Source organism: Abrus precatorius, unplaced genomic scaffold, assembly GCF_003935025.1.
Source record: "Abrus precatorius isolate BTA unplaced genomic scaffold, Abrus_2018 Scaffold2, whole genome shotgun sequence".
In the NCBI taxonomy this organism is placed as follows: Eukaryota; Viridiplantae; Streptophyta; class Magnoliopsida; order Fabales; family Fabaceae; genus Abrus; species Abrus precatorius.
The window spans coordinates 29,686,047-29,737,094 of NW_020874362.1; the positions used below are offsets into that span (position 1 = coordinate 29,686,047).

The window sequence follows — 51,048 nt, forward strand, 5'->3', positions numbered from 1 at the left end:
TGACAACTCGTATTGATTTTTATTTAAGCAAGCATAATTTTTTAATTGGATTGACAAAGTTAAAAAAAATGTTATTTTCTTGAAAAATGAAGTCTTTATCTATAATATAATATTTTTATCATTCCTAACTATGTTATGTAATCTTAAATGATTCATGCAGTAATTTGTAACTAAATTAATTATGTAAGTAGTTTATTTGAATATATGTTGATTTTAATAACTATCCCTTTATTATTTGAAAGAAAATTTGTTTTATAAAAATTAAAGGTGATTTGGAATTTAAAGACCTCCAAAACCTAAATTTAAGCTATCTAATATAGCTTGTCTAGAAGTTCTTTTTCCGTGCATATACTCCTTATGTTAAGGTTCTTAGATCTAAATATAAGTTTAGGAATAGATTTATTTTTATTAACAACAAATATCAAAAAAATTTCTAATATCTAGAAGGGTATTATTTTATGTTAGAATTAATAATTGGATTTTAGATTATGAAAATATCTTAATTTTTTAATTAAAAATTATATATATATATATATATATATATATATATATATATATATTGTTGCTCCTCTTCTTATTTAAAAAAAAAGGTAGAATTAGAATTTAATTTGACTTTATCTTCCTTTAAATATCAAGGATTATATTGATCCTCTAAAATCCAATTACAAGTTCTAATTGTGTATCTTGGAGTTGCAAATAATAATTTGAAGCTAGTTTAGAAATCGACAGTAGATTTAGAAGCGTCAAAAAGCAGATTTCAGAAGCCTTGGATTACGTGATTGGGCTTGAGGGCGGAAATGACGTCCGAAATAAAAAAAAGGAAAAAGTGGTGACGGAAACAGATGGCACAGTTGTGGAGAGGAAGAGTGGAAGAGATCAAGTTATTGAATTATTCAATCCCCACGCCACCAACTTCTTATTCTTGAGTTGTTCAATTATTCATTCATCGAAATTCAGTCCCCTCCACAGCCACCATGGCAACAGCAACAGCAACAGCTAGCCTAAACCTGTGGGGAATTATCTCGGAATCAAAACGCATAATAAACTCCCACTCGCGTCACTTCCTAGCCATCTCCGTAATCTTTCTTCTCCCTCTCTCCTTCTCGCTTATGGTCTCCCCCTTCCTCTTCCCCCTCCTCCTCTCACCCTCCCACTCCTCCAACATCCACATCCTCCTTCGCCAAACACATAACCCCCTCTCTCCTTCTCCTTCTCCCTCTCCCTCCCCCTTCTCCTCTTCTTCCTCTCCCTCTTCTTCCTCTCTCTCTGCGCACTCTCCTCCATCACCCACAGCGTCTTCCACGCCTTCTTTGGCCGCCCCGTCAAACTCCCCTCCACTCTCCTCTCCATCCCTCGCTCCTTCTTCCCCCTCTTATCCACCCAAATCATCATCCACTTCCTCTTCCTCTCTCTCTCTCTCCCTCTCCCTCTCCTCGCTCTCTTCCCCTCCCCTCTCTCCACCCCAATCACCCTCACCGCCGCCTCACTCCTCCTCTTCGCCACCCTCTACCTCCGCGTCACATGGTCCCTCTCTTCCGTCACCGTTCTCCTAGAATCCACCTGGGGCCTCCAACCGCTTCGCCGCAGCGCCTCCCTCCTCAACGGAATGAAATCCGTTGCCGTCTGTTCCTCCTTCTTCTTCGCCTCCTTGGAGGCTCTCCTCTTGTGGAGCTCCTCAGCTTTCGTCTTGGGCTCCAACGGTTGGGCCTGGAGAAATTGGGCCTTCGTGGTCCAGATTGTTCTCACTTCCACTCTCCTCATGCTTCTTATGCTTTACCACGCCGCTGCTGACACCGTGCTTTATATGTACTGCAAGGCCGTTCACGGTGAGCTTGCTCTGGAGATTGCTGAGGAGTTTGCATGGCAGTATGTCAGTTTGCCCTTCGATGATGCCAAAGTCCCTCACGTTGTTTCCGTTGTTAATGTGCGACTGTGACTTTACTTTGTGTCACAGCCCAACCAGGTTAGTTAGTTCACCCTTTTGTAACATACCACGACTGTAATGTAATCAATTACCAACCCCTCTTTGGAAAGCTTTTAGAAGGTCATGTCATGGGCGGATAAAACAATGGTTAATTAAATAATTGTTATTGTTAAATCGCAAAAAGAAAAAATGTGGAACTTGTGGATATCAGGTGTATATTGTGGTTGTTAAATAATTGTTATTGTTAATTAAATTATTGTTATTTATTTATTTATTTATTTGCGATGAAATTAGTGACGGTTGTCATCGGACTATGAAATCTGCTTTATAGTTTGGATGATTGCTTTGTTTTATGATGGATGGCTTTGTTTTGAAAAGTGAGGATTTAAAGCGTGAATCTTTAACCCCGAATACGAGGAAAATTAGCAAATGATTCTGCTGAGTTATCGAATCGTGCTTACCACATTAAGCTTTGGACACCTTGTATCAAAATCAGGGAAAGGTGTCATTGGAATCATCTTGAAAAACAAAAAGAACACGGGGTTGATCAGAATGCCTAATGTAACTGAAGCTTTAGAACTAGAAGCGTGGAATTGTTGTCGCCTGGGCCAAATTATGCGTAAAATCTTAGTATTTCAGTGGCTGCTGCTGAAAATTATAGTGATGGTATTTGTTGACAGACTAATATATATTCATTCTTTTCGAAAGAGGCTTCTCTAAATTAAGCTTGCTTAAAGAACGCAAGTATAGATATATTCTCTCTTCACTAGATTTAAAATAGGCACGACCCTAATTCGGAATATACTTTTACTTGTGCAATTTATAGATTGCTCAATTTAGAAGGTTTTTTTTACTTTCTTTTCCCACTTGTTTTCATGTTTTGAAGAAATGGGTGCTGGATTGGTTCTGTAAACTCTCTTATTAGTCTCTGTAGAACCGGGGACATGCTATTTAATTTTTGTTGCCCGGATAAATTAAATAAGATTTAATGTTAATTATTTCTCATGACCTTTTGTTGGGTGTTTAAGACATTGGCCAGGCATTATTATATCATTACCATATGAAGTTTAATCTCGTTCATGTGCTGTGTTCTATACTGATAGCTGGACGAATGGATAGCCTAATATGAACTTTTTGGTGGCACTTTTTTCATAAGCATAAATTGCAGCACAGAATAATTTGTGTTTTCGAATCGACATGTCTTGGTTTCAGAATGCATTTGTAGATCTTTAATTCAATAGTGAATCAAATTACAAAATAATCCCGTAGGGCCACTGCATGATCTGAGAAAGTGATCTTGGAAAACAGAGAACAAGGTACCAATCCTGGGATAGAATTGTTGCTTGCAGAAGTTAAGGTTATGAAATTGATTAATCTTGGCGACAAATTCATTTGATTTTGCGTTGGCACTTGGTAAGTACAAAATTTTTGTGGATAGACGTTAACCCATTACTCAAGAATAGGTTTAATCTCTCAAACTCAATTACTTGAAAACCAAGTATGCAGAGTCATGAATCCTTTATATAAATTATATTTAAGAGGCAAGTGCTAACAAGTATTACTTATGTATTAAGTTATCTATTCCTGTTAATTATATGCCTATGAAGCAAAGATATCACGGTCTTTAGGAATAACACGAGCCGGCCTTTTTTGTTTGGTTTACCCTCTACAGTTGCATTTATCTGTTAGACTTCAAAGCAACTGACTCTGATACATGGCGCAAAGCGGGATAGTTAGGGAAAATGTTTGTACAACTAAAATGGGATACTTTTGAGTTCCTTTTAATATTTGGGATGAATATTTTTAAATATGGAGTACCCAAGAAATAAAAATAATAACACAGTTTTAATAGATTGTGATGTGCCATATCATGTCAAGCATTAATATTTAATGTTTTATATAATGAAAATGAATAACTTACACTGTTTAAGTATAAAAAATTTCCTCTCTATAAGAAAACAATGATTAGCAATCCGGCTTCTGATGTCGTCGCCATCAATTTCATAACTTGTGTTGGCTTATCGGCAATGTTTCTGTAATTTTAGTATTCCTTTTGGGGGGTTTTGTAAGGTATATTTAACTGAACTATACAAATTAATAAAAATAATTAAAGTCAGTTGATTGGTAATTTTTAAAAATTATTATAATGTGGGAATTTTATTGTTCTTTAATATTATTGAATCTAATTTTACTATTAATACTTATTCTTGTGAGTTTTAATTTTGATTTTAACCGATTTTATTTGTGAAAGGAAATAGAAAACTTATTAAATATTTCATTAAAAAGTATAAAATGTCTTAATACTATTAAAACTTTATAGAAAGTCTTTTCTAGATAGAATATTACAAGTATAGCTATTTATATTGAGTTGTGTTAATTTCTTTTTGGTATTTGCTTTGTTACCTACATATTTGAGAATTGGGATTCTCTCTTTTTTCTTTTTTCTTTTTTTGAACGAACTATACTATGCAATTAGTGTATTTTTTGCATGTTTACTTAAGCAAACTTTTTTTGTATAAATACACTAATTGCAGAGTGAGCACAGTTACTGCAGAGGATCTCAGTCTCATATTTGAGAGGTATCAAATATCCCTCCTACATAAACGAATATAATTGGTTTAATTAACTTCAATTTTTTTTTTTATTGTAAGAAAGTCCTTTAATATTTTCCTTAATACACAAAGGTCCTGATGGCCATTGTTCTATTTCTTTCTTTTTGCTCAAACTTTTGAATTAGTTTTTTTTTCTTCAATTATTATTGATTTTTTAGTTAAATTCTCTAACGATGTTTATTTGATTTTTAAATATTGAAATATAACTTAAGTTCATACAGAGTTCAAATTGAATGCAAAAAAATTAAATTCTCACAAGAGAAATCAATTAACATTATAAGTTACACAAACTCTTATACATTCAATAACTTCATATAAAATGTGAATTGTATTCATCTAATTGCTTAATTATGATTATATATCATTTTAATTGTTGATGTCAAATTTTGTTAAAATAAACAACTATAAAATTATAACAAGTAACTATATTAAAAACAAAAAGGTAAAAAATAATAATCTAATTTAATCCAAACTACTTTTTATCCGGTTTAGATTGGATTGAGTTTGATATTATATTCAAATAAATCTAAACCAAATTGCATTGTATTTCACATTGTATAACACTTATACCTAAAAACTTATATATGTCAACCTTAACAAGAATAGGAAACTTCAAATTTTCACCTTATTCTTGCATTCAGAAATTTGGAATAGTCTGCCAAGCATATTTTCAAACTAAAAGGAAGTATTGCAACAGTAATCTTGATTATTATGGTTGGTGTAAGAATATAACCAACCACCAAAGACGCAAGAACAATATTCAAACATAGAAATATCTTTCCACCAATGTGAATCAGAAGAAGTATTATCCCTGCGTCTCGAAGTGAAAAATTTTACTTCCTAATGCATACCCTTTTCACATTTCCAGCAAACTTTTATTGCACCGCCGGAATTTTCAGATTATTTTAATTACAATCAGATACATCTCAGCCAGTTTTATCCAATAGGAAACAAACCAGACGTATACTTACCTCATGCAAAATTAGAATAATTTGGGAAATCTACAATAATTCAGATTGGAGCTACTTCCCTCATGGTTTGGGAGCATCAGGTCTTTTGAATGATATGTTTAGTGCACTGTTTGGTTGGATTTGAGATATGCAGGCCATCCATAACAATATGCATTTTGGAAAGAGCAAGGATTAAACAGATATTTTGATGTTTTTAAACAATAATTGCAAGTATAAAAACCTTCTAAACTGTCTATAGCTGGTATTTTTGGGTGATCAACTGCTGGGACCCCTTAGCAAGATCAGAAATGTAAAAAATAAAAATGCAAATGATTACCAGACTTCCAAGAGGCCTGGACTCTCGCAACAATTTAGATTTCCTCTCAACCTCTTTTATTATCTATAAAAATATAAAAAAAAATTTGAAATTTGTCATTTTGACTAAAAATTGTCAATAATATTTTATGATAATTTTTTATTTTTGAAATTTTATAACTTTTGTTGTTCCATTTCTTATCAAAAATTGCTATTGATGAATTTTTAACCTTATTTTTTGTAACTTTTTCAAAAATATCGTATTTTGATATATTATTTTAAATACTATATATAAAAAAATAATTCCTTAGTCTTTTGTTTAGTTTAAATTAGTTTTCTTTATTTCACTGTACACATTGATAAAAAAATTTATTTATAATAATAAATAATTTAAATTAACTAATCTTTTTTTAATAAAAAATTACTATCTTTAAATTAATTTTAAGAATTGAAATTAATAAAATTGTGAAATAGATGTGCATTAAACATAATTTTTTTAAAATTATATTTAAAATATCTAAATAATTATTTCTTATATTACATAAAAAATGTAAACAAAAAATATAAATAATAATATATATTGTATTTTTTTTATGATGATTACATCTTATATTTTAAATATGATTTACAAAGACACTTTAAAAATTACTTTTTTTTAATCAACGTATCCAAACATTACCATCATTAAACTATAATAAAAAGATTGTTCAAAATTAAATTTGTATTCGCCTGCTCACGCGCTAAATAGTAAAAGAATCGTATTAATGAGCTGTTAAATTAGCAAACTATTGTCGACTGAGCCAATTCAGACATCATTTTAATAGAAAACATAGGATGCAAAAATAACTAGATCCAACATGTACCAAAGTAACAACGCAATACTTAAGAAGCTAAACCTGATCAAATAATATTAACACAAGACTTTGTACATTGGTTCATACATCATGTCCATGCTGGGACCTCCATCCAAAACTTGTGAACATCATCTTAAAATCACAAGTTGATGATGGCTAGGGGATGTTTAAATACATCTGGCTCTCAAATCAAAGAATCAACAATTGCCATCAAAATAGTCAGAAAAGATAGTTGTCTAATTGACAACCAAATTGGTCATAACTTTCTACTATAACCCACACTGGATGAGGGTTGAGGCTTATTGAAAGCCCTCTCATCCTGATCAACACTGAAAAGGAGATTAGTCCAATTGGTAGATCTCTGAACCATCCTACTAGGAACCTGGTCACTATCTTCCCCACCAGAAGCCTCATATCCATCACTGGTTGACCTTGAGAGTGGAAGTTCCTTCAGAGTTACACCACCAGCAGCTGAAATACCTGCAAGCTGTCTAACTTCTTCGGCTCTTGATGAAGACACCCGAAAAGGGTGAATATCAGGAGAGTCTAAACTGCTTTCAGGAGATGAAGGAACAATCCCAGCCGAGCTTGACATTGCTCGACTTGTTTGAAATGCACTACGTGCTTCAAACTGAAGAGGGGCCAACCTAGACATTGTACTTGAACCTTGATCAGTATTATTGGCAGAAACTTTTGTCAGGGACTCCATAGATAAGTCAGCAGGAAGGTAGAGCCGCTTGCTCGCTCGCTTTTTATTGTTGTTATCAATCCTGGGGACCATTCTTCGACCACTGCTACCAAAACTGCTATCTGGTTCTAGCCTGATAGCTTCGTCATGTCTTATTACAGGCTGCAGAATTTTGGATTTTTTTCTTGCTTCTGCAGCAGCCTTAGAAACCTCTTCTGCGTTTAACCGTGCCAATGTCCAAGGACTAATTTTCACTGTTCCAGGATTCTTTTTCTTGGATGGCTCTTCTCTCATTATCTTCTTTCCTAATGAACTTACAGAACCTGTTTCTGGAGGCACCACATCAAACTAAACCCAAAAACACCCCCAGCCCCAAGAAAAAGGAAGGAAAAAATGAGACAGGTAGCCCTCAATAAGCAAACCAAAGGAAGAAGGAAGTAAATTATGGATCAATCTCCCTTGTATGCTCACTCCCTATGGCAAAAGCCAATTTGTTTCTGACCTAATCGCTTATGGTTACAATATAGTAGTTAAACAATCTACGAACAACTAAAATGACATAGCAGAATAGCATTCATTTAAAAAAGAAGAAGGTCAAATGATCAAACTTAATTATTCATAAATTTAATTTCCCAGGAATGAAAGACTACCCCTTGCGCTGTGCATGATAGGGCCCACCATAAAAAATCTTCCTGGAAAGCAATCATAAGTTCTGAATTTAACACACGATACTATTCTTGATGTGTTTATTCCATGAATAGTACATAACATTTCAATCTGAATCACAAACAACTCAATAGAACTTTTGTTTTTGCTATTTTTTTTAAGTCATTGCAATCTCTGTTTTCCTCCGCAACAATATTCAATAAACTGAAATATTCGCTTTCAAATACAACTATACAGGACATTCAAATCAAAACCATTTATATGCAGTGCTTTTGCATGCAGGAAAAGCATACCTAAAGGCATTTTGAGCAGGAAAAAATCCAAACACAAATAAAGAAACAAAGAGCATTAAAGCAAGTTAATTGAAAATGTTACCTGATCTTCAAGGAGGAGGCGTGGGGGTGTGCACCATGCACCACGGTGTAAAGTATTAAAGGAGCTTGTACTACTCAATCCAGTAAGTGAGCTAACAGTTGACATTTGGGGACTCTGCTGACCTCCAATTCCTAGCTGCTCCTGCTCCTGCTCCCTCATAGCTATGATGTAATCATATGTGCTGAGTCCCTATGTCGTACAATAACAACCATAATAATTAACACTTTCGATAAATATATGGGTCGTGCTAACCAGCACCCTGGGGCAATAGTTAAGAAATCAAAAAAAGATAATTTTTTATTGAAAATCATAATAAATTCATTAGAAATCACAGAAATAAGTGCATTGCTACATTTTACTTTTGATTCCGTTTAAGGCACTGGTTACTATTTTCCCCTCTCTCTCTCTCTCTCTCTCTCTCTGTCTCTGTGGGATAGTATCAAATTAGGTGTCAAACTTAATAAAATGACACCTTTAATAATTTTTATTAAAATTAATTTTATTAATTCAATCATTGAATTTATAGTTCTCATAAAATAGATCAAGTCTACAAAATTTTACACAATTCAAAAATTGATACTTCATCACTTCACTTTAATTAACTATAATTAAATTACATATTTACGAATGTCTAAATTGTGTAAAATTTTACACACATGATCATCATGATAATACTACAAGGATAAACAATTTGATTGATAAAATTCACTTTTCTAAAAAAAAAATTTGATGTGTCATTTGACCAAGAGTTAAGAGATAAATTTGCATTTTCCCCAAGGAGAACTATAATCCCTATTAAAATCTAAAAGGTGAGAGAGACTAGTAGATCTTGTCCATACAAGGCCTGTAGACTGATGGTCCAAATGGGTACAAGCTTGAAAGGTGTTGTGGCTCTAAAAGACACATCCCAAGACAAAAATTACAAAGCAAAAACTTGTAGAGCTTGGTGAAACTTCATTTCAACACCAACAAAGACACTAAACCATTAACTACTAACACATCACACGTCAAATGTGTGTGTATGAGGCAAAGATTCATATTATTGAATTTAATATAAAAAAATGATGTGTCAATTGTTAATTGATTTAGTTAAAACAAGTTCCGTAAACATGTACACAAGAACTTCTCCTAAAGGGTACACAAACATCACAATATCTCCAACTACCCATCTTGCATATTTCTTTTGCTTTCCTTTCTACTTTTGCTATATAAAGAGTGGAAAGAAAAAGAAATACTTGAAAAGGAGCTTCCCCATATAGTAATAATATTATTACAATGTGCTTTAAAACGAAAAGGAAGCATTAACCAGATAGTCAATCAATCTTACCTTTCTAATCAGGAGGATATGAAAGAAGAAAAGCTGAGCAACGGGTAAGGTAGCAATCATGGCCAGAATGGTGCAGACAGACTGAAAATTAAAAATATGCATGAAAAATAAGAATAGCTGTAGTTGGCAATGATTTTCATCAAATAAAAAGAGAAAGAACAAATTCATTTTTGTCCGATGAATAAATAAATAACCATTATTATAGCAGTATAGTAACCATATAACACACACAAGAATAAGAATAGGAAAAAGAGCAGAATGCTCACCACCACAAGAACAAAGGGAACCACAGAGAAACTGGTTCCCAACTTGGAGGAGATATCCATAGAAAATTGCTTCCTCTTGACAAAGCAGCAGATAAGCACAAGTATCCCAGTCAACGATTGAAGAATAAACTGCAATCTCAAGCCCAAGGTGCACAAATCATGTATAGACCTGTCAATAATTAGTCAAAATGAAAATAACTAGGAAATAAAATTCTTGCATGTGGTGCTCTAGAGATTATGTATGGCATGTTGCGACAATTACCGAGACAGGCTTGGGATGGTTCAAAGAAAAAATGTAGAGAGTTTGACACTTTACAGAAAGACCAAAGCAGCATCAGAAAAGATTAAAGATATTTTGGGGAATGATTTCCAAATGCTGGTGATTTGGAGAAGAATCACATTTGAATGGTTGGGTTCAATTCTTATATAACTGAAGAACTGGCTATAATTAGGGTAGCCTTAACTATGGGAATGATAGCAAGGCATAGGTGGACAATCTTGCTTACCAAGAGCATAGCAGCAACAATGAGGGTGAAAAATTGTCGATAGTTCCTTTTCCCAATACAGTTGTTAAGCCACTGCATAACCCAGGAAGCAACAATCCTTCAGAACATACATCAAGTGATAAGTAAAGAAATGAGAAATAAGAGATCATACCCGGCAATGATGATCAAAGTGATTTACACATTTGTCGCAAACTCTACAGTGCTTGCTGTACTTAAAAACCTACAACAAAATTATTCTTCAGAAATATAAACTTATTTTACCATTTAAGCATTGCAGAGTAAGCATGAATATGAAACAGATGGTAATTGTGAAGTTCTGCATTCACTGTTGTCAAGGCAAATTATGTTTCACCTCCACATCACATTAAGGAATGGACTCCAACAGAAATTATAGAGGAAGTGAGGAACAATATGTTTCTAGTGCAAAAGCTTCTACGCACCTCAACTTCACACAAACTGCAATAGAACATGCCATCTTCACTTATTTGTTTATCAGAAGTTTCTTCACTCGAACTAGAGCAGCTGCAGATATAAGCACAAGGAGAACAAACCAAGAGGAAACAGGATGAACAAGATGATGATGAGCTTTTCCCTTCTAAATCAGAAGCACTTTTCTTCATTCCTTCAGTTCCCAATGCCTCCTTATCCACAGAATTAGCTCCAACTGTTGAAGCATTTGCTTCATGCATTGACGAAGTTGAATCTTCACCTAATTTAGAATTCTTTAGTCCAACAAGCTTTTTACCATCTGAGATTTTAAGATACTTTTTGGACTTAAAAACCCCTGGATCTGCTGGATCTGCTGCAGCACACCAAATGTACAGTCCAAAGACACTAGTAATCTGGCAAGAGATGAGATATCACTAAATGAAGATAGCATCCTTCGTGGGACAATAACAGCTATAGCTCTAGGAGTATATTGAGGGTAGCCAAAATAGCTAAGGGGAAAAATATCAAAAGAAATAAAGTGCATATCAGCATAAGTCAGATATCTGTAAAACTTAATAATATAGTGATCCAAAGAATTGTGGGTACATAAAACTATTCCTACCCAAACATTTAATATCCCATTTCTCACAAAATTGCCCCAGCTAAGGATTGTAGCAGACCCAAGAACTTGTTTTCTTCTAACAAAATAAGGTACATTTTGGGTTCAAAGGGTCCAAAAGCCAGTACGACCAAATAAATGACTATCAAACACCAATCTAAGCATATTGCTCTTCCAAACATCCTGGATATCTACATTAATCTTGTCAAAAAATGGTGGATAGGTTTCCTATATATCATCTCACAAAAACTTTAAACTGGCTGAACAATATACCCATTACCCAAGAATTCCAACCAAATGCCCGATACAGATTACTTAATTTGATTGTGAATAATTTTTTTGTACCTTCTGGCTGTAGCATTATGCAGACAAAAATCATTATACTGAGAAGGTAACATGTTTTTCACTAAAAGTGTAAAGAAACACCACCTATGTATTGCTTTCTTCAGCCCATATGAACCACATAACTAAGTCACTACCTTGAAAACAAATCCCAAATGCACCTGAACAAAATCTACACACTTTTCAAGCAAATATTTTCAACGGTTAATGCTAAGTTTCAAAAGCAGTTGTAATAAAAATATTGATAATTTCAACTTCACCCCTTCTGCTTGGATTAAATAAGAGACACTCCCATCATCCCAGCTTTCAGTATCATATAGCTCATATGTTGCATTAAATAGTGACATTAAAATCTTTCTTTATTAAGAGATAATTTAAAGTATTGACCAGTGTACAGAGATTTCCCTAGTTCCACTAAGGTGTCTCAGTTTCACACAGGGTTTAGTTTACTCCACATAAATCAAGATTCATTCAAAGACAATTTGTGTGTGTGTGTGTGAGAGAGAGAGAGAGAGAGAGAAGGATGATTAAGAGCTACCTTAGATTTCAAATATTTAAACTAGCTTGAATTTGAGATTGAGATATTGTAGAAACACCAATATAGTTCTAATCTAAGAAAAAAGGAAATAAAAAACATAGTAATCAATAACTAATAAACAGAATAATTTGGGGAAAAAAATATCCATGAGATTCTAGTTCACACATGTCTCGAGATGTCTATTTGTGAACAAAAATGTAATCTTTAAAATAGATGTAAGAATTGGGCGAGGGAAATAGACATATGAGGACAAGCAACCAAATGGCCCTTATCAGTTACATACATACATAGCTTCATAGCACCTTTCATTGAACTACACAACAATCTAAAAGGAATGGTATATAACTAAAAGGAACCTGAGCTGAAGACAAAGTATAAATACGTGAATCAGAAAGCAAAAAAATCACAGATCTCACCCCTTCCACCGACCAACTAAGAAAGCAGAAAATGAGTATATTAAAAAATTAAAAAAAGCATAGAAATTCGAAGATGGGTTTACCAGTGGTGTATAAAGACCAATAACAATATACTGATACATCTTCTTTCCAACAAAAGGAGCGAAGAACACATAGAAGGCAAACCCCAGAGCCAAAAACACAGCAACAGCCACCACCTTGCAAAGATTTCTCAAAATGAATAAATAAACCCCACAAAACAAGAAGAAGAACTAGTCCAAAAAAAATCAAACTTTATCATACCCACCTGAAGAGGATGGTAAGGTAGCTGCCATCCATGCTTCCTCATAATTTTGAGTTCCAAGTTGAATTCAAAACGTTTTAAGGAGTTGTGTACACGCAGTACAAAAAAACACACTTGCAGATAACAGATAAAGCAAAAGCGAGGAACAAAACAGGGGACTGCTACTTTTGTTTTTTTCCCAACATTTTCACCTCATGTTATTTATTTTTTTTCAACAGAAGGAATGAAAAAATTCAGAGATTTTTAATCAAGAAAAGGAGGGACTTCGCCATGACATGTTGGCTGAAGATGATAGAAAGAGATGTAAGAGAGAAAGAGAGAATGAGATTAGGATAGTGGTGGTGGGGCTGAAGTGTGGAGCGAGGAAAGCTTTGTCTGGCTCAGAGAATGCCAATGTAAGAGAAGATGTAAAGGTTTGGTCTCTTTTTTTGGGTGGTTGCAAAGCTTTTTACTTGCTCAGACAGAGAGAGATCTGAGACAATGGTTTTCTCTTTCCATGCTCATAATTACCTTACAACACACACTTTTTACTTTTTGTATTATCTCTCTCTCTCTCTCTCTCTCTATGAATCTGCTGGTACCTGCCACTGGGGCTAGCAGCGTTACCTTTTTCTCCTGGCAAATTATGTGTCATAGGCCACTGTAACCGATCGTTGTTTGCTTCTGCTTTTGTAACAGCCTTGCATTGAAGCCACTCTCTCTCCTCTCTTTAATCTTTAATCTGCATTTAGTAAAGAATCTCCTTGCATTTGCAATTTGTATTTCGAAGGACGCCCAGATTCAGCGGGAAATTACCAATCCATTCAGGTTTAATTATCACATATTCAAAGTGATAACTTCAGTTTTTGGCAGACATATTAAAAATAATATTTTTTAATTAAAAATTATTTATTATATTGAATATATGTTTAATGATTCTTTTGAATTAAAAACAATTAATGCATTGACTTTTAAAAAATTAATTAAACGTTAATTATAATATTGTTAAATTACATTAATTTAGTTATTAACGTTCTAGTGAATTAAGTCTATAAAATTTAAAAGTTATTCATTATTTTATCAAATAATTTTATTTTTATGTAAAATATATTTTTAAATTATAAAAAATATCAATTTTAAGGTTAAATATTCACAAATATTTAATTCATCTAAAAACGTACATCATTATGAAGTGTCAATTTAATTTAAAAATTAAGTAAAATTAATTTTGAATCATTAAATATAATTTAATTAAGATATGAGTTTAATAAGTATAAAAATATCTATATTATTAATGTATTTATCTTAAATTCTTAATATATATATATATATCAAATTAATTTAACTTACATGCTTTTATTGAAATATGTATTTTTATTGAAAAATAAAATGTATTTTCCAATTATAAAATAATTAAATTAATGATAATATTACATAATTAAATAATTAAATTAATATTTATAAAAATATATTAAATTGAATAAGTTATTAAAGTCTTAAAAAAAACATGTCCTGTTGATGTATTATTTGTAAAGATACAGAAGTTTAATGAAATAAAGACACCACCAAGAAGCGTTACCTGTCAAATATTTGAGATGCATCCGAGGATCACAGATCCGAGTTAAGACCATATAGTTATTTATAAGTTAACAATGTATTTATACATCCAATTTACATGTATTTTATTTAAATATATATAATAAAATTATTTCAAATATTAATTTTAAAATTATTTTAATTCAATTTTATAAACATAAATAATATATTAAACTAATATTTTAATAAATTATAATAATTTTTAAAAATATAGAAATAATATATTAAATATTATAAATTTAATATAAAAATAATATTTATAAAAAATTAAAAATTTATATACAATAATAAAATAAATTTAATAAATATAAACACAAATATTCACAAAAAAATTAAAAATTAATAGAAAAAATTTAACTGACAATTTTTATCTTCAAAATTTAACATAAAATTAATAAAATATTAAACCCCACTCTAATTCCCCTGCACCCAAAATTTTATATTATATTTTATTTTAAAATTTTATTTATATATTTATTTGCATAAATCAATAAAATGTCATACCTATATTATATTTTTATCAGTTATTGAATAAAAATTTTAAGTGAGAAATTTAATTTAAATATTTAAAAAAATAAACGTAAATAATTAAAATTATAAAGATTAAAATTATATAGGTATTAAACTATAGAGCTTAAAAGTGTAATTAAGCTTTATTTGTTTAAAAATTATAAAAATTAATATTCTTTTACCAAACAAATGTTATTAAATTTTTTAAATTTATATAAAAATATATATCATTACTGAATACAAAGATAAAATTCAAATTAACTTTGCAAAAGCTCATACAAATAAAAAATAAAAAATAATTGATTAAATAATTTTATTTTATTATCTAATATGGATTTTTAAAATATAAATAAATATTAATGATAAAACTATATATTTATAAATATTCAATTTATTTTAAACTTAATATCTAATTCAATGTTCATAAAGGATTGCTAATATATTTTTATTAAAATAAAGCAGCACAATAAAGTATTTATTAATTTCACTGAAATTGACCAATTTAATAACAATCTTTAAACCATGGGTTATTACAATGCAATTGTAATTTAAAATCTTACATCTTACCATAAATATTACACATTATTATTAAAATGTAAGATATTATATATATATATATATATATATATTTTATTAAAATAAAATTATTTATATTATCATTTAATTATGTATTACTTAAATTTATACTGTTAAATTTTATGTATTATTACAAAGAAATTTTTTATTTAATATTAGATATTAATAAATTATTTGCAAATAAGATAAGAATTTTTTATCTGAATTAAGTACATTTTGAATCAAAGTTTAATTTACATGTTAACAAGAGTTTTGTTTATATTCCTTTTTAAAAACAGAAAACTGTTTTTAAAAACAAAAACAAACATGCTCTAAATAGTTTCTATTTTTTTTTCTATTTCTCTTTCAATTATTAAAATTATTACAGCAAATTTTATTTTAAAATTATTAATGTTTTTAAAATTGTAATGATTAAATTTTTGACCAATTCTCATAGCAAATGGATAAAATCCATTCTCGCCTACGAGATATAGCAATATACTAAATGTGTTTGATTTTGTTTGTAGTAAGATTTAGCGTTGATGGTAATTAAACTTGAAATTGACCAAAATGTAATGTAATGTAATTAAAAAATTCAAACAATTACATGTGTAACTGTATTTAGAGCATTTAAAAAATTCGAACAATTACATTTGTACTTTTCAAGGTTTAATTGAATTATTAGGAAAAAAAAAAGGTTTAATTGAATTTTATTTAATATATTTCTTTCGTTTTATATTATTTTGACCTATTAATTCATCTCATATAAAAAAAATTAGAAAAATAGTATTATTGAGAAGGTATACAATATAATATTATATGAATTTAAAATTTGTGTAAAGTTAAATAAAAGTTTATATAAGTTTTTAGTTACTAGAAATAATTATGTTTGAGTCGGTATAATCACTGGACACTAAATTTTTCCTCCAAAATTACAAATTAAATTACAACAACTTCCTACAAATAATTTTAAAAACATAATTTACATTTACATTAAAATATTTCATATTTATAGTAATATAATTCAATGAATAATTAAGAATAATGAAAATAACTTAATTCAGTGTTAACATTTGTTTAACATTTTTATTTTTATTTTTTTGACATCATTCATCGTATTTATCATTTCTCTCATATTATTTTTTTCCTCTTTGTGCGTATAGACACCCACAATTTTCGAAACCAAAAACATTCTCATCTTATTTTATTTCACGTTCTATTTCTCTATAACAAGGACTTTGATGTTCAACATTCATTTTAAAAGAAAAGAATCCTTATTAGGCGTGGGGTGGTTGAAGCTATTACCAAAAGAAAATAGTATAATAATTAGCTAACACTACGTTCAAGTTTCCACACCCAACCTCATATAGGTTGAATGTACATATGCTCACTGTTTTACTTCTTTCGACCTCTATTTCTCCCTAGTTTCCTCTCTATAATATATTTATTCACATGCTCACTTTGCATCGATCATTCAACTTGTAATAGAAATGTAGAACCAATCACAGCCGAAATCATTGATTCGTTGAGATGCCAACTTTTCTCTTTGAAAATGTCATCAAATTCGTTCAACTTCTCTAATGGTGTCATAAAATTATTGATATTTGTTTAGCACGAATATATAAATAAATTTCCCCAACCAATAGTTTGTGTTGATTCTTAACATATTTAATTAAGGGTTTGTTTGTTTACGTTAACGCGAACTCCAATACACCTATACAGAAGCAACAATTTATTACTATGAAATAAAATTTTGAGACAAACCCACCCCGCTTCTGAACTTCGAAAATCTCCTACAGAATGCATGTTTCAAACAAACACGTGGATTAACTACAAAAGAATGTAGGCAGTAGGCCAATAATATGTGTGATCCCCTCGCTGTGATCCTTGTGATAAACATGCTTAGAGTGTTGAGTGTATAGGCACTCATGGTTTAAAGGGTCTCGGCCATATGTCTAACCCATTTGGAATATTGGGATGTTAGTAACTAGGACGCGTATTTTAAGATTTTATTTGGAATTTAGTTTTTGAGAAAGAGAAAGACTTGTAATAATTATTTTTATTTGGGAATTTTTAGATAACGAAGAAACTCTTTAATCTCATGTTTTTAATTTCTTTAAATTTGAGAATTTTTTAGATTAATTTTTTTTTCATTTCTTTATTTCTATGCTTGCTTACCCTTTAAACTTTTTTCTTTTTTCTAATTTTCAAATAAAGTCTAATTATTTTGAGCCTTTTTAAATTACTCTCAATCAAGAACTATTAAAATTACAATAATATGAATAATATGAAGAAATAATTATGTTAAATTTTTCATTTGAGTTAAGAACATGACTACAATATTTCTTACTAAATAATGATTTTTTTTTAAGCTTGTTTTTAAGTGAGTTAGGCGTTGTTTTAATATGATATTAGAGATTATTTAATTCAAAGCTTAATTATATTTTTTATCCCTATAAATATTAGACATTTTGCGATAAATCTTTATAAAAAATTTTATTAGAATTTGATTTCTAAAATATTAAGAAGTTAACATTTAGTCTTTGTCGTCAACTCCTTTTTGTTAAGTACTGAGTTGGCAAACAAAAAGTCAACTCAACACTAACACGTGACACCACGTGACTTGCTATGTCATTTAAATTTTTATTTTTTTATTAATTAAAATTAATATTTACAAATAAGTCACTGAATACATTTTACATAAATTTTAAATAAATTCATCTTCTTTTCCTTTCCCTTTCCGTTGCCCCACACCTCCATTCCTACGCCCACCTTCTCCCCACATTTCCATTCTCATCACCCTTTCCCTTAAACAACAATCTCTCCTCCTCCTCACCCCTCTTCTAAACCACAACCTTTCCCCTAAACCACAACCCCTCTCCCCCTAAATCATTATCCTACCTTACTATCTCAGCCCCACGACATCACTCCACCCAACTCCAATTCCAATTCTGACAATCACACAATATTTATTATCAATATATTATACTTTTATATTCATTGAGATTGTGTTGGGTTCAGTGGAATATCTACATTATACAAGCTTAAGATTTTACGCATATATGATATTACCTACTCAAAAAGAAAATAGAAAAGTTAGAGTTTTAAAATTTTGCATATAAAAAAGATGTACACTTTTTTCTTCTAAAATTAGGATTAAGATTTGGGAAAGAGTTGGATAGCGGGAAAAGTGTGGGACTTGAAGTTGAGATTAGAATGTGGAAAGGAGTTGCGATTGGGTAACAAGATAGGTGTAGATAGCAAAAGAGGTATGGAGATTGAAGTTAAGGTGAATAGTGGAGAGGGAGATAAGAGGAGTGTAAAGGTTGGAGTTGTGTGAGTAATAGAGAGGGAGATAGAAAGAGTGTGAAAGTTAGGGTTATAATTAAGATGTGGGAAAGGGTTGGGATTAGGCAGTGAAAGGGTGTAGAAGTTAAAATTGGAGTTAAGATTATGATGTGAGGAGAGGTTAAATAGTACAAAAGAAGATGAAACGGATGTGGGATGAAGGTGAGAGTAGAGAATAGGTAAGGGAAGGAGTAAGAGTGTGGGAAAGGATGGGGGTAAGGGTGTGAAAAATGGGAAGGGAATGAGGGAGAAAGAGTGGGATTGGGGGAGAGGAAGGTAGAAGTTATGGGTGGGGTTAGTGGTTGGAAGTGGGGGATGGTGGGGCGGCTGCAGCTAAGAGGAGGAATTGGAAAGAAGAAGAATGTTTTTTTTTCCAAATATATAAAATATATTTAAGAATTTTTTATAAATATTTATTTTAAATAATAAAATATTATAAAATAAATAACATAGCAAATCATGTGATGCCATGTAACAATGCTGAGTTGATTTTTTTTATGTCAGTTCAACATTTAATTGAAGAAAGTTAATAAAAGGGACTAAATTATAATTTCTTATCATTTCAGAAATTAAATTCTAACAAAAATTTTTATAAAAATTTATCATAAAATACTCAATATTTATAAGGATAAAAATATAATTAAATTTTAATTCAAATATTGTCACAAATATTTAATTTTAGTGAGCAAATATCTTACGTTAATTAAAAATAATATAATTAAAAAATTATTTCAACAATTTTTTATTTTTAAGTTAGTTTTTATGTTCTAAATCACTTTAAAATATAATAAAAATGCTGTGTATAAAACTAAAAAATGAGTTTAACTTTATTTTCTAATGGAACATAACTTAAGTATAAATCCTTTAGGTGTAATATTTTTATATTATTTAAAAAATAAATATTAGATTTTTACTTTAATAACTCACAATAATATATACTAAAATTTTGTAAGAAAGTGAAAACTTTTACAAACACGTTTTAAATAATAAATATTTTTAATTAAAAAATTATTACTTTCGAACGTTTAATATCAACTCTAATTTTTATGTTAATAAGTTATTTTTTATTAACTATGTTATCATTTAAGTAAAGATAAAATAATTATTGATTTGAAAAATAGAGATTAAAATTTTAAAAAATTAAAATTAGAAAGATATAAGAATTAAAAATATATTTAAATTAAAAAAAATAAAAAAGTGATTTGACTTATTGTTGCATATTTAAATTGGGAACTTTGCTAGATGCTACCCGTGACCTGCATATTTGATACGTGGGCAACTTGCCACGTTCACGGGCTAAAGTCACCGTAGTTCAGTAAACTTTAGTCAAAAGAATATATATATTTTATTTTTATTTTTTTTAAAAGATAAAGTCACCCTCAAACCACTAATATTTGCAGATGTAAGGCTGTTATTTTATCATTGCAGTGATCACTCTCCATCACTCATCGTCATGCTATGAAAAAGTTAGACCTCTAAATTTCTAATGGTGTGTAACTTATTGTTTAATTTCATTATTTATAAACTTTACATGGCTTTTATTATAAATGTCATTTTATTTATATAATTTAATTAATTTTTAAAAATATAATTCTAAAATTTTCCCAAAAATATCAATAAATACTCTCTCACACACATACACATATATATTAATATTTAATTTTTAACTTAAAATTATTAATTCATGTCTATTTATCAACAAAAATATGATTAGATAAATAAAACAGTTACCTTTTCATTAACCTCAACAGGTTTTTACTCGATGATCATATAAATAAAAATACTATATTTTTTTATTCCCATAATTATTTAACAAATATACGAATTAAGAAAATTCCATTACACACTTTAATTTATTAACGTGGCATGCATTAGCTTGGTGCTACATCAATTAACTCTTATTAAAAATTATTTAATTATTATAACGGAAATTTTGTAATTTTTATTAGTCTCTCACTCACGTTACAAAAGTTGATAACTTTATATAAAATATATTTTTAATATTAATTATTAAATTATAATTATATATTACATTAATTATTTATGTTATTTTTATTAAAATTAAACTATTTATTTTTTATATTTTAAAAGTATATATTATATTAATTTTAATCTATACAAAAAAAGTATCAAATAATTTTATATTAATTTAATATTTTGTATTTATGATTTATACAATTATATTTTTAACTTAACAAATGATTTTAAAATTAAATTATCTAATACAAAACTATTAAAAAGTGTAATAATAAATATAACTTACATAAATGTGTTATCCACGTTCTCATTATTATTGTTGATATTATTTTATTTTATTTTAAAAAAGCATAAATTTATTTAATTATGTAATAAAAATTTATTAATATTTTTAGGAAGCATTTATATTTTTAAGAAATAATGTTTAAACTACACACGATATTAAAGTATTTTTAAGAATCATTGTATAATATTTTTAAGAATATTTAAGATGAATCAAATATATTTTAAATATATATAGGAAAGGAATAAACATGATTATTATAATTCTCAAAAACTGAAAAAAAATCATATACCAATCACCTCCTAAATTCACACTTAATTTTAGAAAATATTTGTGATCTAGTTAAGATCAATTATAACAGAGTTGAATTAAGCGGCCTAAAGATTGCCTCAACAGTTATCTTTATCGAAATATTTTTTTATTTTAATAAATTATTATTTTGTTATTTTATTCATGAAATTTTAGCTTTTTTATTAGAAATTTTATTTTATTTCTTAAACTAATTAAATTTTGCTTGATTTTAATATAAAAAGTAATAATAATATAACTTAGCTAAAATAAGTTAAATGATGAAAAAAAATTGTTGAAAGAAAAAAGGATGTGAGTTCTGAATTTTGATTTTGAATTTAAATTTAGAGTTTATCTTTTATCTTTTTAAATTGAGATTTTGAGAATCAATGAATCTCTCCTTTCATTTATTTCATTCACACTCAAACCCTAAGTTTTCTTCAGAAAATTTCATCACATTTACATCCAAATCCACATCATCTTTTGTAACACCTTAATTTAACTTTTTCAAATAATTAGTTTTTTGCAAAATTTTGAAAATAATAAAAACTTTTATTTAAACGGTTCCCAATACATGGTTCAATAAAGTATTTCAAACGAATGAGAGTTACAAGTTTGCATCAAATAAATGTTATAGGATCAAATTAAATAAATTAAATGTAAGAGTGTACTCTACACTATTACACACACAGATAGAGACTCACCTTGCCTACTCCAATCATTATATAATACAATTTAGATCATTATCGCAATCATATGCATATCAAGTACATATCAATCATTACATGTATACAATCACTATACACAGAAGTAAATCACATCAATTTACACATAGATGCGCTCACTACACTATCAAACAATCCACACACACATGCACTTATTGCACGTTAATCACGCTCACTGTGACACTATGATCATAGATTTCTGATGTCCTCAACTTCATGGACTTACTTAGTTTCACACTATAGATAATTGACGGATAGCCCCAGCCTCACGGATACAACATGTGCGGTCACGAGCCCCTTGACAAAAGTGTTAGTCAGAGGCCGAGTTAGGAGGAGAGTGTGTGGCTTGTAGTGCATCCACGTTCACTATTAGTGTCACCACCACCCTTTTTTCCCCAAGGTATTTCTATCGCCTCATCTTCCATACCCCCAGTGTATCGCTAGACCATTCATAACTTTCCACATATTTAAACACAATTACATTCAATATCAACATGCCATTTTTCACACGCATTTATTCACATTCAAATCATGGTATTCGTTTTCATCAATGGCATATCCACATATTTCAACCACACAGTAATCAACCATTTTACCACACATCGCACCCAATGTCAATCACATTGCATTCTACACCAAGTTCACATTACAAACAATCATAATCAAATCATGTCATTATACACATCATCCAATCGCTACCAAATTATATTCCACCTGAGATTTCTACCACAACTCAATTACAACCAAGCCATTCTCATTAAATATACATCTTTCTACATTATATCTTAACCACATTACATTATTTATCAGTATAAACCGATTTTAAGACATAAAAAGATAGGGTAGAGTACCCCCTTTATCTCAGACCCAAACACAAAATGAACAATAAACGTGCTCCCCAAACGGATTTCGTCCTAAACACATGGAAAGAATAAGGAAAAGGGACAAAAACCGAAACCCTAACCTATAGAACTCACCTCCAAGCGTTCTAAACATGATTTCAATCTTCAATCTAACTTTAAAACAACTTTAAAGGCAATTTAATCGGTGGAATATGGTTGGGAGTCAAGAGAATTGAAGGGAGTTTAAAGAGAGGGATAAGAAATGAACTTCCCAAACCCTAAACTCCTTAAATACCCTTTTGGTCGAGACACTCTCACTACAGCGAGATATTCTCGTTGCAGTGAGGTCTCCTCGCTGCAGCGATACCCTCTTTTGCTACAGCAAAGATTTTAAACAAAATTGTGCTATGATTTCTGCAAAATTTCGCTACAGTGAGACTGTATCCAGAAATGTATCCATTTATGTTACTTTCTCGCTACGGCGAGAACGCAACAGTTTTAAGTTCTACGCCCAAGGCCTTCTCGCTACAGCGAGAATACCTCTACAGCATATTCCAACCTACATTTTCCAAATAGTCCAGTCCAATCACAATTCAAACATGTCCAATCTCCATTCAAATCAATATTTACATTCATACTCTCATACACATAGTCATACACTTTCACGTCATCACATATTCAAACCATGCATCCAAACACTACATATATATATATATATATATATATATATATATATACACACACACACACACACAAACACATCCAAACAATAACTCACTTATTAATAATAAATAATTTACAAAACTCGAGGTGTTATATCTTCTCCTTTCATTCATTGTCTCCATAAAATCTTTAAGATGTGACTTTTTTCATCACAAAGTTAGTATTATTAACTACAATAATTTTTCTTTCCTTGTCATTTATGATTGTGGATGCTTTATATTTAGTTTCGTGCATTTTCATTATTATGATTATGACTTTGTTTTATAAAATGAATTAAAAGTTGTAAACTTGTAGTTGTATAACTACTTGAAAGCAATGGACTTACCACTAAAAGCTTATAGCTACATAAGTAATTTGTTAAATTAAAGTTATTTAGAAAATTAGTTGTGTAACTAATTGATTTGTATTAAATGACTTAAAAAAAAAATAATATTATATTACTATAATATTAAAATTATACATTATTAAGATAGAAAATGCAATTTAAATTTGTCCCTTAGAAAGTTATTATCTGGAGAATACAAATTTAATTACGTAAAAGATCAACAATTTAATAATAAATAACAATATAAAGAATAATTTTTAAAATAAAAAACATTTGGATAGAAGAGACTCTAACTGTCATGAAGGTGAAGAAAGTTAAAAAAAATAGTGAGATTAATGTACTATATTGAGTTTAAATTTTGTGAGTAGTAAGTTATTGTTTTTTATTAAAAGAAAAAGAAAAAAAAAAGATAAAAATGACATAGAAATATTGGTTAGCTTTTGAAAGTTAAACGTTTCTTTAGCTAGTTTTAAAAGCTACAACTTTTTTATTTTATTTTTTATCTATCACACAACTATATAAATGTATGTTAATAAGTTACAAATTCTTAAGTAAGTTATAAGTTATCTTTAGCAAAAGTAGCGTATATGCAAGTAAACACTCCTTGCCATGTGACTCTAACGAATTATTATGATATAACTCATTTTAAACCATAGTTTGATTTTATAATATAAATATTATTTATCAATTGAAAATTTTGTCTTTATTATTATTGATATTCTCGAATTGGTCAATAAATAGTTAATCTTAATTAATTAATTAATAAGTGATCATATTATTAATGGATTAATGGCACTAGGATATAATTTGGGGTTTAGGATTTATGAGAGAATCACTCTTTCATCCAAATTTTCAATCAATTAATTAAGTTTAACATATCTAACAATTCTTAATGCTTTTGTGTATGCATTATTGTCTATGATCATTAAGGTAACATATAAACAAAAATATTGACATTATTCTATGATCATTAGGTAGTAGTAATAATTGATTAAATGATTGATAATTAATATAACACAATTAAATATAATTAAATTGAGAGACATATAAGTAAACATTTTCAATTGCTTTATTTTCTATTAAACTCAACTTTAAAGCTCTAAACTTTAAGAATTGCTTAACATTCAAGGATCAACATTAGTAAGTACTTGCAAATATATTCTCTATAAGAACTATATTGGAATGGTATAAAATGTTTCCTTTTATTACTACTAACATGTGTACTTGTTATTAAGTTGAAAACTTTTATTACTATAAGAACTTTTCAAGTTTTTGACGTTGTTGTCAATTACTATATCTTTACAACATCTACGAAGTTAGAAATTGGATCTAATAAAATTTGTTTGCTTCAGTGTATCTTCTTTTTTTATTTTTAGAGTATACTAACTCACTCTTGAACTTCTATTTTACAATTTGATCCTAAAATTGAGAAAATAATAAGGCAATTGAAAAAAAAACAAAAAAAGATATAATATCGACACAAGATGATCAATGCACCTTATTAAACTTCTTGTCTCTACTCGACGAGACATCTATGTTGACATGATCCATAAAGCTCTTCAATATAGAAGGACACATTTTGAATATCATTATCTTTATGTTAGGAAGTTTCTCCGGCTAGCAAACACCATCAAGATGAATGAAGTGTCCTTTAACACTAAGCCTCATGTTATTCTTATTCTTATGACTAATAGAGTTGATGGTTGTCTCAGTTCTTTATTAGAAGACTCCATAAATACATGATATTAGTTGCAGTAATAGTTTTCTCACTCATTATTTTTCTCCATCTTAATCTCTAAAGCTATTGACAAATATAGCTACTTTTGTCTAGTGTGTAATGTCGCAACGGTACGGCGAAAACGTGTTTATGAAAAACATCTTTTAAAAGTAGAAAAAGTTTTCTAAAAACTCAAAAGAGTCGCCACCAAAGTTTATTAAAGAAAACATTGAGAAAACTTTAAAAATGATCTTTGAATAATGATTATTAACACCCTACAACTTCTGTTTAAATAACGGTTTTATTTTAATTTTGACAAATTTATTTAACACTTAAACAAAAGTGTTGCTATTTTTATTTTTAAAGAAAAAATATTTATTAAAATACTAATTGGTATATTTAGGAAAAAAATTATTTTAAAAATAGTTTTGACTTGACAGGTTTGATTCTCGCTCCTATGTATCCTTAGGTGTAATGGAAAACTCAAAGTTATTTAGTTCGATAAAAGATTATGAAGTTAGTTGATTAAAATTAAGTTTTGTATAAAAAAATTATTTTGAGATTAAAATTGTTTTTGATAAGACTATAATGTTTAGGATGCAAGATAATATGGTTATACATGTATCCTACGAGAAATAATACAGAAGCTGAAGGAATATCACACAACCATATTGTAACTTGTTAAAAAAATAAATTATTTGTAAATGAAATATTTAAATTATGATTCATATTGAAAGAGAATTTAAGATAAAATGAGCTATACATAAATCTCTTATAATTTATTAAACAACCGAAAGTAATGTAAATTACACATTAATGTTATAAAAATGTATAATAAAATAAAGAAATAAAATTAAATAATTAAGCATTTAGTCTATCAAAGTAAAGAATATGACTTAAGAAAAATTAAAAATATGAAATTAATTCTATTTAATAAAAAATAAATATATTTGAATTAATTAAAGAAGATATTTATTTAACAAGAAGATTAAAACTTTATTTGATGAATTTATGTTGTACAAGACTCAAGTAATGTTGGTATATAAAAATTTTAACGATTTAAAGCGTATAAAGGTAGATACGTTATACAATAACACTATAAATTATTGCATTATGATGAAGATGTTTTAATTTAATTAAATAAATAAAATATTTTTTATAATAGAAAATAGAAAAATATTTTTAATTAGACAGTATATTTTAATAAAAATAATTATGTAATTGATTAATTTTAAAAGTTAGATTTAATTTTTACATAAATTGATAGTGTATAAAACCTAAGTTAACAGTAGTACACAAAGTTTTTGATAATTTGTAATGCATAAAAGTAAAGTCGTTATACATTAACATTATAAATTATTGCATTAATAAACTAATTTAAATTTAAATTAATTAATAATTAAAAAAATTATGAAATATACTTAATAAAATAATAAAATTATTACTTAATTAATTAAACATATTATAATAAATTTATATAGAACAAGACTTAAAGTAATCTAAATACACATAAGTCTTATCAATTTATAATGCATGATGACAGAGAAACTATATGTTAACATTTTAATTTGATGTATACGTTTTACTTATAAAATATGATTTATCAACTAATAAAATATAAAAATAAAGATAATACTGATATGTAAATAAATAACTAAGACAAATATAATGAAATAACATAAAATCATAAGAAGGTTAATTGTAATATTATTTCTATCTTACTGATATCAATAATGTTATTATAAGATAAAAGAAATTAAAAATAATAATATCAAACCAAAGAGAGAAAAAAGAATTTAATGACAAAAATAAGATACATAAAAATCACAACATTAAACTTCAAAATTAAAATGAAAATAAATATATTATTTTAATAATAATTTTTTTAATTAATAATTTTTATTATTTTATTACTATTCATAAACAAATAAAAGAAATAGAATTTATAATAGAAATAAAAAATTAGTATATGTAGAAAAATTATATATACAGTGAAAGAATGCTACAGAGAAAAACAAAAATTGCTCACAGACTCTCAAAAGCTTTATTATACATTAAATGATGGAAACCTGTGACTTTTCTTATAAGTAATTGAAAACTGAATTGCTAGCACAGTCACCACATCAAATATGCACATCAACTTTTTGAAAGTTTCAAAATGAAAGTTTGCTTGGGAAGTAAAAAAATGACAAGGGCATCAGTTTTGTTTTATTTTTTTAAATTAAGTTTAGCATAAAAAACACAAAGCTTGTGACTTTTCTAATCTACAAAGACTAATTTTTATTTTTCTTAAAATGAAATTGTTTCTTTCCTATTTTTATAAAATAAGACAAACTATACTTGTCAGAAAAATTGAGACTTATTATTATTATTATTATTATTATTATTATTATTTTATGAAAATTGATATTCACATGTAAAAATCTCTTTATAAAGCATAGGACCAAGTTTCATAACTAATTTAGATATTCTATGATAGCCTCTCTTTTTCTATCAAGGCTATAATTGATGGCACTTGTGATGGAGGGATCTTATTGTCACTTGGTGGACGAAGAATAACAGTTTTAAAAGAATGGGATTTTAATTTGAAAAAATATAAAACTGCCACTAAAATTTTATTTATTTTTATAAGGACAAAATATTGAAAAAAACTCTTAAGAGTCCTGAATTCGGGAGTTAGTTATGAATAGAGAAGGTATTAGCACTCATATTCACTCCTCCAAATAAACGATACTTTAAGATTAAATAGCGCGACTAATTTTAAATATTAACCATAGATATTTATTTTTTATTTTATTATTTTATTATTTTATTATTTTTAAAAATGGGCCTTAGGTATAAGTTATCATCATAAGCAAAAAAAAAAGATTTGAGATCTCAAAAGGATGATTGACCTCAAATAATATTTTATTTTTTAAAAAAAATAATTTTGTAAAAAGAAATTTTTTTATTTTTATTTTTATTTTTTATTCGAAAGCTAACAAAAAGGGTTAATAATTTAAAATATATTTTTATATTTTATTTTGGAATGAAAAAATTTAATCACCTAAAAATATTTATTTATTATTATTATTATTGCATATTTTGTTTTTTTTAAAGAGATTTAACACCTAAGACTGACTTTCACAAAAATAAAAAAAAGACTTTATTTTGAAAATGATTTTATTTTTTTATTTTTCATCTTAAAAGATTTAACAACATAAAAAATTAAAAATTATTTTATTCATTTTTTATTTTATATTTTTTTTTATTTTTAATAGATGTAACAAAACTAATCTTTATATTTTATATGTTTTCACGCGGTGGGGTGACACTTGAGGAAAAAGAAATGCAAAGAAAAAAAAAGAAAAGGAATAAAAATAAAAAAGAAAGGGAAGAGGGATCCATACCAAAAAAAATACTAAAAACAAAGAGATAAAAAGAATAAAATGGCAAAAGAGAAAATAAAGAAACAATGAAGGATAGACCAAGTAGGAAATTAATCAAAATTTGTACTTTTCTTTTGCAATATCTTTGTCTCTTTTTTGTATTTTTTGTGTGAAAAATTCTATGTGAAATTTTTTTTCTAAAAGAATTCCTTTTGGAAAATTCTCCCAATGAAAAAAATCTCTCATTGTGTGTGTAGATTAGTCACTATTTATAATAGGATTAATACCCAATAAAATAAAATTAAGTATATTTTTACACCTTCATTATTTTGATTTTATTTTATATATTTCTAAATTAACTAAAATTTAAAATGAAAATAGTGATTATTATTTGCAGAATATCTTGATAATTTTTATTGATTATATGTCTTTTTAATTATTTCTTTTTTCATTTTCTGGAAATTATTATTTAAGATCCACAACTTGGACAAAAATGGGTGTTCACAGATTGCCCCTTTTTACTTGTTTTTTACTAGATAATATGAACATCCGTAGATTTCATAATTTCGTAGTAAGGAACTAATAAAGAAATGGACAAATTTTTGTTAGGAGCACCAAAAGAAGGTTAAACTAATAGCATGAAAAATAATAACATCGAGCAGGAAGATAATATCAAAGTAGAAAGATAACATCAGGTAGGAAAAATAATATCATGGCAAAAAATAACATCATTGTAGGAAAAATAGCATTGGTGCAAAAAAGTAACAGCGATGCAAAAAAATAACATCATTGCAGGAAAAATAACATCAGAATAGAAAAATAACATCATTGCGAGAAAAATAACATCAGTGCAGAAAAATAACATCATTATAAGAAAAATAACATTGGTATAGAAAAATAACATCATTGTAGGAAAAATAACATCAATGCAGAAAATAACATCATTGTGCAAAAAAAAACATCATTGAAGGAAAAATAACATAAGGGCAAAAAAAATGACATCATTGCAGGAAAAATAACAGTAAGGTAGAAAAATAACATCAGTGCAAAAAAAATAACATCATTGCAGGAAAAATAATATCAGTGCAGGAAAAATAACATAAAAAAAGTGGGAATGATATTAGAGCATGAAAAATGACATCCTAGGGAAACTTTTATTTTAATCTTGCATGAAATGTGATATCAAAGATAATCAAATAGTCATTCCTCTCCGTTAAGAAAACCTAGAGCATTAACTGATCTCCAATCTTTACTTTATCTCAACAATTTGAGGACGCAATTCATGAGCATAGACTTTGCTTCTTTGTTTTTAACTCTTAATTCAGGCTAACTTCAAAACATCTATATGGAAAAGAAGATTTGGCACCTCTCATTGTTGAAGCAATGGAAATTTCTCTCATCACATATAATTTATCATCATTGTAATTATCATGTAGAAAATCATTTTTTATATTTCATTTATCAACTCATGTATGTTCAAATGGAAGGGGATAAGATCAAGGATGAAGATTCGAAACAAATTTTATTAAGAATAAGTGAGAATTCAATAGTTAGAATGTCAAGAAGAGGTACTTGAAAAAGTCCTAATTGGGACAAAGAAATTGCTAAGGAAGCAGTTTAGAAATAGTTTTGAGTAGTTGTCCTCTTGCAGCAAGTAACACATTTCACACATGTTAATGACTTTGGTTATATCTCCTATTCTAACTTTTGGAGAAGTGAACCACTAATTCCAAGGTGATGATGTCATGCCCTAATTCAACACTCCAAATTGTCCCAATTTGATAGTGCCATTTTTTTAAGACCGCTTTTTTGCAATTTTAGCCTAGCCAGCTTCCTTTTTTTTTTTTTGTTTTTCAAACCTTAATTTTTGCCTAAGCCACCCTTTGGGTTATTGACTTAGCGGGCCTATTTTAAAACCCTAATTTTGCCTAGACCACCTTTTTGGGCTTTCAATCCATCGGGCTTTTTTTTTATTTTAAATCCTAATTTTTTACTTAAGTTGTCCTTTTGGGTTTCGACTTAGTGTGCTCTTTGTTCTCTTATTTTCTTCAAACCCTAATTTTTTTGCCTAAGCTGCCCTTTTGAGTTTCCATTTATGAGTAATATTTCTTGATGACATTAGAATTTATAGGGTGTGATAACTCCATGCCGTCCATATTGGTAGGGATTAGCGCTCCTCTTGAGAATGCTCTTTTAACAATAAATGACCCTTCATAATTTGGGGCCCATTTCTCCCGGTAATCTTTGTGGATAGGAAGGATTTTCTTAAGCACTAAATCTCCCTCTCTGGGATGAACTTTCTTCTCATAAGCTCTTTTCATCCTTTTTTTTGGTATAGCTGACCATGGCACAAAGCTGTCAACCTTTTTCCTTAATCAAGTAAAGCTGGTCTAATCAAATTTGAACCCATTCTACTTCATCTAAGTTAACTTTTGTAAATACCCGTAGGGAAGGGATCTCTACGTCAAATGACAAAGCCTTCATATCATACACTAATGAGAATGGGGTTGTAACTATTATACGATAACCATGTAATACAATGGAAGCATCTCGTGCCAATCTTTAACTGTCACCACCATCTTCTGGACAATCTTCTTGGTATTTTGTTTGTGGCCTCGACTGCTCCATTCATCTTAGGACGATACAGAGATGAATTATGGTGTTGTATCTTGAAAGCTTCGCATAACTCTTTCATCATCTTGTTTAAATTTGTCCAATTATCAGTGATAATCTTGCTTGATAGTTGTAACGACAAATCAAATCTTTCTTCAAGAATCTGATGACAACATTCTTAGTAACACTGGCATATGAAACTACTTCAACCCATTTTGTGAAATAATCAATTGCAACAAGAATGAAGCAATGACCATTTGATGCTTTGGGTTTAATGAGTCCAATGACATCTATTTCCCATATAGATAAAGGCCATGGTGCCGACCTTAACTTCTTTTTTATCATTTTTTGTGCCAAAATTGATGATCTTTATCTCCTCTTGATGAGAAAAAATTTCTCGAGCTTATTGTTCCATCATTCTCATTAATTCTAGAGAAGGCTCCCATTCCGGGTCATCATCTTCATTAGCCAAACTCACGAGTTTATCAAAATCATAACATTTGTGATTATTGCGATTTTCATTAAGAGAATTACTTCTAGACTTGATTTTATTAAAGGGAGGAAGAACATATGGTTATTCAGATTAATTTGTCAGATTTAGGAAACAATTTTGAAACTTTTTTGTTTTTTTGACATTTTGAGGGGAGAAGGAGAAGGTAAGGTAAGAGTAAAGAAAGAGAGAAAAAATAGAAAGAAAAAATAACATGCATTCTATTGATATATGAAACATTGCCCTTATTAAAATAATCCTAAAGCCTTGGGCAAAGCGATAGGATTTGCACAAATAATTATTTTGAAGAAAAAAATGATAGTTAACTTGACAACTTTCCAATTGTTTAGCTCAACATTTGGGGATCAAGGTGTAACATCCTTCTTTTAATATATAAATAATTTGTATTTATAACTTATATTGTTAAAACATGATTAGGGAAAAATTGGTAAAAACTTGTATATTTGGAATAAATGGTACAATATGAAAATACGAATTAATAAACTTTACGAATTTATAATATTTCTCCTTAGAAGATTTCCACTGTCAATAAATAAAATACATAAGTGATTTTATTACATTAAATCAAATTTATATGAGCAGTTTCTTTCCCACAATCCCTGCGAGTATAACTGTAGAACGGATCAACCATCTTTGTTTCTTTTCTTTTATTACTTGAAAATAATCAGTAAGGGTGAGTACTTTCCGTCCCACTAAGTTTCTTTTTATATAAATTAATTATCGGTAATTAGAGTTATAACCTAATATCCTATTGTAATTCATTATTAACAGGGTATAGTCTATATTTACATTCGTCACATCTAAATACATACAATCATACGATCATCCATCAGGGCACATACTACAATTCACTCATCATACATGCATTTCTATGTTGACCTGTATGTTATTATACATGTGTCATATCATTTCAATTCATATATCACAATACATATGTCTCAGTGACACTTGTCGATGTACTATAACACACGTATTATAACAACATAAATCGATCTGCTACGATATATATATAATAATCATACATATTCTATATCATATCCCATCTATAACACTTTTCATCATAATTGCCTCTGGGATCCCTTGAGGACTTCTAACATAGATAGTTGCTGGTTGGTCGCAACATCACGGATACACGCGTGCCGCCCCGGTCCCTTTTAGCAAATGTATAGTTAGGAGTTTTGTCGAGAGATGAGGGTGTGGCCTGTGAATGTTTATTTTCAATAATTTATTGTGCATCCTTTTCATTGTTAACATTCACCATTCTCATTTTCCTAAGATTTTTGAAATCTTCTCCTTAACTCTATACTCCTAGTGTATCGCTGTACTATCTATACTCATTCTCAACATTTCTCATTTCACATTCTTTATATCAATCAGCATGTTATGATTCATGAGTCACAATTTATATAAATTCATAGATTACAATATATATGATAACACACCCTTTCAATGTGCTATAATTTATATCATAATCACTCATTTTCAAGTTGCGTGGACTCATGCATTATAATCACGCCTCATATTCTTTCTCAATCACATTCTCATTTCTCATTCATACATCACATGCTTTCACTTTCATTCAACACTTCATTCATTTCTATAATTCTACTTATATTGCATACATTTCAGTCATCACTTTATACCTACACTTATTGCATCATACCAGTTCAATATATAAAGTGGTCATACAAAGTCATATCACGCAACCAATACAATACATCAAACTTATCATAGAGAGTACCACACAATGTCACACCATACATGCAATACAATGCGCCGAAGGTCGGACACCTTCGGACTCAACCCAACTCGTACCATTTCAAGGTAGTCTCCTAACCTAGAGTTCATTATTGTATATCTTCTATTACTTAATCCATATACATTCTCTAAGAATCTGCTTTCATTTATTTTAAAGAATTCAAAGTCTTTCTTTTATCCAAAATATCCTTTCACCATAAAATCATAGGTTTTTACTAAATAGGTTATTCACATCCTTTTAGGGTCATTAAATACGTATATACAAACTTAAAGCTCAGAAATAGTCCCCTTACCTAGTAACGGTTCCTCCCAACTAGTTCTCTGAGTGATCTACGGAGAGATTCTACAGTATCCACGGGGAGATCTTTCGAATGATAAGGTTTCCTAAGTATTTCGAGGTAGAGATCTTAACATGAGGAAAGAGCTGAAGAAAAAGGATAAAATAGAGATCTGAGCTCCGAGAAACTTAGATCCGAGAAGAACGGATGTTTGAGCTCAAATTTAAAAGAGATTCAGAGTTATTAGAGGTTTTCTTTGAGAAAGGAGAGGGAGAGAACGAAGAGGATGGAGAGGGATATGTAATTTGGTTGAAAATGAAGATTTTAAGGCGATAGTTATTTAAATATCTCTCAAACTCGCGACTTTCTCGCTACAGCGAAAAAATTATAAGTTTTCTTCCTTTACTGTTTGTCATTCTAGCTACAGCGAGAGATTCTAGCTACAGAATGTTTCATTTTCACCGCCTCATTCTCGCTACAACGAGATTTGTCTTGCTACAACTAGATATCCTATAGTTCACATCAATTAAACACTTCTAATTTCAAATAACTAACATTAATTGCAATAATAATAAATTAAAAAATGAGGGTGTTGCATAAGGATGCACCATCTTCATTCCATAATTGTTCCTTGAGTTGAGTCACATCATTTCTTAGTCCCTTATTGATATTCTTAAGGTCTGTCATGAGCCTGACCTTCATACACATATTGTAGGAATGACTGGAGATCTATGTGACTCTTAGTTTTCTTTAGGAAAGGAAAGCAATTTTTTTTTTAAATGAGAGCATTATTTTATCGTTCATTTATTAAGACCTTATTTGAGACTAACTTGAACTTTAAAGAGTAAGAAAAGATATTGTTAGTCATATGAATAAGGAAAAGGAAACTGGATTTCATGAATTATTAGCCCTTATCTTGGCAAAGCTTCATTAAAGGGTTTAGGGTTTATAGAATGAACCTAGTGCGTCTTAGGTCTTTAAAGCAATTTTTTTTTTTGAATTGAATGATTGCTTAAAAATCGATGATCCATTAAGAAAATAAGTTATTTATCCTTTAAAGATTTTTTTTTTCAAATTAACTGACCTTCAAAGTATCAATAACTAAGTTATACAAAATCATGCACACTATTAGCTTTTTGTTCAAAATATATATTTTTAAGAAATCTTAAAAGGCTAATAGTTTGCATAATAAAGGATAAGTAAGGAAAATGATATAGAAAGAATGTGTCCCCATATCCAAATAGAGGTGCTTATGAGGTTCTATCCTAAGGATCTAGGTTAAATTCTAGCATGTTTGTCTTACTTGGAAAAGCTTCAATCCCTAGAAAGGGCACTAGAACTCACAACCTAACTTCAACCGTTTACCGTGACAGTAAGTAATTACTAGCCATGGAACACTTTTAGAGGAGTCATACTTTATCTGGGATTTTTCACAGGGCTAGATAGGAAGTACATCCCAGCTTGCACTGCTAATAGACCCTCTAACTTAGGTAACAACTCAGGCTCGAGTATAAAGCCACTCTTATGCAAATAATGAATGAAAGTGTAGTGTGTGATAAGGACATGCAAACCTTTTATACCCTAAATCTAAAAAATCCAACTTGCAAAACAAATACATTTTCAAATATGGTCCTCTATCTTAGGTTAAACAATTATTTTGAAATTTAAAAGTTCACTATCCTATGGTTACAAACATTCACAATAAGCATCTATCCTAGGATTATCAAAATATTTACAAATAATTAAACTAAACAAAATCAACAAGCAAACAAACAAACAAACAAGCGAGTCATTTTATAATAAATTACACTATTTATCATAAAGAGGCTAACTCTCATATATTTTCCATTAAAGTCGCCATCTGTCGCTTGGTGAGCAAAAAATAGCGACTTTGAAAGAATAGGATTTTAATTTGAAAAAATATGGAGCTGTCACTAAAATTTTATTTATTTTTATAAGGGCAAAATATTGAAAAAAAATCCTTAAGAATCTCAAGTTCGAGAGTTGGTTATGAATAGAGAAAATATTAGCGTCCTTATTCATTCCTCCAAATGAACGGTACCTCAAGATTACATAGTGCGACTAATTTTAAATATTGACCCTAGATATTTATTTTTTGTTTTCCTATTTTTTATTTTTATGTTTGAAAATAGGCCTCAAGTATAAGTTATCGTCATAAGCAAAAATAAGATTTGAGATCTTAAAAGGTTCATTGACCTCAAATAATGTTTTATTTTTTAAAAGAAAACAATTTTTTAAAAAGAATTTTTTTTTGTTTCTTATTTGAAAGCTAACAAAAAGGATTAATAACTTAAAATATATTTTTATATTTTATTTTAGGACAAAATTTTAATCACCTAAAAATATTTATTTATATTATTATTATTATTATTATATTTTTTTAAAGAGAATTAACACCTAAAACTGACTTTCACAAAAATAGAAAAAGACTTTATTTTAAAAATAATATCTTATATTTCATCCCGAAAGATTTACCAACCTAAAAAACTAAAACTTATTTTATTTTTTTATTTTAAAAACATTTTTTATTTTTAACAGATTTAATAAAAACTAATCTTTGTTTTTATTTTAAAAAATAATAAATAAAACTTTTAATTGAAAAAATGTCTCTTTTTATTTTATTTTTATATTTTATCGCGAGGTGGGGTGACTCTTGAGGAAGGAGAAATGCAAAGAGAAAAAAAAAAGAAAAGGAAGAGGGAACCATACAAAAAAAAAGCACTAAAAACAGAGAGCTAAAAATAATAAAATAACAAAAGAGAAAACAAAGAAAGAGTCATGTAATAATTTCTATTTACAATGAAGGACAGACAAAATAGGAAAGTAATTAAAATTTGTACTTTTGATTTGTAATATCTTTGTCTCTTTGTCATATTTTTTGTGTGAAAAATTTTCTCTAAAAAAATTTTCCCAGAAAAATTATCTCTCTAAAATTCTTCCCCATGAAAGAAATCTTTCCTTATATGTAGGTTAGTCACTATTTATAATAGGATTAGTACCTAATAAAAAGAAATTAAGTATATTTTTTACACCTTGATTATTTTGATTTTTTCTATATATTCCTAAATTAACTAAAATTTAAAATAAAAACAATGATTATTATTTTCAAAATATCTTTGTGATTTTTATTGATTATATGTCTTTTTAATTATCTCTTTTTTTATTTTCTGAAATTCATTATTTAAAATCCGCGATGAGGACAAAAATGGATGTTTGCACTTATTAAAGCCTCTTATTAAGACTTGAATGATTATAAGGGGAACTAGTTAGTACGGTTATCAATGATGATATAGTAATACACATTTGTAGAAGAATGTATACCTATTTATTGTATATTCTATTGATAAGACGATTGCTCTCACAACTTAGATGGAAGCCTTAAGCAAATAAATAGTTTCTCTTGTATTTGTACAAGCACCACCCATAAAGAAAGCTTGTATTTTTGTGAGTTTATTAGCCACTCAGAAATTTTTGCTATGTAGGAACACACTTAATTAAGAAAATTGTTGATTCCAATTACTTGGATAAGACATATGACTTGAGTTAGAAGAATCATCATAACCTTTCTTAGGATGGTAAATAATTTAACTAGCCACAAGTCTTTAACATAATGTGTATAGAACCCCTCGTATGTAGAACCAAAGAAGGTATAAATCACAAAAATAAGATAAGAGAAAATGTTTATCTCATGATGCTTTAGAGGCTAGAGTAGCCAAGTTAGAAAGTGAGATGTTTAGGTTTGAAAACCAGGTCTCAAAATATAGATAAATAATTATCTCGAATAGTTAACATATTAGAGTAAGACAACTTGGTTCTTTATAAGCCAATTAAAATTTGTTACCAGTAAGTGTGAGAAGCAACATAAATGACTTTCAATGCCAAAAGTTAAGGAAGTAGTTATTAAGAATAATAGTGATACAATTCCTATTGAAGGAAAATAAGAAAAAAGAAAAGATGAGTTGTCAAAGAATATTCCTATTGAACCTTACAAGCCCAACAATTCTTTCTCTAAGAGATTAAAAAGCAATAAGGGAGTGCATTTTATAAAGTTCTTAGAGGTTTTGAAACAACTGAATATTAACGTTACTTTTGTTAAAGTCATTTCTCGGGTGTCAAAGTATCCTGTGTTCTTAAAGAAAATTTTGAGTAATAAGAAGAGATTAGGAAAATTTGAGACTATAGTTCTCAATACAAAGTGTTTAGTCATTGTCCTTAAAAAGCTTTTGCCAAGAAGAGGAGTAAAAAGAGAAAAAAATTGTATGGAAGAAGAATATAAACAATAATTTTTAATAGAGTTAACATCTCTTATGAAAAAAAAAAGTTATTTAAAACACTTTGGAAGTTAGAGAACCATGATAAAATAAAAAAAGATAGAGAATCAAATTGAAACAAAACTAAAAGTTAATGGACCAATCTACTAGTTTAGTTTATCTCATAAAATTATACTAACATAAAGGTAAAATTATACTTTTAGTCCTTTAAATTTTACAATTTTTTCGCTTTGATCTATTAATTTTTAAAATTTAATTTTATCTTCTAACTTTTTAAAATATTTTAAATAGGATTTTTTCCTAAAAAAATGTTAACTCTCATAATTTTTTTTTCTTTTTCTGCCATGTGCATTGTTTATCTTTTTTCTCATGTTTGTATTTCTCCTTTTTCTCCCATCTATTCCTCTTCTTTTTATTTTTGTCATGTGCATTATTTATCTTTTTTCTAATATTTGTGTTTCTCCTTTCTCCTCCACCTATTCCTCTTCTTCCTCCTCATCATATTCTTCTTCCTATTCTTTTTCTTCTTTCTCATCATCATTTTTGCCACTCACCTTACGTTTAGTACCTTATGAAGAATTTCATCAACAAAATCATGAGGAGTATCTCAAGAGCACAAATTTCAAACCTTGTAATCAAAATTTTATGGAATTGAAGTTAAAGACAACTAAAGTACTATAGAAATAAGAGTAGTTATGGGATCTAGATCAAGAAGCTAAAAACTCATTAAACAAAATAGTTTCTATTCATGGATAAGTGTATCTATTAAAAAATAATAAAAAGTTTTTAAATTAAAATTTTAAATTATGGTTCTATAGATATTATTTTTAATTATAATTTTTTTAAATTATTTTACCTATATTATAATTAGAGATATTCATAAATTTTGTTAACCTAATAAATATGAACAATCTAACTTATTTAAAAAAAATAGTGGATTAGTTCAAGTAAACATGTCAGTTTGAATAAAAATAAAATACGAATTAAATTAAATATTTATAATGTTAAAATTTAATATATTTAAAAACTCATTGCTTATAAGTCTTTTTTTTTATTAACTTTATATCATTTTAATTTTTCTTTAGTTTATTTGAAGTAAAAATTGAAAATTTATAAGTAATTTAATTTTTCAAAATTTAAATATTATTAACTTTAAATTATAATATGAATATTAAATTTTGTACTTTATAATTTATAAAAGGTTATCAAAATTTATTTATTTTTACTTTAATTCTTTATTTAGATAAATATTAAACCAATAATATTATATTATATTATATTTAGATTTGATATTTAAAACGTAGACATTGAGAAATTAAATATATAATAATGTAATTACCAACCTAACTATCTAACCTAGTCTTAGAATTTTGAAAACGAGGTAATTCTTTATAGCAAAGCTCACGGAATCCAACATACTACCATCGCCGTCTGCGCTAACCCAATTATGAGTTATTCGGGTCGAATTGATAGGACCCGGAATCGAACACCGAACCCTCGTAGTCTCGCATTCCGTAACTGAAAGCACCGCCCTACACTATTACAAACCATTTCGCACTTTCAATTCCCCTTCTCTCACACTCTCCCATCACCACCATGTCCACCGCCAAATCCCGCAACTTCCGCCGCCGCGCCGGCGACACCGAAGGCAACGACGACGACGCCAACTCCTCCGCCACCACCCTCCCGTCCAAGCCCTCTTCCTCCGCCAAGCCCAAGAAGCCCCAAGCCCCCAAACTCCTCAGCTTCGCCGACGACGAAGAAAACGAAGCCCCTCGCCCACGCGCCTCTAAACCCCAACGTTCCGCCACCGCCAAACCCTCCTCTTCTCATAAAATTACCACTCTTAAAGACCGAATCGCACATTCCTCTTCTCCTTCCTTCCCTTCCAACGTTCAACCCCAAGCCGGAACGTACACCAAAGAAGCACTCCGCGAGCTCCAGAAAAATACCCGAACCTTGGTCACTAGCAGCTCCTCTCGCCCCTCTGTTGCTTCCTCTGATCCCAAACCCTCCTCCGAACCTGTCATCATCTTAAAGGGCCTCGTCAAACCCTTAGCTTCCGAGCCTCAGGGTCGGGAATCCGATTCTGAAGGGGAGCACAAAGAAGTTGAAGCTAAATTGGCTACTGTAGGAATTCAGAATGGGAAAGAATCCCTTTTCCCCGATGAAGAGACCATTAGAGCTATCAGGGCCAAGCGGGAGCGCCTCCGGCAGGCACGCCCCGCTGCGCCGGATTACATATCGTTGGATGGCGGAAGCAATCACGGTGCCGCGGAGGGGCTCAGCGATGAGGAGCCCGAGTTTCGGGGTCGGATTGCGATGTTTGGGGATAAAGTGGAGGGTGGGAAGAAGGGTGTTTTTGAGGATGTGGAGGAGAGGAGAGTGGATGTGAGGTTCAAGGGTGGAGAGGATGAGGTGGATGATGATGATGAAGAGGAGAAGATGTGGGAAGAAGAGCAATTTAGGAAAGGATTGGGGAAGAGAATGGATGAAGGGTCTGCTAGGGTTGATGTTCCTGTTGTGCAAGGTGCTCAACAACACAAGTTTGTCGTTCCCTCTGCAGGGAATGTGTATGGTGCAGTTCCAAGTGCACCAGCAGGAGCAGCATCAGTGAGTCCCAGCATTGGAGGATCAATTGAATCCTTACCGGTTTTGAATGTCATGCCTATATCTCAACAGGCCGAGATCGCAAAAAAAGCTTTGCTAGAGAATGTGAGGAGGCTTAAGGTATGAGTTACATTTAGCATGTCCTCATTTGGTTGCTCATAAGACTGATTTGTTACTTGTGAAGTTAGTGATCTTGCTTATCTTGTGTTTATGATCCATGCACTGTTACGATTGTTAAAATAAAGGAAAGCTAGAGCTGTTAAGTGTAACGGATGTGTAACTTTGGAGTCTATGAATTGAATCTATTCTTTTTCTTTGAGGTATTTGTACCATCTAGGTATGTGTTTTCATTTTTTTGTTAGAGCTCATTACAGTGTAGTCATATTGAGATCATAGTTTACAATATTGAGGGACTAGTGCCTGTTGATCAGATGAATTCTGACAGACTTCCACCCATGTTATGGGGGAATGTAACATATGGGAGATGAAGAAATAAAGGATTGACAACAATAATATGGGCTTAGCATGTACTACTCCAAATATGTTTATGCCTAGTTGAGTCCAGTAGAGTATCTTCCAAACATTTATGGTGTATATGGATGGATAATTATATATTCTCAAATAAGCTAACTGATTGTTGCGTTGATCTAGTATGAAATGTATAAAAAATTATCTTCTAGTGGATTGAGATATTTTCTTAATTCCTCATGGATAATATTTTTTTTTTGGTTGATGACAGGAATCTCATGGAAGAACAATGTCATCGTTGACTAAAACTGATGAAAATTTGTCTTCCTCCCTTTTGAACATTACTGCTCTTGAAAACTCTTTAGTGGTAGCTGATGAGAAGTACAGGTTCATGCAAAAACTCCGAAACTATGTCACAAATATATGTGACTTTTTACAGGTATTCATATTTCTTGTATTCTTCCATCTACCAAGTTCATTATCTTCCTTCATAATTAAATATAAAATGGGATTGAGTTCCACTATATTATTTGAGTTTATTTCCTCGTTTCATTAGTTTTGTTCCTTTACTTCTTTCCTACATTCTTCTGTGTTTACTAATGTGATAACAAGGTACGTATACTGCTTTATGGTGGTAGAAATGCTTTATGGAGATATGCTACCTATAATTTTTTATGGTGTATTTGGTTAGAAACTGCCTTGATGTCAGTTATTCTTGGAAAATAACTGATGACAGTTATGTATTAAGCTATGAAGCCTGGATACTTGATACGACATAGATACGGGGATACAGAAAAAATTTAAATTTTAAGATATAATACGGCTTAGATACTTTAACATGAATTTTAAAAAATAATATTTATAAAGAGATATTGATAATTAATTTATATTAATGTGTTATATTTACATATCAGTGATCACATTTTACAAAAAAAAATACATGCAATCATATCTTTCCCTTGTCTATGAACACATAAGAAAAATTACATACTTTACCCCCTATTCAAGTTAGAATTTCACAAAGTTCTATCCAAAAGAAATATAGAACTATCACAAAAAGAATATCCTTTTATACTATTTAATTCTAACATTGTCACATTTATTTCCTCCATCCCCATCATCTACAAAAAGTATGACTTCTAAGTCTGGTTCATCAAGAGATAATTCAGCTAATTCAAGAAATACAGCACCATCATCAAGTGGATCATGTACATCTCCACTAATATCCCACATCCTTGTCTCTCCTTTAGTATACTTTTCTTCTCTCCTAGACAAAAGATGAAGGTTGGAATGCACATAAACCAAATCCTCAGCCTTTTTTGGATCCATTTTGTTTCTCTTCAAAGAATGAATGAACGTTCCTCTCATAGCAAGATGAGGAACAAGGCTGTACAAGAAGCTTTAAGGCAAGCTTTTGAAGTAAAAGGGTAGAAGATCCATGCATTACCCACCAAGATTTTGGGTCCAATGTCCTCCTATCTTCAATCGAATCAAAAGAAGCAAAGTCACCTGCACAAGATGAGAAATTTGAGAATTCAAGAAAAACATTTTTTCTTTCTTCAGCATTAAGAAAATATCTTTTCAAACATTTGTTCCTTTCTCTCGAAACTTCATCATCTTGATGTGGAGGAACTCTATTTGGAGCTTTCCTAAGCCATTCTTCACTATAATACCTATATAAGATAAAAAGATTTGTTATAGTATGACTTTTATTTTTCAATAGACACTAACTAAAATAAAATTTACCTTGGGTTCACTGAACGAGCCAAACAATGAAGTGGAGTACAACTTTTGCTCCACCTAAAATTTAGTATATTATGAACCACATCAAAAAAATTGGAAACTTCATTTGCTTCCTTTTCCTCATGCCTATATATGATTGTCTTCACTTTTTCAATCATGGAATCCCACAATTCATAGACCAAATGAAGAGTGGAAGCATCTGTGTCACATTTTCTAAGTATGCTATATATAGGATCTGTGAAAGAAAGAATATAGTTTAATTTATCCCACCATATATCATTTAAAACAAGTTCTTTCACATGAGCGACTTTACCAACACCATCTTCTCTATAACTATTCTATTGGTCACTAATGACCATATTTTGCAAAGCACGTTTCAGCAACTTCAGTCTTTTTAGCATGACAACCATTGATGCACAACAGAAAGCAATTTAAGAGATTAAAACTCATTAAAAATAGCCAACTTCATAGAGTGAGTCATTATGGAAGTCTTAATAAAAGATGCATTATCAACTAGGAGAGTGATCCAATGACACTCATTGAAAACATTTTCATTTCCATCAATATTTCTAGCTGCATATATGTTTTTCAATGCTAGATTCAAAGTATGAATGACATAAGGAGTCCAAAACACATGATGAAACTCAGCTTCAATTAACACCCTAGCTGCCTTACAAACAGGAGCATCATCGGTTATGATCTGAAAAATATTTTTTGGCCCTACTTCATTAATTACTTCCTTTATTATGCTGGCCATGTAGTGTTTATTCTTGTACTCCTTAGAACCATCAACAGCCTTTAAAAATATTGGCCCTCTTTTACTTACAGCCATGAAATTTATTAATGGCCTTCTTTGAACATCTGTCCATTCATTAGAAACTAATGTAACTCCTTTTATGAGTCATAAAGATTTTATAGGTTGGAGCAACCTTTCAATATGAGATCTCTTTTGTTGTAAAAGACTAGTTCTTAAAGCATTATAACTAAGAGGAAGGAAAGCACTAAGGTTATGGTTGGCAGCAAATGAATAAGAGCTAACATAGCAAGGATTTTTAGCAAGATGAAATGATAAGCCAGCTGAATAAAACATTCTTGCTATCTCTGCTCTTAAGTTAATTCCTTTCATCAACATTGAAAGCCCTTTCTAGTGTACTGCTTCTTGTTTTTCTTCTTTTCTGGGATAAGGTTGCTGAAGCTGAAAGTAGTGGGATAGTTTTAGGCTTAATTTTATTCTCAGTTTCTTCACAAATTCTTTTCAAATCAGCCAAATACTCAACAGTGACCTTAAGACAAAGAGCAACACCAGCACCGGCTATTCTAAGTCAATGTGCTTTCACTCTTCAATATGAACTTTGACTACTTTCTCACAAAAATTACAACTCCATAGCATGTTGCCTCCTCCATTTCCTAGCTTATCCTTTATAGTGACAAATGCCCAACGTGGAGCATGATCATCTTGAAGTTCTAATGAACCAAAGTTACTTAGAATTCTAAAATTAGACTCAGCATCAGAACTCATTTTTTGTCAACAAACACAGCTGTTAAAAAATACAAAAATAACATTTTTACTTTGTTGCTGTAAAGAGAATAGAAAAAAGGAGATTAGAAAAGAGAAAGTTTGTGAGATTTTACTGTAACTGCAACAGAGTAACGTTTAAGACTGTTGCTGTAAAATACGGAGAAGAGTAACAAAACCGTTGCTGAAGTCCAGAGAAGAGGAACAAAGTACAAACAGAAATCACGTCGCACTATCACGAATTGGAGAATCAACACCTCAGGAGCTTGCTCAACTAGAATTGATGCCTTAGGAATTTGCTGGACCAGAATCGACCTCTCAAAACACTTCAAATCACCTTGCTTCTGCAATAGTTCTCGTTTCCCCAAAGAATTGCAGCTCGAAGAAGCCATAGCTGGGTTTTGATTTTGGGTGAGGTTTTGGGGCATTTCTATCGCAAAGTATGAGAGAAATGGGGAAATGGGAGAAGAGACTTGCAACTTGAAGAAACCCTAGCTAGGTTTTGATTTTGGGTGAGGTTCTGGGGCACTGTTATCTCACAAAGAATGAGAGAAATCGGAAATAGAAGAGGAAAGAATGAAAGAAATGGAGAAATGGGAGAAGAAGGATTGAAACGCTCTGTTTCAATAATACATTAGCTGAGCGTATCGGAGCTGTATCAAATGATTTAAAGCCGTATCCCAGCTGTATCCAAGCTGTATCCCAGCTGAAATTAATTTTTAATATTAAATTAAATTACGGATACTTTTGGGATACGTATCTAGACATATCGGTATCGGATACGTGTCTGACACAGATACTTTCGGTGTTTTCACGTATCTGGGCTTTGTAGGTATTAAGGATATATTTGATAGTAAGGTGTGTGATTAAGGCAAGAATGAGTTATCTGAAGTTTTTGAACCAAGAATGTTCACTGTAGGAGACTTTTGTCTTTGGAACAGCAAGTGTATTGCTGCACATGTGATTTCTGTTTTTAGTACTATATTTTGTCAGTTTATTTCTGGTTCTCTATCAAAATGACAGTACGTAAATTATTGATACTTGTTTGCTGTCTGAATTTTGAATTCAGTCGTCAAATATGCTCTCTTTTTCTGCACCACAAATTTTCTGGTCCTCACTCTTCTTATAGCATAATGGTTGTCACTTTTCCTTTATTAGTTTGAGATTGGAGGAATGTGAAATAAGGATTTGAAGTGTTGGATATTTAGGATTTGATGGATTCCCTGGCTGGACCTATGGTTTGCAGAGATTTAAGATCTGAAATGATCAAGCTGCTTATAAGCCACATGGAAAACGCGACAGTGACACTTTTAATAATGTTGAAGAATGTGTATTTTCTTATTGACTAATATTTCAAACTAAAACTTTATTTTCTGCTTATCATTTGTGAATGTCTTTATGTTTGGTATGATTTGCTGAGGTTGTAACTAAAGTTATCCTGCAATTTTTACTTCAGCATAAAGCTTTTTACATTGAAGAACTTGAAGAACAGATGAAGAAACTTCATGAAGATCGTGCATCAGCCAATTTTGAAAGAAGAGCTGCTAACAATGATGATGAAATGGTTGAGGTAGAAGCAGCTGTCAAAGCTGCAATGTCAGTTTTAGGCAAGAAAGGTAACAATATGGAAGCTGCAAAGAGTGCAGCTCAGGAAGCATATGCTGCTTTAAGAAAACAGAGAGATCTGCCGGTGAAGTTAGATGAATTTGGTAGAGATTTAAATCTTGAGAAACGGATGAAAATGAAAGTGAGGGCAGAGGCTCGTCAGCGCAAGAGGTCACAAGCTTTTGATTCTAATAAACTGTCATCCATGGAATTGGATGATCCTAAAATAGAGGGTGAATCAAGCACTGATGAGAGTGACAGTGAGAGCCAAGCATATCAGTCACAACGTGATCTAGTGCTGCAGGCTGCTGATGAGATTTTCAGTGATGCATCTGAGGAATATGGTCAATTATCCTTAGTCAAAAGAAGAATTGAAGAATGGAAAAGAGAGTATTCATCAAGCTATAAAGATGCTTATATGTCATTAAGTCTTCCACTGATCTTCTCTCCATATGTAAGATTGGAACTCCTGAGGTGGGACCCACTTCACAAGGGTGTAGATTTTCAAGAGATGAAATGGTATTCAACTATTCCTCCCCCACTCTTGTACTATTCTTTCTTTTCAGAGGCATTCTTGTATCACAGGCTTGGTTTTCTTGGCCACTTAATTGCACCGGGTTGATTATTTATCAATGCATATTATATGGTTATCTTATACTTTTTCATCAGTTTATAATATATATTGACCTTCTCTTTCTCTCTCTTAATAATCAGGTATAAGTTGTTGTTCACTTATGGTTTTCCTGAAGACGGAAAAGATTTTGTTCCTGATGATGGAGATGTTGACCTTGAACTTGTCCCAAACTTGGTGGAAAAGGTTGCACTTCCTATTCTGCATTATGAAATTTCCCATTGCTGGGACATGCTTAGTCAACAGGAAACAGTGAATGCTATTACTGCTACAAAATTGATCGTGCAACATGTTTCTCATGAAAGTGAAGCTCTTGCGGATCTGCTAGTTTCAATTCGAACACGCCTGGCTGATGCTGTTGCTAATCTTACAGTATGCTATGAAAGTCAACTTTTACCTTTGCTAGTTGGAATTACATTTTCATGTATCATGTTTCATCTTAAAATCTCTGCACATATAGATATCTGTATTGTTCATTTTCTGTCAATCTACATGGTGATTCTGACTGCATTGGGTTTTGTTTCTTGAAATTATGAAACTTTTGATGATTAATTTCTCATTTTGTCTTCTTTGTAGGTTCCAACATGGAGTCCACTAGTACTGGCTGCTGTTCCTGATGCAGCACGAGTTGCAGCATATCGATTTGGCATGTCTGTTCGATTATTGAGAAATATTTGTTTGTGGAAGGACATATTTTCAATGTCAGTGTTAGAGAAGCTTGCTTTAGATGAGCTTTTATGTGGAAAAGTTCTTCCTCACTTTAGAAGCATATCAGAAAATGTTCATGATGCTATAACAAGAACAGAACGGATTATTGCTTCCCTATCTGGAGTGTGGGCTGGCCCAAGTGTCGTCGGAGACAGAAAGTATGTCGATGGTACTTTTTAAATGGCTGTGATATTGGTGATTATATTTGTATTTTTCGAAAAGACATTTTGCACATTCTTGAGACTCTTGAATCATTTTGCTGTCAGTGTAGATACTAGCAGTTAGGGCAGTTAGGTAATGTGCTGGCAGTTGGAGTTGCTGATTAAGTGTGTACCTAGTGTGGGGCTAATGGGGTGGGGATTTGAGTAGGGGTCCTAGAGGATGTGGGTTTAAGTCATGGTAACCACTTCCAAATCAAGTTGCTTCTTAGTGGTTATTATAAAGTCATTTAACTCTAGCTGATGCCATTTCTTATATCAAATTTTGTTATTATAATTTTTGGTCAGTAATCTAACGCTTCCCTTTCCTTAAATTGTAGTCGCAAGTTGCAGCCTCTGGTGACTTATGTGCTGTCACTTGGAAGGATTTTGGAGAGAAGATATGTGCCAGAGAATGACACAAGTCATCTAGCTCGTCGATTAAAGAAAATACTTGTTGACCTCAATGAATATGATCATGCTAGGAACATGTCTAGAAACTTCCATCTCAAGGAGGCATTGTGAAGGGAATTCATGTTTCATTATGCATGGGCTCTTGGTTTGTCAGGGAATCTGGCACTTAGTTAACCCTTCTCAGGTGCAATTATAGATAGCTTTTTGACCTTTGCACAAGTCTTCATCCGGAGTATGCTTTATGACTGCTTTTTGACCTTTAAATCCTGTGGAGGCATCTCTCTCCCAAAGTAGGGTGGATGTGGACTCGCTGGAACATTCAGAACTAATTGGGGACTTCTATTGTTCCGTCTATACGATGCATTGGGAAAGTCTGCTGGGAACCATATAATGGGCATTTGCCATCTTTTTGGGTGTTTCTTAAATCTGACCGGCTGCTTTTTTTCTTGAACATTGCTTATGCTAGGGTTCCTGGAGAACAAGCATTGTAAAATTTTTCCGTACTCCTGTGATTATAGATAGATTATAGCTGTACTGATATGAAATAACTTTCCATAAAGTCTCTGTTCTAATGTTATTTTTGGTAAATTTGAGTGGACTTTATGGAGGTATTTGTATTATCATTTTAAACACAAATTATGTGGGGATATGTAGTTTCATTTGCTAAATTCTCATCATCTTAGTGTTAACGGCGTTCCTAAAAAGTTAACAGCAAAATGCAAGTTTTGGATCAGATATAAAGAGATCCTACGTGGCCTCCGGTCCCTTGCTCGTGGAGAAATGCTAAGAGAATGGGAGATTAAATTCTTGTCCTACCGACCTCATCATTAGGCCTTAAGCCTGTAGTCTAGGTCACAAAGGCCCAACTTTTCACTAAGGCAGTTTTATATCACCATATAGTGTATGATTTGTTGAAAAGTCAGGTTACCACCTGAATCGCTCAGCTTGAGTTTGGTGCACGGTTTACGTGGGATTGCAATTATCTGTGCTTTGCAACTTTGAAGTCCAAGGTTTTACTAGTAACCTTTGTCAGCAACAATAATATGTGAATTTGGACGAAATTCGGAGCAAGAATTGGGATGAGGTTACCAGTTGTGTATCTAAATTTCATATTTTTACTCAAGCAATTTCATATTTTTAACCTTTCTGCAAACACGAAGGTTTTTCACTTACTTTTCAAAAAATGAAAAAGAGAAATAAGCCATTAAGAAAACGTATCAATATTCAAGAAGAGAAAATTTATACATTTTCGTGGCAGAGCGAGTCTCATATTCAAGGAAACTTCCCAGGTTATGGACATGAAAATGTTATTATATATCTCTACATACATTTACATGTTTGAGAGAGACTCCACTGGACCTATTTAAAAACAAACTTAGATTAGTACATATCATGCCTGTATTATTTATTCCTCCACAGCTGTGAACATCCTTTTAACTCCCATGTTTTACGATGCACACTGGAACACGGGTTAGAAATCTGGTGGCATTCTTCCTTAAGATGAAGTTAATAATCTGATAAGCTCGCAAATTCTGATTTCAGTAGGAGTATAGTGTAATGACTTGTGACGAAAATAACCTAGACACATACTAGGTGGTGCAAATGTCAGTAAGTAAAATAAACACTTCATAGATGCCAAATGTCCATGGTTTACTGCTTTGTTCCTTTGCAGTTCACGTATTGTCCAACAGCTATATGGTTTTACTTTTGAGAAGTCCTAAACCAAGCAAAAGCTTGTAGCGAACTTTGTGAGTAGCAACGACAAGTAAATATGGCATAGGCACTTGAGCAAGAATTTGGAAGAAGTTACCAAATGTGTCTCCAAATTGTTTATACAGGAACTTTTTGCTCTTTATGGAATTTCATAGTTGTAACCTTTTTGCACATATGGAGGTGTTTCTCTTTATTTCGCTAAAAGAAGTGTCATTTAAATTTAATATAATGTGCCTTCCATTCAGATGATCCCAATAAATAAATAAATAAATCACACTTGTTTTCTCTACTGGTTTTAAATTTAATAAACAATGACATTTCTTTTATGCAACTTGCTATATAGTACCAATGCTTGTGTACAAATTCAAGACAAAAATGGGGAGCAATTTTATGACTTGAACCAATAAGGAACAATGACAAAGAAGGAAGGAAAGAAAGAGAAAGATCTCCTACAAGAATTTATAAGTTTTATGATAAGAATCCAAAGTAAAAACAGTCAAATAAACCTTAGATTAAATGGTAGCAATTATGTTTAAAGCACTTAGAAAGTGAAAGAAAAAAATTAGGATTATTTTATTGTGTTCTAATAAAAAAAAATGAAGATTAGGACTAGTTTTAATTTATATTAGTACATTTGTTATTTTT

At 30.3% G+C, this 51,048-nt stretch overlaps 2 protein-coding genes and 1 pseudogene across 2 annotated transcripts; 2 read left to right on the top strand and 1 right to left on the bottom strand.

The window, feature by feature from the left end:
- Positions 1 to 948: 948 nt before the first annotated feature.
- LOC113858034 lies at positions 949 to 2,725 on the top strand (annotated as a pseudogene).
- A 3,967-nt stretch (positions 2,726 to 6,692) lies between these two features.
- Positions 6,693 to 13,839, bottom strand: LOC113858033 (probable protein S-acyltransferase 22). The gene is made up of 9 exons (XM_027490440.1): positions 13,114 to 13,839; positions 12,911 to 13,024; positions 10,924 to 11,325; positions 10,635 to 10,703; positions 10,484 to 10,555; positions 9,978 to 10,106; positions 9,712 to 9,792; positions 8,385 to 8,573; positions 6,693 to 7,691 (listed from the first exon to the last, which is right to left on the bottom strand). Exons 1-9 carry the CDS (start codon positions 13,153 to 13,155, stop codon positions 6,912 to 6,914), a joined length of 1,878 nt encoding a protein of 625 aa, XP_027346241.1. The 5' UTR covers positions 13,156 to 13,839; the 3' UTR covers positions 6,693 to 6,911.
- Positions 13,840 to 40,147: 26,308 nt separating this feature from the next.
- On the top strand, positions 40,148 to 49,603 carry LOC113857844 (transcriptional repressor ILP1). Its single transcript, XM_027490081.1, has 6 exons — positions 40,148 to 41,528; positions 42,148 to 42,315; positions 46,592 to 47,259; positions 47,455 to 47,743; positions 47,948 to 48,237; positions 48,618 to 49,603. The coding sequence occupies exons 1-6, from the start codon at positions 40,395 to 40,397 to the stop codon at positions 48,799 to 48,801; spliced, it is 2,733 nt and encodes a 910-aa protein (XP_027345882.1). The 5' UTR covers positions 40,148 to 40,394; the 3' UTR covers positions 48,802 to 49,603.
- The last annotated feature ends 1,445 nt before the right edge of the window (positions 49,604 to 51,048 follow it).

What these genes read in the sequence shown, in the direction of transcription:
- LOC113858033 (XM_027490440.1), bottom strand. Translation starts at nt 13,155, where the DNA reads ATGAGGAAGCATGGATGGCAGCTACCTTACCATCCTCTTCAG. An exon ending in ACTTTGATCATCATTGCCGG is followed by an intron (nt 10,556 to 10,634) that starts GTATGATCTCTT and finishes TGGGTTATGCAG; the next exon opens with TGGCTTAACAACTGTATTGG. An exon ending in GCCTCCTCCTTGAAGATCAG is followed by an intron (nt 7,692 to 8,384) that starts GTAACATTTTCA and finishes TTTTGGGTTTAG; the next exon opens with TTTGATGTGGTGCCTCCAGA.
- LOC113857844 (XM_027490081.1), top strand. Translation starts at nt 40,395, where the DNA reads ATGTCCACCGCCAAATCCCGCAACTTCCGCCGCCGCGCCGGCGACACC. An exon ending in GATTTTCAAGAGATGAAATG is followed by an intron (nt 47,260 to 47,454) that starts GTATTCAACTAT and finishes CTTAATAATCAG; the next exon opens with GTATAAGTTGTTGTTCACTT. An exon ending in ATGCTGTTGCTAATCTTACA is followed by an intron (nt 47,744 to 47,947) that starts GTATGCTATGAA and finishes TCTTCTTTGTAG; the next exon opens with GTTCCAACATGGAGTCCACT.